Raw genomic sequence first — 72,089 nt, 5'->3', positions numbered from 1 at the left:
ATTCCTCCCCCCCAAATCTAGGTGCGTCCTATGGGCCGGTGCGTCCTATAGGGCGAAAAATACGGTATATGTATCATTGTGTAGGGACGTGGGTGGTGCTGTGGGTTAAACCACAGAGCCTAGGACTTGCCGATCAGAAGGTTGGTGGTTCGAATCCCTGCAACGGGGTGAACTCCCGTTGCTCAGTCCCTGCTCCTGCCAACCTAGCAGTTCGAAAACACGTCAAAGTGCAAGTAGATAAATAGATACCGCTCCAGCAGGAAGGTAAACGGCGTTTCCGTGCGCTGCTCTGGTTCGCCAGAAGCAGCTTAGTCATGCTGGCCACATGACCCAGAAGCTGTATGCCAGCTCCCTCGGCCAATAAAGCGAGATGAGCGCCGCAACCCAAGAGTCGGCCACGACTGGACCTAATGGTCAGGGGTCCCTTTACCTTTATCATTTTGTAAGGATTTCATATATGTATTGCAACATTAATAATAAATAAATGGGGGGGAAACAAGTGTCCCCTTTTGCTTTCTGAATTAACAGCTTTTCCGTGCTTTACGTTCAAGTGAATGATTTGATCAACGCATCCTCATCTGCTGTTTGGGCTAAGGCTGAGACTTCTTCCATTGACATCACATGTAGCTAGGGATTTATTGCTGCAGTGATGCCCTCTGCTCCTCTAAGGCCAGTGCCAGATTTGTCTGAGACGTGTGGGCATTGCTGCCCTGCTACACATGCGCAATGGGTATCCAAGGAAAGAGCTACTACCACAGGTGTGGCATGGGAAGGAACCTGTCTTCTCTTGTCTCTGTTGGTAACTCCACTTCTCCTTCATTGCCACCAGGTGCTCCTTAGCTATGGCTCTTTCCTCCAATGAGGACTCACTCTCCAATGTGGCTCAGTACCTGGTGCGGCTTAGTTGCTTCAGTTCCTTCAACTTTCTCTGTGTGTGTTCTGTGTCTCTCCGTCAATAATAATAATAATATATAGGTGGAGGGAGAGTATCAATGCAGGAAAAATGGAGGAGGGAGTGATTTATTAGGCCCAATGCGTTTCACCAAAGGTCTTCTCTAGGGGCACTGCCAAAGAAAATTGTAGACACAGCAACAGCAACACCACAATGCTTTCTGCAATCACTTATTTTCAAGCAGGAGCCGTAGTTGGAAATAGAGTTGTCACTGTGCCCCTGAAGACCTTTATCAAAATGTGTTGGGCGTAATAAATGACATCTTTGTGCATCTGAGAATTCATTTCTTCTCCCCCGTTTCCTCGCTTTCATACTCAGAACTAACAGCAAATGTTGCTTCTTGCTACCTCTAAGTCAAGGTTGTGAAGCCTCTGCATTCTGGGCCAGATGTAGTCTGTGGGGCCTAGGCACCTGCCCCATGGCCTTGCCTCCTTGCCCGCCCTCAACCCTATGCACCCATACCCTGTGTATCAATTAGGCTTGAAAACAGCCTCCTATTGCACTGCAGCTACAAAAAAACCCTCTCTTCTGATCCTGGGGTTGGGCTCTCCTTCTTCAAGGGGTGAGGCCATGGTTTCCAAGTTGGAGAGGCCATCTGCCATGGATGCTTTAGTTGAGATTCCTGCATTGCAGAGGGTTGGACTAGATGTCCCTTGAGGTCCCTCCCAGCTCTGCAATTCTATGATTCTATGAGAAGTCCATTGTGCCAGCGCCTCTGTAGCCCAAAGATTTTGCTTTCCCCTCTGAGGACCCTGGTTCAGAAGTCTTGGAGGAACCACAGTCTCCTCTGCTCCAATGGAATCCATGACTGCTAAAGTAGACCAGGCCCCTTTAAATGAAGACTCTCCTCTCACCGAAGGCAGATCCAGCAAATGAGATAGAATCATAGAATTGTAGAGTTGGAAGCTACAGGCCATCTCCTCCAACCCCCTGCAATGCAGAAATCTCAGCAGCAGCAGCTCCCATTTAAAGGCTCAGTCTGGGGATGGCTGCTGCTGAGACAACATCTGAGCTCTGCTTCTGTGGTGTGACAAGCCTGGGTCCTGTATGGAGCTGTCCAGGGAAGCTACATAAGCCAAGTCAAACTTCTGTACTGCTGAGGTCATTGCTCAAAACAGAACAAAGCTGCAAGCTACAAATATTGTGCAAATCCCCCCCCCCACATCATTCAGAAACCAGTTACAGTGGTACCTCAGGTTGCATACGCTTCAGGTTACAGACTCCGCTAACCCAGAAATAGTGCTTCAGGTTAAGAACTTTGCTTCAGGATGAGAACAGAAATCGTGCTCTGGTGGTGCGGCAGCAGCAGGAGGCCCCATTAGCTAAAGTGGTGCTTCAGGTTAAGAACAGTTTTAGGTTAAGAACAGACCTCCGGAACGAATTAAGTAGTTAACCCGAGGTACCACTGTATCAGATTACACCCACTAGCCTTTTCTATAACTACTGCTTCAGATGGTGTCAGAAAGCATGCCATGGTCGCACCAACTTCATTCAAACCCTGCACAGCAGCTGGTCCGTATCTGCCTACCATGCCTCCCCAGGGGCAGTTCTACTATGAAACTCATGAAGCTTCAGCTTCAGGGATCCTAATCCTGGAGTTGGCCCCAGAAGCAACTTTAGTCCACACTGCTTTTTTAAAAAAATGGGTCTAGTAGACCCAATTTAAGTTTGCATGACTCAAAATGATCAATTTTTATTTTTTTTATTTTTTTGGCTGTATATACAGTGGTGCCTCGCAAGACGAAATTAATCCGTTCCGCGAGTCTCTTCGTCTTGCGGTTTTTTCATCTTGCGAAGCACGGCTATTAGCGGCTTAGCGGCTATTAACGGCTTAGCGGCTTTAAGAAAAAGGAAAGAAACTCGCAAGATCTCGCAAGACGTTTCGTCTTGCGAAACAAACCCATAGGGAAATTCGTCTTGCGCAACGACTCAAAAAACGGAAAACCCTTTCGTCTAGCAAGTTTTTCGTCTTGCGAGGCACCACTGTATTGCAACAACTCCAACAGTCTGAGAGTCAGTAGCACAGATGTTGTAAAGGTTGTTGTAGATTACCCCATTGAAGAAGAGAACAGTGGCTACCCAGACCTTGTTGCAAAGGAGCCCCCATGACAGTTCAAGCCTCAGGGCCCCCAAAATGTAGGTCCCCCCACAGCAGAGGAGGACAGTCGGACTTCCCGCTCTGCATTTCAATGTTACTCAGGCTTTCGACCCAGATCCACCCATATTCAGTGCTTGAATTAAAGGGGAGCAGGGCAGAGGGAGCCTCCAGCAGTTTTTGTGATGGCCTTCTTAGGTACAGTTTTTAGAAGGATCAGAGGGTGGTTTGGGTAGAACGGGGAGGAGTCAGTGGTGGTACTTGTGTATTTCCCTGGTGAACTCTCTATCTTTCCTCTCATGATTCAAGCAGCGTACTGGATTGAATTTCCCAGCAATTCCAATGGCATCTTCTGCATCTCTCGATGTTGCCAGGCTTCAGCTGTACAAAGGGCAGGGTGGAGGGAGAAAGATGAATGAGAACATAAATGCAATTAAATCCAAGGTCCTAATTTCCACCCAGCAGCAAAATGAAACGTAACTTGAAGAAGATGAAAGGCAAGGCAATGGAAGGTTGACTTATGAGAGCATTGCAAAAAAAAATATCAACAATGCAAAAAAGCACCAGAACAGAAAAGGCCCAAATGAGAATGGCTGAGTAATTCCACAATGAATAAAATTGCCTTTGTTTCAATATAACTTCCTCCCGTAATAGCCCAACTGAAACTAATGATGCAATGTTAGTCCAGCTTACTATCTAGCTAGAGGGAGTTCTGGGGTCTTTGCAAAGAGCCTTTCATGGCCAACAATTGATCTTGCATCTAAAGCCCTTGTTGGAGGGTGGGGGAACCCGGCGGAATATGTTACTAAAGCTTAATCTCCTGTTTAGGAACCTGGTCTTTTCCCATTGTGTGGTCCAGCTTCAAGTTCAGAGGCTGGACAAGTGTACAGAAAGTTCTGCCATCCTAGCTTGCTTCATAATAATTCTGGACACATTTTTTTGTATAGTCTGATTTGCAAAGCCCATACAATGGTAAGGCTTGCCCTAATCATCAGTGCCATTGTCTGTTATCTGATCAGGGCTGCCTAGACACATGAGCCACCAAGAACTGGCCGCTTGTGCATAGGCACCAAAGGAGTTCCATCTTCATTCTCTTTTTGTTGGTTTCTTTCACCGTCGCGCTTTCATCCAGATGTCACAGTTGCAAATTGCACATGCAAAAGGAGGGAAATGCTTTGTCTGTTCCGTAGGAGTGGAGGATACACAATCCATGGGGATTTTCTGGTATCAAGATTTCTCTGGTTTCAGAGTGATTGCAACTGCTTGCGTATCGTCCTGGGAATTCAAGGTCAGTTTGTGCCCATGAATAACTTGGTCTTAGGACAATCCGTTTCCCTCAAGGGAATCCATCAGGTCTGTTGACAATCTTTTACATCTTTTGTGGTTGCTGGAGATGAGGTGTTCTGTATCAACACATCTTGGGGGAGTGCAGGGAAACAGAAGAACAAGCTGTGCATTATTTTCCACACAATGCAGTGTAATAAAAGGTGAATTCACATAGTCAATATGATCAATATGGAACTGATCCATGCTTATCTTTGTTCCCCATTCATTCCCCCCAAAACAGTGATCTTGTTAGATGGCGAACCAATTTATTTGGGTATTTTAAACCTACCTTTTAGTCCATGGACACAGATACAGCATAGTTAGGTGGATCAAGAAAATCCAATTGCAAAGCAGAAAGAATAGCACAACCAGCCACAATAGAAATACATTACTTAAAAAGGTAACACAGCCATGGGAAAATATAATAGAAAGAAGAATTGTTAACCAGTGGGACCTAATGGGAAAAGTTAGTCCTAAGTTGATATCAATGGGACCTAACTTCAGCAAATTTAGTCTATCAGCAGAATTTAGTGCCATAGGCTGCTTCTAGACGACCTGTTTACTGAGAAGTCATGATGATTTGTTTGCACACAGTTACTGGGGAGGTTAGACGATACCAGCTATTTGTTCAGGATTCATTTTGATACATTTACAGGGAGGTTAGATGATGTAGCACCAAGCAGTCAGTATCCCACGCTTTACAGGGCATCCCCCCATTTCCCCCACCTTATCAAAAGTCTGATTTTTTTCTGGAAAAGTGGGTTTCTTGTGCGAGAGTTCCAAATCCACTTTAACTGAGCAACCTGACTTTCATGAATTCCATACAAAAATAGCAATCATTTGGAAGAGCCCACTTGTAACCCGAATTCTGCATTCAGGGAAGCCAGACTCGGCTGCTTGCATAAACTATGCATATTAAACAAGATTTGCATGTTGTTTGCATATCTTTTCATAGTTTATTCTGTCTCATTTTTAAAAATGGAATTACAGTGGTACATAGGGTTACATACGCTTCAGGTTACAGACGCTTCAGGTTACAGACTCTGCTAATCCAGAAATAGTACCTCGGGTTAAGAACTTTGCTTCAGGATGAGAACAGAAATCGCGCGGCGGCAGCAGGAGGCCCCATTAGCTAAAGTGGTGCTTCAGGTTAAGAACAGTTTCAGATTAAGAACAGACCTCCAGAACGAATTAAGTTATTAACCCGAGGTACCACTATATGTCAAGCACTGGTATCCTAACATGACTGTGTTCTACCTCCACTGTCAGAGGCAATATGCTGCTGGGTACCAGTTCTTGGGAATCACAGGTGGGCAGAGTGCTATTGCGCTCATATTCAGCTTGGTGGCTTCCCACACGCATCTGGTTGGCCACTCTGAGTACAGGATGCTGGACTAGATGGGCTATTGGCCTGATCCATCACGCTTGTCTGATGTCCATATATATTCTTGATGCAATCATGTAGGTGTCATGATCATGCATGTGCCATCTAAGATTCCTGCATGGCAGGGGGTTGGACTAGATCACAGAATCATAGAACTGCAGCAGCTAGACTGGTGATTGGGAGAGGCCGCCAAAACCATATAACACCTGTCAGCGGCTGCCTCAGGTCCCCGCTCACAAAGGACCAACGCCAGTTGCTCTTTATAAACAAAAGTCTTTATTGTGGTTCATTGTTGGTTTGACATCCGTGGCGCGCAGCGCTACGTCTGAGTCCTTAGACCGGCGAAGTCCCGTCTGAATCCGCCCCTCCCTTACACCAGTTCAATACCCGAGCTTTGCTCCACCTCTTCCTTTCCTCCCTCTGCTCCTTTCGTCTCCGGGTCCTCCTGCCCTCTGGGGTCCCAACCCTCCTGGACTCTTCGGAGGCGGATTCTTCTGACTCCTCCCCCTGTCTCCGGCGGGCTTTGGGACCTGGCTCCCAATCCGGATTTTCTGCTGTCCCTCGCGCCTCTACATTTGAACTTGGCACGCGCGCCCAGCCGCCCACTTTCCTCCTAACGGCTACACTGCTCCCTTCACTGCTTTCTCCTTCAGGGAGGCTGGCCGGCCCTGCTCTCTCCTTCCCCCCTCCACTCTCTGACGGAGGCGTGGTCAGTCCTGCCTCACTCTCTCCTCCTGCAGGAGGAGGCTTTTGTTCTAATCTGTGGGATTCTTCCCCCCCGCTGCGCTCTGGTGGGGAAGCTAGCCCTGATTTCCAGCTGCCGCTTGGCGACTCCCCACTGGCCCCCCTTGCCCTGACCCTGGGGGCCTCCTTCTGGGAATCTTCTGATTCGCTGGAGAGACTCAGGGAATCTCTCTGGTCACTGTCACACCCTCCTGCGCTCCCCTCCGATTGTTCCCCTTCGCTCTCCATCTCCTCCTTCTCCTGTGGCTCAGTCCCTGAGCCCCTGACAACACCAGTCCTAAAAGACGTACATTGGCACCCAGTACATTTCCGAGCACAATTCAAAGTGTTAGTGCTGACCTTTAATGCCCTAAATGGCCTCAGCCCAGTATACCTGAAGGAGCATTTCCACCCCCATCATTCTTCCCAGACACTGAGGTCCAGCTCCGAGGACCTTCTAGCAATACCCTCCCTGTGAGAAGTGAAGCTACAGGGAACCAGGCAGAGGGCCTTCTCGGTAGTGGCACCCGCCCTGTGGAATGCCCCCCCATCAGATGTCAAGGAAATAAACAACTACTAGACTTTTAGAAGACATCTGAAGGCAGCCCTGTTTAGGGAAGCTATTAATGTTTAACAGACCACTATATTTTAATATTTTGTTGGAAGCCGCCCAGAGTGGCTGGGGAAACCCAGCCAGATGGGCAGGGTATAAATAAATAAATTATTATTATTATTATTATTATTATTATTATTATTATTATTAGGTTTATTTACACACATATACAATCTGAGCCTACATTGGAGGGGTTACCCAGAAGGTCTTGTTTCTCCCACAGCCAGAACCTTGGATTCACGCGGAAATCAAGCGTGTCTCTCACTCCCAGGCTTCTTGCCTGCTTCTGGCCCAATTCTTTTCCACACACAACTTTGGTCTTTGTCTTTCCTCACTACCAGCTAGGTGAGGGAGGGGGCCTTCCTTTCTTATACTTCCTTTCTTATACTAATGACCCAGACTTAGGAATGTTATGGCCCTTGTCTGGCTAATTCAACAATGGGATCCTCCATTAGATTTTAAACCTTGCTGGGTCCAGGAATTAGATGGGACTCAGGAATTATACAGTCATACCTTGGTAGTCAAACGCCTTAGTTGTCAAACAAATCGGCTCCCGAATGTTGCAAACCCAGAAGTGAGTGTTCTAGTTTGCAAACGTTTTTTGGAAGCGGAACATCCGAAGTGGCTTCCAATTGGCTGCGGGAAGCTACTGCAGCCAATCAGAAGCTGTGCCTTGGTTTTTGAACCATTTTGGGAGTCAAACAGACTACAAGAACGGATTAAATGTGAGAACAAAGTTACAACTGTACAGTCTACCCCTCCCCGCAGACGCACAATAAATCCATTTTAGCTCTCAAGTGAAACGATTGTAGAGCTGTATAATGCCCATGGCCCTATTGTTCTAGTAGCCCTAATGATAAGATACAGCCCATTTCCCCCCTTTTAAGCACCAGTCAGATACAGCACCTTCACTCATCTAAAAGTTCAATAAGAAGCTAGACCTTTTTCGTTAACCCGGCAGCTGTGCATTCAACAGCGACAAATCTCGCTTACCTAGAACAGTTACACAATTAGACCTTAGCAGCGCAGATATGTGGTTTAGCCTGGCACATTTCTCCTGTGAGAACGGCTGTGAGCTTTGCCATCCATTTCAAAAGCTGGTCCCCAGGAAAGTGGCACTGCCACCTCTGTTTCAAGGACTCTGGCACACTGCCAGCCTTTAATTATCTCTGCTGATCTTTCAATTGCAGGCAGCAGGCTTCCAGAAATGCTGTCAGGGAACACAAATGTGTTCGGTATGACAGCGAGGAAGCAGGTGGCATCACAGGCCAGCGAGAAGTTTGATGTTTGGAGATAACATGACAAATCCAGAAAGTCAATATTGCTTTTTCCTGCTGATCTGGACTGTGAAATGTTAACTGGAGCAGCAGTGATGAACAGGCACCCAGTAAAGATCCTTGCTAAGGTTCATATAGTAAAAGCTATGGTTTTCCCAGTAGTGATGTATGGAAGTGAAAGCTGGACTGTAAAGAAGGCTGATTGCCAAAGAATTGATGCTTTTGAATTATGGTGCTGGAGGAGACTCTTGAGAGTCTCATGGACTGCAAGAAGATCAAACCTCTCCGTTCTTAAGGAAATCAGCCCTGAGTGCTCACTGGAAGGAGAGATCATGAAGCTGAGGCTCCAGTACTTTGGCCACCTCATGAGAAGAGAAGACTTCCTGGAAAAGACCCTGTTGTTGGGAAAGATGGAGGGCACAAGGAGAAGGGGACGACAGAGGACGAGATGGTTGGATAGTGTTCGCGAAGCTACCAGCATGAGTTTGACCAAACTGCGGGAGGCAGTGGAAGACAGAAGTGCCTGGCATGCTCTGTCCATGGGGTCACTAGGAGTCAGACACGACTACAAACAACAACAACAACAAAGATCCTTGCTGGGACAATTAAGATGTAATGCTTGGAGGACCTGAATTTTAAGTCTTCTTTTCACACACATCATTACAGGAGGGTATCCAAAGCACTTGGTCGGCTAGTGGAAGGATTTACACTTGTGCAATGAAACTTCCTCCCCTCCACTCTGTGGCCTCCCCAAATCTGCTCTGGAAGGTTGGGGGAACCCCTCAAACAGATTCGGGGGGTAATGGGGGTGGGTTCTATTGTACAAACATGAATCCTTGCATTCACAGAACACAGTGCTTAGTGTGACATTGGATACAACACACAGAGGCCTACTGAGGTTAAACTAGACAAGAGGCCAGGCCTTCATCTATTTGATGGGCTGCCAAATCTAAGCCCGTTTTCAAGATAATGAACCCTAAATTGGAAAGCAACAGGGCTTAACTCTGCTCCAATTGATGTACATCCTCCTGATGTCTCAGGAATGAGTTCAGAGAGATTCTCTCCCTGACACTTTCCCATTTTGCTTCCTAACCTGAAGGTGATTGTAGACTCCAAAGAAGGTGAATTTTGAGAGATTCAAGATTCAGGTAGGTAGCCGTGTTGGTCTGATGCAGTCGAAATAAATAAATAAATAATAGTCCAGTAGCACCTTAGAGACCAACTAAGGTATTTGAAGAAGTGTGCATGCACACGAAAGCTTATACCCAGAACAAACTTAGTTGGTCTCTAAGGTGCTACTGGACAATTTTTTTAATTTTTTATTTATTTTGAGAGATTCAGTACAGGCAAAAGGAAAAACTTCTTTTTCACGGAGGACATAGTTAATGAGTCGAAATTGCTCCCACAAGTTGTAGTATTGGCCACCAATGTGAATGGCTTTAAAATGGGATTAGGAAAATTCATGGAGGAGACAAACCTACCAATGGCTACCAGTCATAATAGCTTCATTGCTTCCAATAGCAGAGGCACTATGCCTTTCAATGCCAACTGCTAGCTGGTCACAAGCAGGAGAGTGCTACTGCCCTCAAATCTGCTTGTGCGCTTCCCATGAACAGCCATGCAGGAAAAGAATGCTGAACTACCGTATTTTTTGCTCTATAAGACTCACTTTTTCCCTCCTAAAAAGTAAGGGGAAACGTGTGTGCATCTTATGGAGCGAATGCTGGCTGCGAAGCAATCCCAGAAGCCAGAACAGCAAGAGGGATTGCTGCTTTCACTGCGCAGCGATCCCTCTTGCTGTTCTGGCTTCTGAGATTCAGAATATTTTTTTTCTTGTTTTCCTCCTCCAAAAACTAGGTGCATCTTGTGGCCTGGTGCGTCTTATAGAGCGAAAAATACGGTATATGATCCTTGGGTCTACAGGGCTCTTACGTTCTTAAATTGCCAGATTATTACACCACAACAGTGCTTCCCCTTCCCTTTCCATTGATGTCCTATTATACAAAATGCTTAACACAATAATTCAGGCCTGGTTATCAAAATCCTGTTTGTGATTACAGGTTTTTCACCTTATAACGTTAAGTGCCGTTAAGGTTCAGTGTTCGCCAGATATTCTAAACTACATGTAAGATACAGCGATTAATTCCAGTTGGCTGTGTTCCCTTTTTTCTTTGCCAGCCTGCCTGCGATGACCAACGCCCCCAGTTTCAGACATTGTTATTCTGGAAGCCTCCTTGCATAATTCATTATCAGCAGATGGCATTATAGGTCAAAGGATGAAACAAACACAGTATAGTAGATGGCAGTATAGTTCAAAGAGTGACAGCTTCGCAATTTCAATTTGGCAAGGCAGCTTCCACTGGAACAAAACAGTAATGCGTTGGATTTGATGCTACAAATAATCTCTTTTTTGCCTCTGTGCTCTACAGTGGTGTAATACACAGTGGAAACTGTTATCTGGCGCAGTTATGCTTGGGCAATGGGGGGAGAATAGAGAAGGCTTATCATTATATTCACCCACAAGATTTGAAAAGTTTGCTGCTATCCTAGGTGTTCGGAATAATATTATGAGAGCCTTCTGCCGGAGATAAGCAAGCCTAAGAAAAAGCTGCTGTGAATGGGAGACAGGAGCTTATGAGATGAAGAGACAGGAAGGAGAGCGATGGCCTGCTCACTCTCTGAAGGTGGGCGAATGCCCAGCTTTGCAGGGAAAGGGCGGCAGCTCTGTAGAACATCTGCTTTGCATGCAGAAGGCGCAAGGCTCAATCTCTCGCAGATCCAGGTAGGACTGGGAACAACCTCTGTCTGAAGTACAGTGGTACCTCAGGATACATAAGTAATTACTTACATAAGTAAGTAATTTCGTTGTCCCCGAGAGGGGGTAATGACAATAAAGATGATATTATTATTATTATTATTATTATTATTATTATTATTATTATTATTATTATTACTACATACGCTTCAGGTTACAGACTCCGCTAACCCAGAAATAGTGCTTCAGGTTAAGAACTTTGCTTCAGGATGAGGACAGAAATCGTGCTCCGGCGTCGCGGCAGCAGCAGGAGGCCCCATTAGCTAAAGTGGTGCTTCAGGTTAAGAACAGTTTCAGGTTAAGTACGGACCTCCGGAACGAATTAAGTACTTAACCCGAGGTACCACTGTACTGGAGAGCTGCTGCCAGTCAGTGTGTAGACAATACAGAGGGAAGCTTGAGAGGGTGCATAGAAATGAGCCTGGAAAACTTGCATCCATTGTTCTGCCTACTTTTGCCTCTGGCCGCACCCATCGCTGGCCTGCGGACCCTGGGACGTTGCCCAGAAAGAAATGTGGCCCTTGGGCAGAGAAATGTTGCTTACCCCTGAAAATCAATGGCAACAGAAAATCTCTGTCACACAGACATATGCAGAAAATGAATATTCTGCTCCAAACTCAGTGGAGTTTAAGGGTGCAGCTAGACCATGGGTAGGCAAACTAAGGCCTGGGGGCCGGATCCGGCCCAATCGCCTTTTAAATCCAGCCCACGGACTGTCCGGGAATCAGTGTGTTTTTACATGAATAGAATGTGCCTTTTTATTTAAAATGAATCTCTGGGTTATTTGTGGGGCCTGCCTGTTGTTTTTACTGGAGTAGAATGTGTGCTTTTATTTAAAATGCATCTCTGGGTTATTTGTGGTGCATAGGAATTCGTTCAGTATTTTTTTCCAAAATATAGTCCGCCCCCCCCACAAGGTCTGAGGGACAGTGGACCGGCCCCCTGCTGAAAAATTTTGCTGACCCCTGAGCTAGACAGTCCCTATTCCATAGGCAGCATGGAGTAGTGGTTAGAATGGTGAGCAGTATCCCATAGCTGTGTGAAGCACTGGTTGTAGCCATTTCATTATAATTCCATACCCCCCAACATTTCTCTGATGAAAACAGGAACATCCTATTCCATAATAATAATAACAATAATTTTACTATTTATACCCCGTTCATTTGACTGGGTTGCCCCTGCCATGCTGGGCGGCTTCCAACACATATAAAAACACAATAAAACATTAAATATTATAAAATTTCTGTATGCAGGGCTGTCTTCAGATGGCTCAGGGCTCAGATAACCCTCCAATATTTCTATCCAACATTTAGTTTTGTCCAAGGTTGCTGAGGTTTTTTCGCAAAATCTCAAAAAAAGAAGAGGTTTTTGACCTTAATACCCTCAATCATACAAAGGGAAAGTGAGACATTCCAGGAGCAAATCAGAAACAGGACAGCTTCTGTAAATTTGGTGCTGTTCCTGGAAAATAGGGACACTTGGAGGGTCTGCGATTCTTTGGAGCAGCATCTCGTTTTGGGTAAAAGGGTTAGTGCGGGAAGGAAAAATCAACACACACGCCAATCCTCAATGTCAACAGAAGCTTCTCCAGATCCCAGCTATAAAGTTTTATTATCAGATCACCCTACCTTGAGATAAAGGTTGAAGTGCAGGATAAGGAGAGAAGCAATTTAATGGCAGGTGAAGAAGCACCTGCAGACACAAAGGCTGTTGTAAACTTCCACCCTTTGGTAAAAGAAATAATAATAGCAGCCTAGCAAATGAATCTGCCATGCAAGTTGCTAAAACATTAACCAGCTCTCCTGCCCATGCACGTTGATGTTACTCAGTTGCAGCACATTAGCAAAAGTGTGTACAGTGGTACCTCGGGTTACAGACGCTTCAGGTTACATAAGCTTCAGGTTACAGACTCCGCTAACCCAGAAATAGTACCTCGGGTTAAGAACTTTGCTTCAGGGTGAGAACAGAAATCGTGCTCTGGCGGCGCGGCGGCAGTGGGAGGCCCCATTAGCTAAAGTGGTGCTTCAGGTTAAGAACAGTTTCAGGTTAAGAACGGACCTCTGGAACGAATTAAGTTCTTAACCCGAGGTACCACCGTAAAGCAGACGTTTTCAACCTTTTTGGGTCCACTGCTCCCTTGACCAACTACACTCTTTCTGCGGCACCTCTGTGGGGCTCAGGAGCCCAGTTGTGTCAACCTTTGTCTGCCTGAGTGTTCCCTCCGCCTCCTCTCTTCTCCCCTCTCCTTGGGAGTCCTCTGGGCAGCCGCAGATGCCACCCCTGGACTCTCGGCTGCCCACCCCACCCCAAAGACAGGTGCCCCTTCCCACTGTCCCACAGGGGACTGGGGAAAAACCCCTGGCCAGCCCCAGGGGTAACATTCATTTGCAGAGCTTGTAGCCAGGGCTGTTACAACAAACAGCTGTGCAAGCCTTTGGGAGGCAGAGACGCGAGAGGAGGAAGGGAAGGACAAAGGGACGTGGGCCAGTGTTGCCTGCGTCACCCCAACCATCATTCAAGGCACCCCAGGGTGCCATGACACACTGGTTGAAAACCACTGGTTGAAAGAATAAAACACTGTGAGCAGTGCAGAAAGAAATGGAAAACAGCCCCAAACTCAGCCTTCACGACCCGTAGAGTTGGAAGTACAAAAGCAGGGATCATTCGCCTAGGAACCCCAGGGTTAATTCTGTTTGTAACTAGCCACCCAAGGGGTGGTGGCGGCGGAGTGTTGCCTAGCAACCAGGCAGCATGGCATGATCCTTGCTGAGATAACTCGAGCTCTGAGTGGCTACATCAGGAGTTATGAGGAAGCCAAGAACAAGGCCTGTAAATGAGACGAAACCCTTCTGTATTATTTTTCCTCATATGGTGTGCTGTTTTTATTCAGTGTCCCGCAGTAAAGTATTATTGGTTTATTTTCTCTCTGGACTCTGTGTTATTTCAGTGCCTCTTCTAACAAGTAGCAGAGGCTTTGGGGCAGAAACAACAAAGGAAAGCTCTTTGCCATTCCCTCCTCATGAACTTGCTGGGGGATTCTGGTTAATAATAATAATAATAATAATAATAATAATAATTTATTATTTACCTCCCGCCCATCTGGCTGAGTTTCCCCAGCCACTCTGGGCGGCTCCCAATCAAGTGTTAAAAACAGTACAGCGTTAAATATTAAGAACTTCCCTGACAGCCTTCAGATGTCTTTTAAAGATAGGATAGCTGCTTATTTCCTTCACATCTGAAGGGAGGGTGTTCCACAGGGTGGGCACCACCACCAAGAAGGCCCTCTGTCTGGTTCCCTGTAACCTCACTTCTCGCAATGAGGGAACCGCTAGAAGGCCCTCGGATCTGGACCTCAGTGTCCGGGCTGAACAATGGGGGTGGAGATGCTCCTTCAGGTATACAGGACCAAGGCCCTTTAGGGCTTTAAAGGTCAGCACCAATACTTTGAATTGTGCTTGGAAACGTACTGGTTTGCCGTTTTCGGTCAAGTGTTTGTATTACTGGGAATTGTGGGGACAAAAGGGGACTCAGCCTCCATGCTTTTTGTTACAACCTCCTTAGCTACTATTTTCTTAAAAGTATGGTGGCATAATTTGGTTAAAACTAGGAGCTTGTGGATTTCGTGAAGGACTCCCATCCCCACTTCAAGCTCTGCTTTAGTCTGAGCCATAAAATGAAGCTCCTTTATTGCTCTTTAATAACCAGTACTTTTCCACCTTGTTTCACCACAGGTAGCATAAGGAAAGCTCAGGGGTGGAGAAGAGAAATCCTTCCCCCCCCCCCAAGATTCCACAGTAACAACAACAGAAACTTCATTGCCCAAGCAAATGTTCAGTGTTTCCCATGGGAATATGCCACACCCATTAAAAATGGCAAAGAGATGAAAATGGTGTCAAGAAGCTTGCTTTCCAATCCTAGTCCCAAGTAGGGGTGGTCGAATTGGTCGATTTCAGCTTCTTTCAATTTCTCATTTTTCCAATCTTAAGGCCAATTCTTCACATTTCAACATCAGTCAGTTTGCACATTTATTTATTCTTAAAGTCCTCATGAAAATCCATCAGCATTTAATGCAAAATTTTCCGAATATATTCATTTTTGTATGCTGTTTCGCCAAACTAATACATATACCGTATTTTTCGCTCTATAAGACGCACCAGACCACAAGACGCACCTAGTTTTTGGAGGAGGAAAACAAGAAAAAAAATATTCTGAATCTCAGAAGCCAGAACAGCAAGAGGGATCGCTGCGCAGTGAAAGCAGCAATCCCTCTTGCTGTTCTTGCTTCTGTGATAGCTGCGCAGCCTGCATTCACTCCATAAGACGCACACACATTTCCCCTTACTTTTTAGGAGGGAAAAAGTGAGTCTTATAGAGCAAAAAATACGGTATAATGTTGTTGTTGTTGCTGCTGCTGCTGCTGTTGATTGAACTTGCTAGCTGATAGTAATCCCAAGGTCTCCAAGTGTTTTACAATGCAACATCATTACGTGCTATTTTCTCTGGTGTAGTCACTGAAGGATTCTGAGAACTGTGAATTTCGAAGGACGGCTGTGATTCAGTTCCCTTATTGTTTCAGTAGCTATGAATCATTTTGCTCCATTTCTTCCAACAGCCTATCAAACCGAGGAACTTTTCCTTTTCACTTGCCTAGAGCTGTCCTTGCGCATTGTACACTTGAGCTGACGTTGTCCTTCGGATATTAATTCCAAGCATGCCCCGTCTCGTGTGTCCTGTGCGAGAGAGGAAAGGAGAACGAAAGAGACAAGGAGGGTTGAAATTATATCTGCCAGCACTACTCCCGCCTAATAGGCAATGTTCTGCAGCACTGATTGAAGTGAGACATAAAGGAAATGACAAAATAAGTGTGGCTTGTTTTCGGAGGTCCTGGTCGGAGGTTATGGCTGGTTGTGTCTGTAGCTAAGTGGTTGCACTTCCCCGTTGCCTGGGACTGGAACAGGTAATAATCACAAATGTATTCTTTTCATGTAGACTAATTCAAAGAAATCTGTGATTGTGATGTGCTGCTGGTGGAGGCACACACCACTGCATGTTCATGCAGGAAGGAGCCTGAAGGAGCGTCTCCACCCCCATCGTTCAACCTGGACACTGAGGTCCAGCGCCGATGGGCCTTCTGGCAGTTCCCTCACTGCGAGAAGCCAAGTTACAGGGAACCAGGTAGAGAGCCTTCTCGGTAGTGGCACCTGCCCTGTGGAATGCCCTCCTACCAGATGTCAAAGAGAAAAACAGCTACCAGACTTTAGAAGACATCTGAAAGCAGCCCTGTTTAGGGAAGCTTTTAATGTTTAACTATTGTATTTTAATATTCTGTTGAAAGCCGCCCAGAGTGGCTGGGGAAACCCAGCCAGATGGGCGGGGTATAAATAATAAATTATTATTATTATAATTAAGCCAAGGCATCAGCAGTGGAGTACCCACTTTTCACACAAAAGGTCCCAGGGTCAATCCCAAACATCCCCAGCTGTAAGATCCGCAGGCAGCTGGTGACAGGAAATACGTCTGCCTGAGGTCTAAAGAGCCCCTGACCACCTGACTAGTAGAGAATACTGCATTAGATCAGGTGTGGGAAACAGCTGCACAACACCACATCACATGCAAACCCATAAGTGTCACAGGAAGGGGGGGAAGGGGCTTGTCACAGCAGGAGGGGGAGACGCCTGCGACTCTTCACCAACCGGACTCATCTCTGCTTCTTGGCCTCTCTCCTCCCACCCTCCTGCTTCAGTTTCTGCCTCTAATTCTGGACTGCTCTCTGTCACAGATTCTTCCAGCTCACTAAAACCTGAGATCATATAACACCAGTCCTGAAAGATCTTCATTGGCTGCCAGTACATTTACGAGTACAATTCAAAGTGTTGGTGCTGACCTTTAAAGCCCTAAACGGCCTCAGTCCTCTATACCTGAAGGAGTGTCTCCATCCCCACCATCCAGGTCCAGCACTGAGGGCCTTCTGGCAGTTCCCTCACTGCGAGAAGTGAGGTTACAGGGAACCAGGCAGAGGGCCTTCTCGGTAGTGGCACCCACCCTGTAGAACACCCTCCCAGCAGATGTTTGTCCACCGTGGGTCCCCGCCCTGCACTCAGCTCTCACCTGTGGCTCCTAGAAGTTGTCAGCATGCAACAGTGGTCACATGCCAGGATCAGCTTCAACTGGCCAGGTAAACCAAGTGAGGGTAGCCAATGGGTCTCAAGTCCTCGGTGAGTTGGGGTCTTCCCCTGTGTGCAAAGACGGGCTCTGGCAGATGAACAGTCAAGAAGGCGGTTTCTGCCCATGCTTCAGAGGGAAGTGAGGAGCTGATAGGGCTCAACAGCATGGAAAGTAGCTGACTTAGAGAAGGAAAACTCTTGATCCTAAACTCTTGATCCTAAACCTCTGCTCTGCTTCCTTGTGGGACATCTTCAGGAGAAGAAAAGGCTATGGAGTAAACCCTGAGGACTGTCCCTAAGACGGTCGGATGGTGTCTTGGATGCCTCCTTGCGGCAACTCCTGCAGCCAAGCTGGTGCCAGACATATTGCTCTGCCTTCCTTTGGACCACATGAGTGAGGTTGGGAGGGGGGTCTTGTCATCTGGGCAGCCCAGGACCTCCGTACACACTTCCCAGGTGTGTGTCCTGGGGGGATCACTGCTAATGTAGTTGTTTTATTTCATCCCTGAAGGCGCACTGCATTCAGTGGTGTAGCAAGCCGCTGGGGCACCCGGGACGAATTGCCCATGTGGGCAGTATGAGCTGGGGCAGGGCGCGCTGCTGGAACTGTGCCCTTCTTAACGCCCTCCACCTGGAGGGCGACTAAGGGGGAGATAGTGGGCAGATGCCAGCCCAGCGCTGCTTTTACAGGCAGTGCAGGGCAGGTGCCATGGCTCAGGTGCACTGCAGGCACTCTGAGGCTCGTGGGGCCAACATGTGCCAGTTGCAACCTTCTCTGATGCCCTCTGGTGGCTGGGAGGGACGCAGCACCTCATTGCGCTGCAAGCCCAGCCCCGGGCTGTGCTGCTTTGGGGAGTGGTGTGCTGGGCTGTGGGGTGCCTAGAGGTGTGTATCTCCTTGGACTCTGGCGTGCCATCCCCAGGGTAAGTGCCACCCAGAGTGCCCTGCCCCCCTAGCTATGCTACTGACTCCACTGTCTCTCGATACAAATGGATGCCAACAGCAAAGATTGCTCGTCACAAGAGCACCCCCTACTGGCAGGCAGAGAAATAAAAGCTCTGGTTTGGTTTGTCAAAAAAGAAAAGGGGGATTGAGTTGGGGAAGGGCTGAGAACCATTACATTGCTGTTTGTTTGTTTGTTTGTTTGTTTGTTTGTTTGTTTGCTTGTTTGTTTGCTTGCTTGCTTGCTTGCTTGTAGGCGTTTGTCAAAATGGGAACGAGTGGTCAGCTCACTTCTGAATAAATCTGCTCTGACTTCTGCTTGAAGTCCTCTCCCCTTTGCAAAGTGCCCGCTTATGCTCTGTTGTCTGCGTCCCTTTCATTCCCCTCAATTCTTTCCTTTCTGCTTCCAAGATGTGCATCACTCTCCTTTGCTCTCAGTCTCGGCCCAGCAGGCCCCAGGCAAAACATCAAAGGGGGAATCTAAATGGATGAGGAATCAAAGATCGCAACCCAAAGCAATAGATAATAGGGGAAACAAAAACAAAAACTTGCATTAGCAAAGAAGAAAAAACCCACAGAGGCTCGATGCAATATAATTATCCATTCCACACACCCACCCCCTCAATTTGTTAGATAGATGGATCTAAGGCTGAGCTCCATGCTGCCATTAGCCGGGAGTGAAGCGGATTTGAAAGGGACTTCATTAAAGTAGCTGATGAACAAGAAAATCTCCCAAGGTAAAGAGATACAGATGCACAAACAGCATGGCTGACTCTGCACTGACAGAGCACCATCTCACATGCACACACATCGAAATAAGGCTGGGCTTTCTGAGATGCATTTTCCCTCTTATCCAACCTCTGTTGCAGCACAGACTTGGACCTGAAGGCACAGAATGAGACTCTTTACAAACAGATGTCATATTAAAGGTAAAGGGACCCCTGACCATTAGGTCCAGTCGCGGACGACTCTGGGGTTGCAGCGTTCATCTCACTTTACTGGCCAAGGGAGCCGGCGTACAGCTTCCGGGTCATGTGGCCAGCATGACTAAGCCGCTTCCGGCGAACCAGAGCAGCGCACGGAAACGCCGTTTACCTTCCTGCTTTCGAACTGCTAGGTTGGCAGGAGCTGGGACTGAGCAACGGGAGCTCACCCCGTCACGGGGATTCAAACCTTCAGATCAGCAAGCCCTAGGCTCTGTGGTTTAACCCACAGCACCACCCACATCCCTGATGTCATATTAGTCTGTTGCAAATTTATTGTAAGCTGAATAAGCCTTCACAATATAGTGCAAACCATATAAACAGTGGTCAGCAAACTTTTTCAGCAGGGGGCCAGTCCACTGTCCCTCAGACCTTGTGGGGGGCCGGACTATATTTTTGGGGGGGAGGGGAACGAATTCCTATGCCCCACAAATAACCCAGAGATGCATTTTAAATAAAAGCACACATTCTACTCATGTGAAAACACCAGGCAGGCCCTACAAATAACCCAGAGATGCATTTTAAATAAAAGCACAGTCTACTCATGTAAAAACACACTGATACCCGGACCATCTGTGGGCCAGATTTAGAAGGCGATTGAGCCAGATCCGGCCCCCAGGCCTAAGTTTGCCTACCCATACATATAAAGATGTACATTATGTTAAAGAAAGGCAGATTAGGCCTAAAAACAAAAGAGAGATGGGGAAAGGAGGGAAAAGAATAAATGTAAGCCTCTTGGGGCAGGGACCTGTTCCCTTGTACTTTGCATTGTTTACACTGATGGTACTAAGCATGGATGAGTTAATGATGCTTATATTTATTAATTTAAGATTCTTATATCTCAGCTTTCCTCCGATTTGGAGCTCAGGGCAACAATTAAACAATGATACAAAATAAAGCATTCGTCTAAAGCACAAAGTCATAACAGAAACAATTCAGCCACAAATAATGTCAATAAAAGCGCACTACAAAATAGTTTATCGCTTTATGCCAAACACTTGGTCAGCATAAAGATGCCTGCAGCCTTTCTGTAAAAACAGCCCCCTTGGCCTCCTTCACTCCATCTCCCACAGCCTTGATAGATTTATAATTATAATTATTATTCTGCAGGTTGGATAACCTGGTCACCAACCCAACCTCTGCTGTGTCTCTGTCCACAATGTCCTTTCTAAATTTAGCCAGCAAACTAAGTTTAGCCACTAACCCCGGGAGTGGTGACCCTTCGTGAGATCTTCTCTAATGACATATCAAAGGTCTGCAGTCCCAGAGAGTTGAAAGGAGAAGATGGATTCTAAACCAGACTCTCGAGTGATTTAACACTAACAGCTTGTATTTCACCCTTCTGCAGCTCTCAAGTTTCCTGTCTCCCAAGTTTCCTGTAAGGACAGAGTTTGCATCTGAGTCAAACTGATAACAGTGCCTCAGCATTGCAACACACAGCCCTGAGTGCAGCCTGGCTGGCTGGGTTTGCAAACTGAGCATCAACCGTCATGCAATATATTGAGAGACGTAAAAATAATAGTGGAGAGAGTTGGAGAAAGCCCTGGAACAGATTTAAAGGGTGTGCAGAGAGAGGAGGGGAGAGGGACATTACATTCTGCAGCTCAAGATAACTCTCCTTGTTTCCCATCACCAAAGTTTCTCTTTGTGACGTTTAGGGAGATCTATACCATATATTAAAAAGGGACGCGGGTGGCACTGTGGGTTAAACCACAGAGCCTAGGACTTGCCGATCTGAAGGTCGGCGGTTCAAATCCCCGCAACGGGGTGAGCTCCCGTTGCTCTGTCCTGCTCCTGCCAAACTAGCAGTTTGAAAGCACGTCAAAGGGCAAGTAGATAAATAGGTACCGCTCCGGTGGGAATGTAAACGGTGTTTCCATGCACTACTCTGGTTCGCCAGAAGTGGCTTAGTCATGCTGGCCACATGACCCAGAAGCTATATGCCAGCTCCCTCGGCCAATAAAGCGAGATGAGCACCGCAACCCCAGAGTCGGTCATGACTAGACCTAATGGTCAGGGGTCCCTTTACCTTATACCATATATTTCAAGCAAATTAAGTGCACATTTAAAGCATTCTCTCCACCAAAGAATCCTAGAAACTGTAGTTTACTTCCCACAGAGCTACAATTTCTTGACAAACTATGATTCCCATGATTCTTTTGGGGAAGTCATGTGCTGTATATACCGTATGCCTTGAATGTGTTTTAAATGTAGGGAGTGGATCTCAGTGTACACAACAAAAGGCCAACATACATACTAAAGATAAAAGGTAAAGGTAAAAGAACCCATTGATGGTTAAGTCCAGTCAAAGGTGGCTATGGGGTGCAGCGCTCATCTTGCTTCATGCCGAGGGAGCTGGTGTTTGTATGCAGACAGCCTTCTGGGTCGTGTGGCCAGCATTACTAAATCGCTTCTGGTGCAATGGGACACCATGATGAGTACCGGAGCACAAGGAAATGCTGTTTACTACATCATCATCATCATCATTATTATTATTATTATTATTATTATTATTATTATTATCATTAATTGATTTTATATACCGCCCTATACCCGGAGGTCTCAGGGCAGTTTACCTTCCCACAGCAGCAGTACCTATTTGTAGCTTAGGGCCCTCCTATCTACAGGACCGCCTCTCCTGGTATGCCCCGTAGAGGACCTTAAGGTCCCTGAATAACCATAGTTTAGAGGTCTCAGGCCCTAAGGAAGTCGGACTATGCTCCACCAGGGCCAGGGCCTTTTCAGTGATGGCTCCGACCTGGTGGAATGCTCTGTCCCATGAGACTAGGGCCCTGCAGGATTTAACCTCCTTCCGTCGGGCCTGTAAGACGGAGCTGTTCTGCCTGGCCTTTAATTTGAATTCACCCTGATCTTTTATTTCCCTTCTCTTCCCTCACCCTCCCCTTTTATGAAGATTACCTGCTCTGAGACTCCACAGCTAATTCTCCCCTGGCCTCCTCACTGGCCCAAGTAGGACTAATTCAGCCATCTAGCCCTGGTAATTATCTAATGCTTATTAGATGGATTTCCCCTAAATTGATTTCTGAACTTTGAATTTTATTGTTATTCATGTTTTTATACTGTATTTTATGCTGCTTTTACAATTAAGTGCTTTAAATTTGTTGTTAACTGCCCTGAGCCTGGTTTTTGAACCGGGAAGGGCGGGGTATAAATAAATTATTATTATTATTATTATTATTATTATTATTATTATTATTATTATTATCATCATCTACTTGCGCTGTAATGCTTTTGAACTGCTAGGTTGGCAAGAGCTGGGACAGAGCAATGGAAGCTCACCCCATCGCACGGACTCGATCGGCCAGCCCAAGAGGAGCTGCAAGCCCTTGCTCCTGAGGCTTGCAAGGCAATCATTTTAAATTCCGTGATGGTATTTATTTCCCTTCCCCATCCTCAGTTTGCCCTGGCCTCATCTCTGTACAGCATCACCTCTGTACAGCATGTCTGCAGTGCGCAGATTGGTGGTTAATCTTCAAGACTGATGACCAGCACAATCCCTAAATTAGTCTTTCTTCCACAGTCGAAGGAAAGGGTTTAGAAAGACATTGATTGTCCTTCTTTTCATTTGTGTAGGTTATGAAGTCAAGCCATACAGCACAGACATCTATATTAGCTGATGCTACTACTCCCTTTTGAATTATGGTGCTGGAGGAGACTCTTGAGAGTCCCATGGACTGCAAGAAGAACAAACCTATCTATTCTTAAGGAAACCAGCCCTGAGTGCTCACTGGAAGGACAGATTGCGAAGCTGAGGCTCCAATACTTTGGCCTCCTCATGAGAAGAGAAGACTTCCTGGAAAAGACCCTGATGTTGGGAAAGATGGAGGGCACAAGGAGAAGGGGACGACAGAGGACAAGATGGTTGGACAGTGTTCTCGAAGCTACCAACATGAGTTTGACCAAACTACGGGAGGCAGTGGAAGACAGGAGTGCCTGGCGTGCTCTGGTCCATGGGATCATGAAGAGTCGGACACGACTAAACGACTAAACAACAACAACACTACTCCCTTCACAGAGTAGATCTTGAGTGTCAATTTTCCATCAACTGCTACTTGCCATAATTCCAGATGATATCAGTGAGCCAGGATTAAGCAGCCAGCCACCTGCCAATTTTTCATTATGTTTTTTAAAAATATTTTTTTAAAACCACACACACAAAATAGATTTATAGATCTACAGCAGCAGCTTCCTTCTCTGTCTGTAGCAGTGGTGTCATATTAAGGCTTCTATCACATAATGGTTGGCTGCCCAGTCTGAAATCTGAGATTGCAGTCCTTGCAGAAGAGCCCATTGTTTCAGATCCAGACTTCAGTTCCAGCCTGGGAGCCCCCAAGGTCACACTCGCAAACATTGCACTCAAAACAATGTAAATGATAGCAAAGACCAAGAGATTCGATGATCATGGCTGCTCCTTTGCCCAGAATGTTTCTACAGTATGAGCACACTCGCTTTCCACGGCTGCGTTGCTGAGTTCCAGACTGGGAAGCAGAAGTTGGTGACTGAAGTCCGGATCCGAAACAATGAACTCTTCTGCAATGACCGCAATCTCAGATTTAAGACTCGACAGCCAACCATTATGTGATAGAAGCCTTAATATGAAACCACTGCTACAGACAAAGGAGGAAGCTGCTGCTGTAGATCTATAAATATATTTTGTGTGTGTGGTTTTTAAAAAACATTTTTGCCTGTCTAGCTCATGTAGAAAATTCATGGTAATTTTTCATTATGAGCTGTCAAGCAGCCAGTATCACAAACCTCTGCCATACCACCCACCCACATCCGGCCCATGACCTTTTAAGATAGAATCCTAGTTGGAAGGGATATAAGCACCATCTCATAGTCCAATTGCTGCAATCCAGGAAAATGCAGCTGTCCCATATGGGGATCAAACCTGTGACCTTGGCATTATCAGCACCACACTCTAACCAACTGAGCTATCCAGGCTGGCCTGGCCTGGGGCATCTTTTCCAGCTGAGCAACTCTCTTGTCAGTGTATCCCACTGGGGCACCAGAGTGTTCTCCTGGAGTATCTTTCACACCAGTGGCACATCTCAGGGTTTGCTGGCATCGCGGGGTTTCCACCTTAAATCCCCTCAGCCAGCAGGTCTCAAGTATAGAATTAGATCCTTAATTATATTCACTCCGATTTACACGAGGGCAAAGTGTTAATCCTCAAATTAGGTTATTTTCTCATTTACTCTGGCAAAAATAAATCCCTCCTCCGATACACATCAAATTAAATTTCTTCAGGGCTGTATGGCAAGAGTAACAGCTCTGAGGATTTGGCCCATGGTTTTGAGTGGCGGCAGGAAATTACTCACAATTAAATTTTGATACGCGGAAGGGAGAGATGAGATACTATAGAAAATCATTTGCTTAATTGGTTCAGGAAGTCTCTTAAATATTTTATAAAGACAGTGATTAGGTTCAAGTTGCCAGGGATTCCTAGGGTAATGGATCTCAGGAGAAGGCAACTGACCTTTACATTATGTTTCCTATATGTTCTTTCCTCTCATTATCAGCTACCGAGTAGATAAAATGGGTGAAGTTTCAACTCTCAGAGTTCTAGTTTTACAAGTTGCTCCAAGTTTTGGATTAACTGTGAAAACATAAGCGCCATTCTTGCTAAGGAAGACTTAACATGTTCTAAAAGGGCCCGTTCAGATGTGTGTTTTTCCTCCTTGCAGTAATGTGAGACTCAAACATACCTATGGTCGTTTGGGGGAAAGTACTAGGTAAAAAGCGGAGACATCACCTTGCCGACAAAGGTCTGTATAGTTAAAGCTATGGTTTTCCCAGTAGTGATGTATGGAAGTGAGAGCTGGACCATAAAGAAGGCTGATCGCCGAAGAATTGATGCTTTTGAGTTATGGTGCTGGAGAAGACACTTGAGAGTCCCATGGACTGCAAGAAGATCAAACCTCTCCATTCTTAATGAAATCAGCCCTGAGTGCTCACTGGAAGGACAGATCCTGAAGCTGAGGCTCCAGTATTTTGGCCACCTCATGAGAAAAGAAGACTCCCTGGAAAAGACCCTGATGTTGGGAAAGATGGAGGGCACAAGGAGAAGGGGACGACAGAGGATGAGATGGTTGGACAGTGTTCTCAAAGCTACTAACATGAGTTTGACCAAACTGCGGGAGGCAGTGGAAGACAGGAGTGCCTGGCGTGCTCTGGTCCATGGGGTCCATGGACATGACTAAACAACAACTAGGTAAACTAGGAAAAGCCACGAGCTCTTCAAGGTGACCTGTTTATTGAGCATTCATCTGGATTTGCTTACAAATGGTACAAATGGGAGGTAATAGGATGTTTTTTGTGCACTGAGCATTCAGGGTGATTTGGCTTCATGGAAGTAATACAACATAGCATCAAGCCGTTGCAATTTCACCCATTCTGTGCATTTCCCCATCACTCTCCTTGCCACAAAAAATCCTCTCTCTTTTTGGAAGTAGTCTTGTTGAGCAAGAAGACAAGGGGCTGTATTCAATGTAGTGCTAAGTTAAAGTCCCTTTGCCGTATACTTATTACGCTGGTGAAATCTGTGCACAAGCAGAATGCTATTACACAAGAGAGTGCATGAACAGTTTGTGGGCAACATTGTTGCACAATAGATTGTGAACTCAGTTGCATAATAAGTTTCTGCTAATGCAATCGCTGCATTGGATTTCTCTGTTGCACAACATTTAAACTCTCCCATCCGCTAGTGTCCTTGCACAGAAAATGTTGGATATAGCCCAAGAGGACCACTTCCACTTTAATTGTGCCACCTCAATTTGCCAGTATGTTATTGAATTCCCACGTGCAAAATAGCAACAATCTGCAAGTGGACCAAGTGTTGCATATGATTGCAGCAATTCCATGATTGCAGAATAATTGTTTGGAGTTACCATAACTGTGGGTGGTTGTTGCAATCCTATGTTCTAGTCTACGAAAGTATTTCCCCTTTCATACCATATTTCATCCATATGAATATGGATGTGCCCCAGCCCTGTACCATCCTAAGGAGAGTGGTGCACATCTCAAATGACCCCGATATATTGTGTGTTCTTGCCAGTCAAACCCATGTTTGAATATAGATGGACCTGTGATGTGGAAGCAATATTGCCTGTCCTGTTTCTTCGGTGGATGCAGAACCAGGCTCCTAGGATAATTTCATCCGCTCTTGAGCCTGACAAATTACAAGCCACTTGAGTCCTTTTTACTGGAACACTGGAGTTTGAATTTCAAATCAAAAGGGTTTAGAATAATGCCACTAAGATTTGTTTTATGTTATTGCCATATGGTTTTTTTTTAAGAGCAGGTTCAGTAAATCATAGGGACAAATTAGAGCTGGCTTCCCACCCCAGTGATACCAGTCAAACCAGTTCATGGCAACTTTACAAGTAGCATGCTGTTCCAGAAGATAAGAACTGTTTGGCTGGGTCAGATCGAGGAGGATCCATTGAGTCTAATACTCCCATTTCCAATAACTGCTAGCCAGCTACCCCTAGCAAGCTTACAAGCTGTCCTTTACAGCCTTGGAGAGAGTTCTGCAGGGCTTGAAGGGGGCTCAGCTGGAGCTATCCAGTGCCACTTGGCAATGGATATCAGATTCCCCCCCCAAAAAAACCATAATGCCAGGAACTTAGTAGGACCTGTGTGTGGCTGCCCCATGTGTTGAACTGCAGGTAGCAGACTTCTCAGTGAAGAACCCTCTTGATTGACTCCACTCCAGGATTTTTCTGGCAGAAAGGTGTATAAAGGACGTTCTCTTTCAGCTAAGCCTTAGTGTTCCTGCATTCTTTGTCCTGTTTCATCCTTCTGACCTGCTTATTGGTGCTGATCACTGACTTGTCTCATGGCTCATCTCATACTGATGTCAAGGTTCTGCCCTGCCATAGAGAAGCTCCCCAGGACACAGGAAAGGCAATACAGGCATTGATCAGACAGGTCAAAATAGCTTAGTTGGTGGTGCTGATAACACCAAGGTTGCTGGTTCGATCCCTGTGTGGACAGCTGCCTAGTCCTCCATTGCAGGGAGTAGGACTGGATGGTCTTCAGGGTGCCTTCCAATTCTACAATTCTACGATCCTTATGTAGGTTGCAGCATTCAGCAAAGTCCCCTCAAGCCTAGGCTCACTCTACCCACTCAGATTGGCAATTGAACTTCCTTGGGGAGGGCAGGAAAGAGTATGAAGAGAGCTTCCTGTTCCAGTTGAGCAACAATGTTGTCCTGGGTTCTAGCACACCGCTGTGTCCTTGGTTGTTCTCTGGTCTTGCCTTTGGGTTGTGCTGTGACTTCTGGCTCTGATTTCCTGGTGTGCAATTCATGGCTCTTGGTTCCTTGCTCATCTCAAGCATGTGCTTCAGTCCTTTCTGTAGGAATTCAAAAACACAGATACTTGGACCAAAGCCTAGCATTCCAGCAAGGCTGTGTGTCGTGTCCTGTTTTTATGCCAGGTCCCACGGGGCAAGGTAGGTCAGGGTTTTCAGGACCACAGATAGCTCCAAGTGAGCAACTTGCTCCAAACAAAATCTGGAAGCAAACTGAGCCTTTTGAAGCCTCTGCCCCCAGACCACCTCTCCTAGGCTCTGCCCCCACATGGAGAACTTTGATCCTTAAAGAGCAAACCTTCTGACCTGGAGATGGGCGCTTCTCTGACATCCCATGGCCTCGTATTTGGTTTTCTCCCTGTGCTGCTGGATCAGTGAGGTGTTGCAGGAGGTCTTGGCTTCCTCCAACTCAGAGGAAGTCACCCATCAGGCATCTGGCTCTGGCTTCACTGGCTATGGTTCTGTGGGAGAGTGTTCTGTGAGTTCTTGCCTGTCAGTGTCAAGTTCAATGGTCTTCTGATCTCTAGCAGTAGCCTGAAAGCCCTGCAGCTGCTCCAGCTGCTTAGTTGGTATCCATCCAGCTTCAGGTTCTGACTCGCTCTCTGGGGAGGACTCTCCCTCCCTCCCCCTTCGTTCCTTTCTCCAATTCCCCTAGCAGTACTTGCCGTTATGCCCAGTGTAAGCCACAGCACAATCTAAGTCAACATTTCCTTTTTCTTTCACCATGTCTCTCTTCAAAAATGAATGACACTATTCATCTCCTCAGGCCAATCTGGTGCAGAGCTCCCATACTGAAACCCTCCATGTTCCCTCACCGGTGCTTAAGAGCCATCCACACCACTTTCATAGAAAGCTGACAGCCTGCCAGCGCTTCAGAATCTCTTTGTATGAACGAAGAGTGACTCAGTCAAAATGCACTTTCACTGCCTTGTTTGTGTGCTCTTCCCTTTGGGCAATTCTTCCTGTGGACCAAAGCCAAAAAGTGCTTGTCCAGCGTACCAGCAGTGATGACTGCACTGCCTACTCCTTCTTGTCACCATTCCCACCCACCTCCACTAAAGCCAGGACGGGGTTGAAGCATTGCCTTCACTCTGATGGCTTCACGGTGATTTCACTAAGCCAGTGCAAAGTGAGGGCTTGGGGTATTACTTATTTATTTATTAAATTTGTATACCTCCCTTCAGGGAAGTTCACAGCATGAAATTACAAGATGAAAACACAAAATACATAAGAAAAACAAAACAAAACAATAACCCTCGCTCCTTGCAACTTCCCTTCCCACAAACACATTTAAAAGGATATAGGGTGTTAGGGAGTATTGCCCCAACTCGGGTTTAGCTTCATGATGACGCCACATAGTCAAGTCAGAGTGAAGTGAATGCTTGAATGTCATTCAAGAAGTCCGAAATTAGTTCCAAGAAAGAAATAATGGTATCGAGCAATGGATCATTGCGGTTGTCATCACTGCACTAGGATCACAAATGGGTGTTTGTATAGGGGGTGATGGAATATAAGCAGAGACTGTGAAACCTATGCGCGCACACACACACACACACACACACACACCAAAGAGCACCACCAAACTGTATAATATTTTATTACTGAATATTTGGCTCAGCCCTGCTGTTCCATTTGTTGGGTATCTCACTAGTTATTCCTCGAAGCACAAGCCCACTTTCCCCAAAGCAGTAATAACCACAAGAGTCAAGAACTGGCATTAACCTTTCTTTGAGGTTTTGTGTGTGTGTGTGTGTTTGAAAAGTGGCAGAACAAATTCTGCTCACGCTTTCCATTTCCCCACTCGTCCGCTTGCCCTGAGCAGATTTCTTCAAGGCTGCCTCCAAAATGATGAGCCAAACATCCACAGGCATGCTACTCTGCCTGGAAAAGACTTTGCTCCAAACAAGTTCCATCTAAGCCAGGTCAAATTATTGGTCAGGTAGGAATCGTGGGGAGAAGCACTTGGGGGTGGAGTGGCAAGAGGATAACAGCAAGCAGGGATATTGAAACACACGGGGGAGGCATATTTCTCTCATCCCTTTCTGACTTGAGATGTCATAAGAAGAAAAATCTGTCTGTCTGTCCATCCATCTACCCATCCATCAATTTATATGGGCATGTTGATACCTTGAAGAAAAGGAGGTAAGCCATACAGGAGGTACCTGTATCAGAAGAGGCATTGCAATCAGTTGGAGGAACCTCCTGAGATCTACTCCAGGTGTGAGGAAGCTTTTTTAGCCTGAGGGACACATTCCTTTGTTTGTTATTTATATCCCCCCTTTTCTCCAATGAGCTCAAGGTGGGATATATGGTTCCTTCCCATTTTTGTGGGATGGGAAACACAAGAGCAGTCAAGTACAACATTCCTAGAGTGAATACGTTCACACATGGGGAGGAATGTTTGTCCAGATAAACTTCCTGTTTACTTCTGGGCTGGGACAGACTTCCTCTGCATGTGACTAGAGGTGGGTGTGGCCTCACCTGTGCAGGTAACAACAAAAGCACAGGGCAGGGAAGCCATCACTCTCTTTTTGACTACATGCATTGAAGAAGCAACATCTGCTTAGCCAAAGTTGCTCTCAGCCAAGAGAGGACAAAGGGACTGTCTCCTTATGAGATAGTTTCCAGGTGTATGTTACTTTTCTAAGCTAAGTCTGCCTTCTGGGATCCGATTGTGAACAGAATGTGAGTAAACTATTTTTATACTTTTATAGAAGACTGTGTCGTGCCTTATCTTTTATGAGGGAATAAGGGGGGAAATACCAGAACAGTTATTATAGAGGCTTTAGCGAGCCTGAGCAAACGCATCTGCTGCAAGTTTAAAAAGGGAAATGTCACTCTGCTAAATTGTGAACTTGTTTACACAAGTTGGAAAGGCTATAATCAAACAATATATCCTCTCCTGCATCCCTGAACATTCCCACAATTTTATCATCACAACAACCCTGCGAAGTAGGTTAGGCTAAGGTACTGAGATTGGCTTAAGGTCACCCAGTGAGTTGCACAGCTGAGCAGGGATTTGAACTCTGGAATCCCAGGTCCTAACCCAACACTCATGTTTATACCAGCCTGGTATAAATACGTTCTGATTCGATAAGTAGGAAAGAGACTGCTAAAGGGCAGCTTTCCTTACCCCTGTGTGACATCACATTTACCTAGTAAAATTCCTTTTCTGCACAACTCTCTGAGCTAAAAGAGATCCCCCCCCCCTTTGCATTTCAGTTCTTCTAAACCAGAAAAAGAGAGGATATTTTATTCTAGAAGAGGAAGGGCACGTGGAAGGAATGATGAGCTACACCCATCTGGCCCTGGGGTTAGCCTGAGGGGGGGAAATATAAGCCTTCAGCCAAACTTTGTTCAGCGAGCAGAAATCATATTAAGCTGTAAGACTCATCTCTGAGCTTGCAGGAAGGAACAAATAAATCTGTGTGTGAGTCACAGGAGTGACCACTAAATCAAGTCATGCTTAGAAGGGGATTATCCGTACAAATGAAACCCCTGTGGGAAAGAGGAACTGGAAGGACAGCAGAGGGAACTCAGTACCTGATCAAGTGAAAAAGCAGTCACCCCCAACCTAGTGCCCTCCAGCCATTTTAGACTGCAATTTCTATCAGCCCCAGCCAGCATGGCTGATGGGAATTGTAGTTGAAAATCTTTGGAGTGCTCAAGGATGGAGAAGGCTCACTCACATAGGGTTCGTCCACGCTTCGGATTCTTCTGTGCCTTGAAAGCTCAGATCCAAGAGACTTTCCACTTGGGTGGGGTATAAATATTATTATTATTATTATTATTATTATTATTATTATTATTATTATTATTATTATTTCTTTCCCCAGGAAAAAGTGCAGCTGACTGATGTTTGTTCCGATTCGGCAATAAATAAGTAGGTTTCCCCAGGGATTTGTGATGGGACAAGCCGAAGTGTGGGTGAATGCTTGGTGTAGGCTTGAAGGCTTTCCATTGCATATGCAGAACTGCATGGTTTCTTGCACCAAATATGAGAGGGAAGGAGAAATAGATGAGTGGGGGGAAACAAAACTGAAGACAGTGTGATACCGATGAATATTTTTTTGAAGCGAGTCAGGCTCTCTAGAATCTGAGACAGAGATCTGTTCCAGGTTATTAGCATCTTTTAACAGAAAACATTGAGGACTGAAGCAGCAGCACAAAGTTATCCCCCAAGCCTTTCTTGGCTCTGGCCAGGGATGTTAGCTTCTGGCTTCGCTCAGGTCTCAAGCCTAACAAAGCCATTTTTTAAATCTTGCAGTGTCCACTGCCTGATTCCAGCTCTTCCAGGTTTCACAACTGCTCAACAGCCTCTCCCAGTAGTTATCTAGTCTGTAAGTCCTTGTCCTCAAGCTTTAGCAGTGTAGCAAAGCCAAGCATGTAGGGCACCTTTAAGGAAATAGGCTTTTAGGAAATAGACCCACACTTCCTTTCAATGCTGTACCTTAAGCATGACCCTATTTTCCTTTAAGAGATGGAAATTTCTTGTAAATTTATTTGCGTTCAACATCAAAATGACACAGGATGGTAGTATAAAGTGCACCATCTCAGTAGAAAGAAATGTGGCTTTTAAGGTGGTAAATACATCGCCTGTAATTCAGCCATTGTTCATGCGAAATTTAATGCTGTATGGTACAACATTAACACTTTGGTTACCAAAACCAAAGCGTTCCAAAACCAAAGCGCGATTTCCCATAGAAAGTAATGCAAAATGGATTAATCTGTTCCAGACTTTTAAAAACATCCCCTAAAAGAACAATTTAACATGAATTTTACTGTCTAATGAGACCATTGAACCATAAAATGAAAGCAATAATTAATGTACTGTACTATAAAATAAATAAGACAGTATTGTAGAGGATTAAAATTAAATTTTTTTTCTTACCTGCACTGATGATAGTCATTGTTTGGATGAGGTTTTTTTTTCCATTCCGTAGTCACACAATCAATCAATCAATCAATCAATCAATCAGTAACTGAACTGGGTTCCACACAGTCACAAAAACAAATTAACCAAAAAAGCCTCAAAAACAAAAGCGCAAAATACAGTAAATAGCAAAAACAAAAGCGCCAAATTTAATCCATACCGGAAGTCCGTTTCACTGTCAAAATGTTCGATAACTAAGCTGCAGCTTCTGATTGGTGCAGGTGCCCCGGAAACAATAGCTGACAACCACATTGGGTGTTCGGCTTCTGAAAAATGTTCAAAAACTGGAACACAAACAGTGTTTGGGAACCAAGGCATTTGAGAACCAAGGTACCACTGTATTGATTTTTATGGGGGAAAGTGGACAAGTTTAAGAGTGGGCAGCACCTACTGGACTCACATCGCTGCCCGTTTAAGTGTGCTCACTTTCCAGCTGCTCAACCTGCAAAACTTCTGAATTGTAAATAAAATGTGCACTATGAAAGGCCCTTGAAGACAGCACTCAAGAGTGATGGGAAACTGACCCTGAAAAGCTGATTTCCCATTACTTGGAGAAGCAGAGAGGGGGAAGCAGCACATTTGCTCAGTTTGCTGAACCCAGTGTTTTCTGTTGCTGAAGAATTGACAGGGAGTGATATAGTGGCACTAAGAACTGAACAAGTAAGGGAAAGCTAGTACTTTTCCCACAGCAGGGATGCAGAAGAGGGTGGGCGATTATGAGCAGAGAGCTTGTGTGGAGGAACAGGTAGCCATGCCATGCCAATAACTTCTCCCTAGGAATACAAGAAACTGTTTGCATGTTTAAATACATCTCTGCAATCTAGAAATCTGCTGTGTTTACTTTTGTTTCACGTCCTCCCTCCAGGAAGGCCAGTTGTTGTTGTTGTTGTTTAGTCATTTAGTCGTGTCCAACTCTTCGTGACCCCATGGACCAGAGCATGCCAGGCACCTCTGTCCTCCACTACCTCCCGCAGTTTGGTCAAACTCATGCTGGTATCTTCGAGAACGCTGTCCAACCATCTCGTCCTCTGTCTTCCCCTTCTTCAATCTTTCCCAGCATCAGGGTCTTTTCCAGGGAGTCTTCTCTTCTCAGGAGGTGGCCAAAGTTTTGGAGCCTCAGCTTCAGGATCTGTCCTTCCAGTGAGCACTCAGGGCTGATTTCCTTCAGAATGGAGAGGTTTCATCTTCTTGCAGTCCATGGGACTCTCAAGAGTCTCCTCCAGCACCATAATTCAAAAGCATCAATTCTTCGGCAATCAGCCTTCTTTACGGTCCAGCTGTCACTTCCATACATCACTACTGGGAAAACCATAGCTTTAACTATACGGACCTTTGTTGGCAAGGTGATGCATTCAATTCAACAAATGTCTCCTTAGACCATGGTTAGGCAAACTAAGCCCCAGGGGCTGGATCCGGCCCAATCACCTTCTAAATCCGTCCCGATGACGGTCCGGGAACCAGCATGTTTTTACATGAGTAGAGTGTGTGCTTTTATTTAAAATGCATCTCTGGGTTATTTGTGGGGCATAGGAATTCGTTCTTTTTTTCTCTCCAAAATATAGTCCAACCCCCCACAAAATCTGAGAGACAGTGGACCAGCCCCCTGCTGAAAAAGTTTGCTGACCCCTGCCTTAAACCAGTACATGCCTAATTCTACACCCATGCAGCACCACACTTGACCAGTGGCACACAGATTTTAGAACTGGAAATGCAGCTACTAAACAGATTCCCAGCTGTGTTATGGGGGGGGGGGGTCCTTAAATGCAAAGAATAATTAAATAAAATTCCTTTCCTAGTTTATCAGCACATGGGAACCTTTGACTTATAAACATGCAACTTTATTCACCAGCAGCAATGGACTTCTTACAAGGTTTGTTGTCTCCTGCACATCTACATAAGTCTACTCTCCCCCAGGCATTTTAAATGCCTTATCTCCCTGAACTGCTATAGTGGAAAGGAGACAGTGACACCCACCGTCCAAACAGTAACATGACTGCAGATGTTTTGAGCTTTCCCACTGCTAGTGCAGACTTGAGTTACTGCTTCTTCAGATATTTATTTGGGCTGATGGGCTGCCTTATGCTATGGGCTCAGAGCAGGTTTCAGAGCTTTGTTTACCTTTTTCAAATATCACAGTTCCCTGTCCCTGAAGGATTCCCACACTATTCAAGAAATGCAAAAAAACATTCATTTAAAAAAGCAACTTGAAAGGAACTGAAGAACAGAGGGGTACAGAAGCTAAACAATTCAAAATTGATAGTTTTAAAAGAGAGTAGAATTAATTAATTAATTAATTTCTAATTAATCTCATGAAGTTATTAATCTCAAGAAGAGTCGGACACAACTAAACGACAACAACAACATTAATTTATATGCCGCTTAATGCCAAAATAGGCTTCAAGTATGTGGCCTACAAGTATAAGAACCAATTAGTAAAGGTAAAGGTACCCCTGCCCGTACGGGCCAGTCTTGCCAGACTCTAGGGTTGTGCGCTCATCTCACTCTATAGACCGGGAGCCAGCGCTGTCCGCAGACACTTCCGGGTCACGTGGCCAGTGTGACAAGCTGCATCCAGCGAGCCAGCGCAGCACACGGAAACGCCGTTTACCTTCCCGCTGGTAAGCGGTCCCTATTTATCTACTTGCACCCGGGGGTGCTTTCGAACTGCTAGGTTGGCAGGTACTGGGACCGAACGACGGGAGCGCACCCTGCCGCGGGGATTCGAACCGCCGACCATGCGATCGGCAAGTCCTAGGCGCTGAGGTTTTACCCACAGCGCCACCCGCGTCCCATAAGAACCAATTACACAAGCATTAAAAAAAGAAACATAATTAAAACACACAATTAAACTACGCAACAAAACAATCCAATTAAAATGATAAAATATGAATATTCATAATTAAAATGTTAAGTAAAACAGCACAGTAATTAGAATGTGGCTGCTACAACTTGCAGACTTAACATATAGAATAAGGGAACAAGAAGAACATACGTTTAAAGAAGATTGGAAAACGTTTATTGAATATATGGAAAATAATTGGGTACAATTGAAAATGCTGGCAGCATAAAGATAAATTCAACAGTGTGAATAAGTTTTGATGGGTGTAATAATGGAAAACTGATAGGTATAGTTTTTGTAAAATATGCAGGGATATATACTATGTAAAATAAACCATTGAAAGAGAAGAAGGAAGTCATTGATATCTTAAGTATGTAAAATGTTTCTCTGAAATGGTGAAACAGAAAATTTAATAAAAATCCATATTAAAGAATTAAAAAAAGGTGGCTGCTAGCCCCAATGTTTATGTTCTGTTTCCACTGTCTGAGGTGATGAGCCTCTGAATTTCAGTTTCTGGGAATCGCAAGTGCAGGGGTTCCTGCAGTCCTTAAGGTATCCTGGACTGAAGTTTCTGCATTAATACAATAACTTTTAACCAGGCCTCTAAGCAGATGGGAAACCAGAACCTTTGTTTTAGTAGAGCTGTCAGCCATCTGCCCCATCAGCAGGCTGGCTACTGAATTCTGCACTAGAGCTTCCAGATCAGGGGGAAAAGGCAGCCCCACATAGAGCATATTATAGTCTGCCTGCAATACACAAAGTTGCCTTATACTGAATCAAGCCATTGTGTCAACTAACCCAATGCTGGCGTCAGCAGTCCAAGATCTCAGGCAGGGGTCTTAGCCATCACCTGCTCCCTGAGATTCTCTTCAAAGGTGATGCCAGGGAGTTAACCTTTTGTATGTACAGCATGCACTCAGCTGCTGAGGAGCAACTGCTCTCCTGAACTCCACAAAAAGGTGAGCGACTCTTAACTTATACAAGGAGTTCAGGCGCGTGCTGGGAATAACTCTGTCTGAAACCCCACAGAGCCACTGACAGTCTGTGTAGACAACAGTGAGCTAGATGGATTGATGGCCTGATCCATTGCTATAGCTCAGGTGGAGTCAACACACATATAAAAAAAAAAACGCTGTGAAAATGCTTTCTTAAAAAATATATATATTTTGAAAAATATATTGAATTTCCCATAGCTTACTATCGCCATCTAGTGTCACCTTTGTGTATTGCACTTTGCAACACAAAACATTTCATTTGCAGCTGCATAGCTGAGTCCTCAGTCGGTACAGCAGGAGACTCTTAATCTCAGAGTCATGGGTTCGAGCCCCACACTGGGCAAAAGTTTCCTGCATTGCAGGGGGTTGGACTAGACGACCCTCATGGTCCCTTCCAGCTATCTACAATTCTATGACTCTGTTAATCTACAACCCAGTAGAATACCGCTTTCCGTGTTCCTATGTGTGTCCAGACTTTCCCTGTTGGGGAAAAGAGCGTTCAGTTTTTGAAGTGGGGGTTGGGGTGGGATAGAGAAACAAGGAATCCATCTCTGTCACTTTAAGTAATGTTTTTTGGGGGTGAGAAATTCAACAAAGCTGAACAATCCATCACTGTCACCACTATTAACTTTTTGGGGAGGGGCGGGGAGAGGAAACCAAGCTGAAAACCCATGACTGTCACTCCTAACTATGGTTGGATCTGAAACTTTTGAATAGCGAATTCTCATAAATTCTATGTACCATTTATATGTACCTGAGGTGGGGGGGGGGCGGACGCAAGTCATGTGCCTAGCATCACTGATGTATGCCTTTCAAGTACCCTGAGCAAAGTAGATGAAGGTTTTCCTCCAAATGATGGAGGAAAAGCTAAAGCGAAAAATTCTTCCTTCCAGTAGCACCTTAAAGACCAACTAAGTTAGTTCTTGGTATGAGCTTTCGTGTGCGTGCACACTTCTTCAGATACACTGAAACAGAAGTTGCCAGATCCTTCTATATAGTGAGAAGGTGGGGAGGGGTATTACTCAGAAGGGTGGTGGGAATGGGTGATTGGCAGATAGCTGTGAAGAGCCTGTTGATGACTCTTAACGACTGCAATAGGTCTTACAGGAAAAAGCAAGGGGTGAGAAGGTGAAAAATGGCTTTGTCATGTATAATGAGATAAGAATCCAATGTCTTTGTTCAGACCAGGTCTTTCCATGGTTTTAAGTTTGGTAATGAGTTGCAATTCAGCAGCTTCTCTTTCCAGTCTATGCAGGGGGTTGGACTAGATAGACTAGATTAAGAGTCTCATGCTCTACCCACTGAGCTATGGAGTTGGAGAGAGTCTAAGACGGGGTTATAGGACCCAGAAGCAGGATCCTAGGTACATAGAGCAAGGCAAGCCATGCCCATCAGTCACTTAGCACAAAAGAGCCCCGATTGAATCCCAAAGGGCTTCATTCCTTAAAGTTTAAAGGGCCACTGGAGCTCACAAGATTGCATCAGTTGGTATCAGGCGTTGATGGTTCAATCATTCTGTTGCTGTGCCTCTTGGTATCTGACCTGGACTAATGACTCACTGTGGTTTATTGCCTTGGCTCTCAGCTATTGCAAAAGCGAGAGGAAATCATCAGAGCCATTGCAACCATAAGCTGCACTCACCTGGTGCTCTGAAATCAGTGCCAGCCTGTCTTGGTCTTATCTCTTGCCTGTTGTTGGTAACCTGTACTTGCGTGCCAAACATAGTTAACAATAACACCATGAACAAACGGAACCCTACTTCCCTTGCTGCACCAGAGACCTGAGTAGCTCCGAAGTGTGCTCTCTGATCCACACACAGTTGCACCAGTAAAACGTCACTTGAGCTACTTTGGATACCATTTCTCTGAAGTAGGACTCTCCATGGATCTTGATGGCAAGTGTGCTCCGGTGAATCAGACTTAAGTCTGAAAGACAGCGGTTCAGATCCCAGATCTGCTGTGCGTTTCCGGATTAGAGACAAGGCATTTATTCTCATTCTCAGTCCTCCACCTGTAAAATGGGAACAAACCAACAAGCACCTGACAAAGATGCTGTAAAGTCGCATGCAATGACGTTTGTAATGAATTGGGCAGATTACATGCCATATAAATAAATAAAAACTAGCTGGTGATCGTAACGCAAACCTGTAGCACTCGTTATTTTACTTTCCTTCGACAGAAATATCTCTCTCTCTACCACACACACAGTGTGTGTGAGAGAGAGATTTGCCTAGGAAATCTTGCAAACGTAGACATATTGATTATTCATGCAGTCTTCGCTAATTGTCCCAAAGTCAACAGTGCTGCCTCGTTGGCTGGGCTAATTGTATTTCGACCCGTGTGTGGATTTTACAAAGCGGCGTCTTAAAGGCAGAAACAAGAAAGCAAGCGGCAAGTGAGACGAGCGGCTTGCAGGTTTTTCGAGGCTGCTAGCCAATGGCTGTCCAGCATGGAACTGTCCACAGAGGAGCTGGTCCTGCTCGGACTCACATCCAGCTCCAGGGTTAGATGCTTGGCTCCACCTTTCGGAGGCAAAGCTCCGCTTTCGCCCAGAGGCTAGCCAGACCCTTCGCACGCTGCGCGAGAACCTGCAGCCCCAAATCCAGCAGAGTTCTTCTCACTTACTCTCCCTTCGTGGTTCTGCCTCTCAGGGAAATAAAAACGCAGCGAGAAGAAAGCAGAGGCAGAGAGGAAAAGAGAAGGGACCCGCCTCCCCACCGGGGGAAAGAACTGGAGACCACAAGACCGAAGGAACAGAATCTCTGTGTTTTATCATCTCCACGAGAGCTCTTTAGGAAACGAACCGCTGGTGGGATGGGGTCGAGTCATCTTTCGGGGTGCTGCTGAGACTTGTGGGGTGCTGGGTGTGGGTCTACAATGCAGGGGCAGTTGTCGTTGAGTCTGCCCGGCAGGAGCCAAGCCCCGGCAGCAGGTGTGTCGTCCCGCTCCCGGCTGGAGGTGGCTCGGACAGTTCCCACCCGCAGCCTGAGCCGCTGAGCCGCGTGGTGCTGAAATGGACAGCTCCTCGGTGGCTTTGCCCCTGAATGGCTCCGGGAGCCAGGAGAAGGCCGCTGGGGACCAGCTCTCCGGGCGCTTCTCCACCATGTGGACCATCGTCCTGGCCGTCCTCATGGCTTTGTTGATCGTGGCTACGGTCGTTGGCAATGCTTTGGTGATGCTGGCTTTTGTGGTGGACTCCAGTCTGAGGACGCAAAACAATTACTTCCTTCTGAACCTGGCCATCTCTGATTTCCTAGTAGGTAAAGTACCACACCTCGGCTTCACCTCTCTTCCTCCGTGGCTCATACTTTTGTACGCTCATCTAACCCCGTTAGGAAAAGGGATGGCGCGGTGAAGGTTTTGGCAGGATGCCGCGGAGAAGACGTTTAGTTTTATTCTGCAGATCGTCAGGAGGAATTAGAGGGGAAAGGGGGTCTAAGGGAGACTTTCGCCTGCACCTCTCCCATTGGGGCACAATTTCAAGTTGTTAAAGATTGCTCTTAGAAAGATTAACTCGTCTGCTTATGCCTTTTAGAGCCGGGAAGTAATTTTCCCAGGCTAAAGCATCTCAAACAGCAGAGAGTCAAATGCAACTATATATATGTCACGGCAAAAGGTGGGCAGGGTTAAGAACTACTCTGGTTATCAAGCCAGTTTTATATAACTAATGTTTTCTTTCCACTGTGGAACCACTGCGTAGAAAAATGACACTTTTTCTTCCTTTCGTAACTGATGTCTGCCCTGTTGCTTGGAACTAAGACAATTGCAGCATTGTTTTTGCTACAAAATCCCATGAAATGACATAAAGTTAGCCTCATTTTCAAGTAAGGGGGGGTCTGCTTAGGTTCAAAAACTTTGGAATACACTGCGTTGCAGATGGCACTTCCAAGAATATCAAATGTACCTGTATGTATGCCCGAGAACGTATTAAATTGACATTGAACATTAATCACCCATGAATACATTGGGAAGGGTCAACCACTGCCATAGAAGGGGTCCTAAGGTGTGGATTGGATTCAGAGGGGCCATGGAGGAGAACTGGGGCTCAGAGGATATGCACCACAGACCATGTAACTTCCCAATTCCCTCCCCCCTTATGCTCCAGGAAGGGTGTAGCAGAAGGTCCCGGGTTCAGTCCCCAGCATCTCCAGGTGCTGCTGCAAAAGACTCTAGTCTTGCCTGAAACCCTGGAGAGCCACTGCCGGCCAGTGTAGACAATACTGAACTAGATGGACCATTGGTCTGACCCAGTCTAAGCTGCCTTCTTATGTCCCTCTGTGCTGTAGAGAAGCATGCCATAAACTACCTGCTTTCATTCAGCACATCAGACTTCCAGCCATGGATGGCTGGAGGCTTGTACCTGTTTTCTGTGCGCACACAGCTCCTGGGCCCTGCCAGTTTTTGTGAGGATAAAGCACAAATCAGTCTGGGCTACTCCTATTTTTCTCTAAGTGCAAAGCTTTCCCCTTTCTCTACCCTTAAAACGTAGGTTCCCAAGGACACATGGACAGCATCCAGCTTTAGAGAGATAGCTGCTTCTTTGAATAGTGGTTTACTTGGTGGGTGCTGTTGACTACCTGTTACCATGGCTTCCCTTACTCAGACCTCTATCTATGTATCTATCAATACTGCTCAGAACAAAATCTCAGCGGGGACTACTGTTTCCGGAGGAGCAGGGATGTTAACTTTTGTGGGCGCATTTTTCAGGGAATGGGGGCAGGCATGGTCATCTTACAGAAAATGAAGATACTGGTAGACTGGATATATAATTCTACAAATGGCTGATGAAATTATGCAGATATCCTTGACAGTCAACCCAATATTGTGACTCATTCCTGGGGTGACTTCCAGTATTTCCAGATGTTGGTTGACCATGTATCACCCCCTTTTGCCAACAAAGAGTAATATCTGTCCTCCAACAGCACTCATCTCCCCAGTTTTTTGGGAGGTCAAATCCTGGATTTCACCTTACAGTGGCTAAGAGCAAAGGGGAATCTTTCTGGGCGTTGAGGCACAGTTCCATATGGCTGTGATCATTCTCTAGATGCAAAACCTCTGAAATGCAAATTGATGGATATGCCAGGCAGCCTGGGGGCAAGGGGGATTAAGCAAAGTGGATGTCAGTGTAGATTTCCTACTGATGCCAGACTAGGTAGATGATGTGCCAAAATGGATTATATGCTTTCCAAAAGGGTACAAGGTGGACTAGTCCCTTGCCAAATGATTTGCAAGCAGAAATAAACTCTCAGATTATCCCTCCAGAACAATAAACCTAACCCTTTTTTTTTTTTTTTTTTTGCATGATGTTAACATAGGGCAGATATGAAAACAGGATTATGTTTCTACATAGCAGGAACATTATTTTCACTTTATGAAACGTCAGGACTGCTTCAAGAATTTGTCGGAATTTTCCATCCACACACGTCTATTCCTAAATCACATAAAACATTTTCCTGTGTGACTGCTGTGCACATGCAAGTATATAATGTGTGAAAACAGCTGTTGGAGTTAGACGGCAAAGTAAATAATTGGTTTTGGCTGCAACCCTGTGCAAACTCGGTTTCACAAATCCCCTTGAGAGAAAATAGGAATCAAGGTGCCATTTCAAAGTTCAGTTGCATGCTGCAGAGTGGACAGAGAGAGTCAGCAAGATTCAAACACACACACACACACACACACACACACACACACTTTATTTTAAGAATGTGTGTGTTAAAACAACAACCAAAATAACTATCATTACTTTCATATTTTTATCTCCTTTTTCAGGAAAACCTTTCAGGCAACTAACAGCAAAGAATAGGATATAACAACAGTATCTTTAAAAATGCAGGAATACAACATTAAGACAGAAATTAAAGCCATCATCTACTAAAAGCTAGGGAGAAGAAAGCCAACATTGCAGCTGCCAAGCGCCTGTTCTTGAGAGATTATTCTACAGCTTTGGGTGACACTACTGAAATGGCCCTACCACTGGCCAAAACTCACCTTTCTTTCAAAGGCAGGCGTAAATTAAGAGTCTCTGGTGTAGGTCCAAATTAATGGGCAGGCTCACATCAGAGTGGGTGACCCTTTAGATATATTAATCCCAAGAGAAATGTGTCTTAGGTTATATTTGATGCTACAGAATGGAAGTGAATGAAGGGTGGTTTTTCCCCCCTTAAATACTAGAGAGAAATGTTTTGAGCAGCCTTCCATCTAACTCCCATGTTATAAACCATGGGTAGGCAAACTAAGGCCCGGGCGCCAGATCCGGCCCAATCACCTTCTAAATCCAGCCCGCAGACGGTCCGGGAATCAGCATGAGTAGAATGTGTGCTTTTATTTAAAATGCATCTCTGGGTTATTTGTGGGGCATAGGAATTTCTCCCAAAAAATTATAGTCCAGCTTCCCACAAGGTCTGAGGGACAGTGGACTGCCCCCCTGCTGAAAAAGTTTGCTGACCCATGTTATAAATCAACTGAAGATTTGGACTGGTCTCCAAGAGCAACTCAATGAACAATGCACTGCAGTAGTCAAATGAGGGCATTTCTGGAGCATGGATTTCACCTATTATCTTTATAGAGGTTTTATCAAACATGCATTCCCCTTTTTTTAAGCAAAAGTGTCCTCCGCCCGCTACCATTGGCATGTCTACCTAATACAAAGACAGTCCCATTTAACTGCATATAGAAAAAGTCACTGGATGTGTAGTGAGAAGACTAGAAATACAATACAGTAGTGCCTCGCAAGACGAAATTAATCCGTTCCGCGAGTCTCTTCGTCTTGCGGTTTTTTCGTCTTGCGAAGCACGGCTATTAGCAGCTTAGCGGCTATTAACGGCTTAGCGGCTTAGCGGCTTAGCGGCTATTAACGGCTTAGCGGCTATTAACGGCTTAGCAGCTATTAACAGCTTAGCGGCTTAGCAGCTTTAAGAAAAAGGAAACAAACTCGCAATAACTCGCAAGACGTTTCGTCTTGCGAAGCAAGCCCATAGGGAAATTCGTCTTGCGGAATGACTCAAAAAATGGAAAACCCTTTTGTCTAGCGAGTTTTTCGTCTTGCGAGGCATTCATCTTGCGGGGCACCACTGTAGTTTGAAACATCATAGCAATGCATCTCACCAGAGACGAGCTCCTGGTTTTACCTGTTTTGTTTGTTTTTAAAAAATCAATTTATGTGTACACTTTCCTTTGAAAATATCAAGCCAGCTCTGTGTTTACTGATAGACCTGATTGTAGCAGAACTTCATCCAATACAACATCTTTCACAGGGCACTCATTTTTTCTCCTCTTCGTTTTAGATAAGAAAAGCTTGTGTCCGATAGCACTGCTCTTTCTCTCCAAATCTGGTGCTACCCAAGCATTTGTTGCTCCTGAGACTGGCCAGAAGTGCCTTCCTGGCAAAATGTCCTGACATACTTGGGTGATTTAGGAGCGCAGGGAATTATTAATAAAAAATATTGTTATCATTTCTCCTTGAGAGTAGGACTCTAATCCTTAAATCCTTAAATATCCGTAGCCTTTTGCAAACGCAGTCTTCAAGTCTGCCAACTTTCCACTGTTCCTTTTTGCAAATGGCTTTGCAAACATGGGCAAATGAAGTAAGACTTGATCCAGACAAAACAAAGCAGCTGTCGGTTTGTATGAAAGAGTTGGTTTATTTATTTATAGATCTAAATGTTGATAGACACCCCCCCCCCATCACATAAAATACCAGGGTGGTGCACAACAGAATTTAATGTACAAAAAGCATATATATATATATAAAAGTTCTCAAGGAAAGAAGACTAGCCATGAGGGTGCCAGCCAAATCTCTGCTGGAAGACTATTCCATAGGGAGGAATTCAACATCATGCTGTTATGATCATTTCATCAACTCTAACAGGAGTGCCAACCTGGCACCACGATTGTGGTTGCCCAGGACCATGGGTGCCATGCAGCATGCATAGCCCCAGCAACAAAATTTGTTTGTGCACAGCCCCTTCATGGAGAATTTTGTGGCTGCTTGGGCACCCAGGGCCCCAGGGAGTTGGCACCTATGAACTCTAATATTTCAGCTTGCCATATGGAACTACTTCCCTTCTCCCCTTCCTGCATGCTATTCTGGGGGTTCTCCTGACCCTCCTGAGTTGAGTTGAGGGGTACACAGGACACACAGGATGAAGAGAGGGAAGCTCCATTGCACTAGCAGGACTTGTTACGCTGGTTCCTGCCTGAGCAACTGTTTTGTTCAATCTGAGTCCGTGAGTTGTATCCATTGCTAGCTGTGATCAATGTGCACCCATTAGAATAGAATCGTGGAATCACAGAATTGGAAGGGACCCTGAGGATCGTTCTAGTCCAACTCCCTGCATTGCAGAAATATGCAGCTGTCCCTTATGGGAATCGAACCTGCAACCTTGGCGTTATCAGCACCATGCTCCAAACAACTGAGCAAGCCAGCTGATACATTAAAAATGACTGAACCTAAGGTAATCGTGTTCATTAGCATTAGGGGGGGTCTAACCCTGGGTAGTCCTAGCACTGAATAGAATTCAATAGCATGGGGACTGGCGACACAAAACGTCCAGCTTCTATCTGAGGCTAGTCAGGCTTTGGAGACATGAGGGACAACTAGCTATGATAGCTAGACTCCGTTTCCACTGCCAGAGGCAGTATGTCCCTGAACCCCAGTTTTTTGGACTCACAAATGGGTAGAATGCTATTGCACTTAGGAACTGCTTACAGCCTTCACATAGCATGGTTGGGAACAGGATATTGGGTTCAGGGTAGATGGGTCATCGGTCTGATCCAGCAGAACATTCCTCTTGTTCTTACAGGTGGTATCCAACAAAGTTTTACTCAGAATAGATCCACTGAAATTAATGGACCTAACTTAGTCACGTTCATTCATTTCAATGGGCAGTGAGAGATTTTACTTTCTTGGGCTCCATGATCACTGCAGATGGTGACACCAGCCACAAAATTAAGAGACGCCTGCTTCTTGGGAGGAAAGCAATGACCAACCTAGACAGCATCTTAAAAAGTAGAAACATCACCTTGCCAACAAAGGTCCGTATAGTAAAAGCTATGGTTTTCCCAGTAGTGATGTATGGAAGTGAGAGCTGGACCATAAAGAAGGCTGATCGCCGAAGAATTGATGCTTTTGAATTATGGTGCTGGAGGAGACTCTTGAGAGTCCCATGGACTGCAAGAAGATCAAACCTATCCATTCTGAAGGAAATCAGCCCTGAGTGCTCACTGGAAGGACAGATCGTGAAGCTGAGGCTCCAATACTTTGGCCACCTCATGAGAAGAGAAGACTCCCTGGAAAAGACCCTGATGTTGGAAAAGATGGAGGGCACAAGGAGAAGGGGACGGCAGAGGATGAGATGGTTGGACAGTGTTCTCGAAGCTACCAGCATGAGTTTGACCAAACTGCGGGAGGCAGTGGAAGACAGGAGGGCCTGGCGTGCTCTGGTCCATGGGGTCACGAAGAGTCGGACACGACTAAACGACTAAACAACAACAACTCTCAATCAAAATTACTTGAATGTCAACCTATGTTTTTAATAGTGTTCCTCCAGATTCCTTGGTAATTGAACTGAGATAATAGGTTTTAGGCAGTCCTTAAGGCAGAGCTTTCCAAACTGGGTGTCATGGCATATTACTGTGTTGGCTGCAGTGTGTAGGAGTGTCACGCAAATGCTCCCTGAGCTCCTACTAGGGTTGGAATGGGGTTAGTTTAGCCTCAGGTTTGCTAGTAAAACTGAATTACTGTGTCATGAAATGATGCATGTCTAAAAAGTGTGTCACCAGCATGAAAAGTTTGGAAAGCTCTGCCTTAAGGTATCTGGAACCCAGGCTGTACAGGTTTAGGTCTGTAGCCTGTTTTAGATGGTGCTTCACTTCTCTCTTAAAGGAACAGGTTCATAGCTTGGAGGTGCTCACTTATCTGGTATATTTCCAGGATATTCAGGTAGTAACCGCTGTGGCAAGCAGTGTCTTTGCACAGTTTCACCAGCTGTGCTCTTTCCTGAAGAAGGCAGACCTGGCCACAGTGACACAGGCCTGCTTGGACATGTCCAGATTAAATGAATGTAATACATTCTATATGGGGCTGCCCGTGAGAGTGTAGACAAATTTCAGCAAAGTGTTACTTGGGTTAGCCTTTGCAGAACACACTGCTTTGATTTAACGCGACTTGGATTGACTTCCAGTTCTTTTCCAGGCACAATTCAATATACAATTGTACCTTGGAAGCTGAACGGAATCTGTTCCGGAAGTCCGTTCGACTTCCAAAATGTTCGGAAACCAAGGTGCAGCTTCTGATTGGCTGTAGGAAGCTCCTGCAGCTAATCAGAAGCCATGCTGGATGTTTGGGTTCCAAAAGAACGTTTGCAAACCAGAACACTCACTTCCGGGTTTGCTGTGTTCGGGAGCCAAAACGTTCAAGTGTCAAGGCGTTTGGCTTCCAAGGTATGACTGCATCAGTTGGGGCCAGGCTCTCTGAAGGACTGTGTGTGCCCTTATCAGCCTGCCCACCCACTACTTCTATCATGGAGGCCTTGCTTCGTGTCCCTCTTCCTTCAGAGGCTTGTTCGGCTGGGATGACAAGGGCCAGGCAGAGGGCCACATTTGCTCTCCTGGCCTGATGATCTCCACTCCTGTGAAACAGTGGAAGGGATAAGAGGCAAGATCAGCAGCAACGAGAATTAATTTATGATGATGGAAGGGGATTTAGCAGGAGTCGTCTATGTAACTTCAAGGTATAATCTGGGCATACTTCAAGACAGTATACTCTGTGTGGGGCTCTCTTTGAAGATGGATAAGGAAATGAAGTTGGCAGTAGCTCATCTTCCACCAGGGTATAAAAACACAGGCAGATTCAGTCAGCTCTTTGATGACTGCACTGGCTGTGAACTTCAGCCTCAATCTGAAGTATTGGTTGTTAATTAAAATAATTGCTAAATAGCTTGGTCCCAGCTAATTACTAAGGGATACTTTCTAGTCAGGGACAAAGGTGGCGCTGTGGGTTAAACCACAGAGCTTAGGACTTGCTGATCAGAAGGTTGGCAGTTCAAATCCCCACAACGGGGTGAGCTCCCATTGCTCAGTCCCTGCTCCTGCCAACCTAGCAGTTCGAAAGCACCTCAAAGTGCAAGTAGATAAATAGGTACCGCTCCAGCGGGAAGGTAAATGGCATTTCCGTGCACTGCTCTGGTTCGCCAGAAGCGGCTTAGTTATGCTGGCCACATGACCCGGAAGCTGTACACTGGCTCCCTCGGCCAATAAAGTGAGATGAGCGCCGCAACCCCAGAATCGGCCACGACTGGACCTAATGGTCAGGGGTCCCTTTACCTTTTTACTTTCACTCATATCAATGGCTGTTTTGGAATACAACTTCTATCAGGCCTAGGCTAACATGGTTGATGGTCAAGGATGATAGGAGTTGTAGTCCAAAGCATTTGGAGGGCACAACAGTGTGTGTGTGTGTGTGTGTGTGTGTGTGTGTGTGTGTGAGAGAGAGAGAGAGAGAGAGAGAGAGAGAGAGAGAGAGAGAGAGAGAGAGAGAGAGAGAACCGCTATATCCTTTGCAGTCCTTACTCAGCTTGAAGTTCCCAGAGTACAGTATACACAAGAAGCCCTTTAAAGGTAATATCAAGGCAATATATTTCTGAGAACTCTATCTCAAATGTATTGCTGAATCAAATGATTAGATATGTTTTTCATCCCTGCTAGTGGGGCTTTGTAGAAGCATCTGGCTGGCTATGGAAACAGAATGCTGTTTTAGATGGGCTCTGGGTCCCAGGCAGGAGGGCTCTCCAAAGAGAGAGAAAGAGAGAGAGATTTGCTTTAACAATGAGCTAAAACCTTTCATTCTACAAATCTTTAATAAAGCAATGTTTCTTGCATAAAACCAAGGTTGTCAAGCATTTGCATATATGCTCCATTTCCCCACCCCCAATTGTACTTCTTAGGAAGAAAGCACAGCTTCTATTCTCACTAGATCTCCAAAGGTAACATTTGGAAGATCTGCAGCTTTTTAAAAAATCATTTTTTTGTCAGCCTCAACCATAAGTTCCTTTTGTCACAGCTCCACGCCTGTGCCTCTGTAATGGTTGGAGACATTAATTTGACCCCCTATTGATTGGTGAATGCACTAATTATTGCTGCTGCTGCTTCTTTAATCTTATCAGCAATATGAATGATCTGCACATATCATTTATAATGGTAGCTCCTAAGAAAAGCTGAAAACTTGTCTTATTCTTGCTGCGGCTGCGGCTGCTTTGTCAGCAAGATAAACGATCTGCACACACTATTTACTTATCTTAAAATGATGGCACCCAAGAAAAGCTAGGAACTTGTCTTATCAGTTTTCCTTCTGGCTTCTATTCATATGTACTATTGGCATGGCTCCAATCCAACCAAAGTTAGGCATAACTGATAGTGCCATTCTAGCCATGTCTACTCAAAAGTACATGCCACTGAATTTGTGCACTTGAGGGTATGCTCTCAATATGTACACTTACTGGGAAGAAGCCCTACTGAACAATGTAAGTTCCTGTGAAAACAATGGGACCTCACCCAGTTATGGTTAATAATAATAATAATAATAATAATAATAATAATAATAATATATTGTTATTTATAACCCACCCACCTGGCTGGGTTTCCCCAGCCACTCTCCCATCAGAATTAAAAGCACAATAAAACATCAAACATTAAAAACTTCCCTAAATTTATGGGCTGCCTTCAGATGTCTTCTAAAACTCAGATAATTGTTTATTTCTTTGACCTCTGATGGGAGGATGTTCCACAGGGCAGGTGCCACTACCGAGAAGGCCCTCTGCCTGGTTCCCTGTAACCTTACTTCTTGCAGGGAGGGAACCCTCGGAAATGGGCCTCAGTGTCTGGGCTGAATGAAGGGGGTGGAGACGTTCCTTCAGGTATGTCTGGATAGCAGCGTATAATCTGAAGTACTCTTTACTGCAGTATTTGCCCGTGTTGGACAATAATACCTTAACGCCTTTTGGACTCCACAGGATGCATAGAATCTTATCAGCATGTAGCAAGAGTGTAATAATTTCTCTTGGAGAGATGAAATTAATAACATTCCAAAATATCAGTTACATAATTAACATTAAAAACTGGAACAAACACGGGGAATTGATACAATTTTCCTGGCAAAGCAGTTTGGCTTTTGCTTTGTTGTTAGGATCACAACATGATTGACTTAGTAATTGATTCAGTTGTAATTAGGCTTCTGACCGTACATAACTACCCATTAATTGCTCTTGTTATTTATGTATTGGCTTATAAACATTGCACTGGAATGAGTGTGTCTTGTGACTTTTCAAATTATTTATACTATAAACTGTGAGATTGGCACAGTACATATTGTTTGTCTTGCTGACCCTTTTTAAAAGTCTAGATGGGCTTTTTGGGATGAGGCCTATTCCCCAAACCAATTTGTACCAAGGTTGGGAAAGTAATGGCGCCTCGAGACATGTCGTGAAATAATGCTCATGTTGCTATCGCCTGCAAAAGTTTTAGAGTGGTCACATTGCTTCATTTCCAATCAGTGCCTATCCCGTAACTTCCTGCTGAATTCCTGCAATGTTTTATATCACAAATGTTCTGGTTCGTTTTTGTTCCACCTTCATTGCTCTATTGTTTTTGTTGTTGTTTAGTCGTTTAGTCGTGTCTGACTCTTCATGACCCCATGGACCAAAGCACGCCAGGCACTCCTGTCTTCCACTGCCTCCCGCAGTTTGGTCAAACTCATACTGATAGCTTCGAGAACACTGTCCAACCATCTTGTCCCCCTTCTCCTTGTGCCCTCCATCTTTCCCAACATCAGGGTCTTTTCCAGGGAGTCTTCTCTTCTCATGAGGTGGCCAAAGTATTGGAGCCTCAGCTTCACGATCTGTCCTTCCAGTGAGCACTCAAGGCTGCTTTTCTTCAGAATGGATCGGTTTGATCTTCTTGCAGTCCATGGGACTCTCAAGAGTCTCCTCCAGCACCATAATTCAAAAGCATCAATTCTTCGGCGATCAGCCTTCTTTATGGTCCAGCTCTCACTTCCATACATCACAACTGGGAAAACCATAGTCATTCCTCTATATAGCCCATCCAAACAGCAATAATGTGGAAGTATTGGGTAAGCATCGCAGAACAAACTGAAGCAGAATAAACCCACTAGTAATGCGCTGTTATTGTGTCAAAGTGCACATCAAAGTGCACATAGATAAATAGGTACCGCTAAGGCGGGAAGGTAAACGGCGTTTCAGTGCGCTGCTCTGGTTCGCCAGAACTGGCTTAGTCATGCTGGCCACATGACCCAGAAGCTGTCTGCAGACAAATGCCAGCTCCCTCGGTCAATAAAGCGAGATGAGCATCGCAACCCCAGAGTCATCCACGATTGGACCTAATGGTCAGGGGTACCTTTGCCTTTACTGCAAGTCTCCCTGGTAGAGGCAAAGAAGGACCCTTTGGCAAAGATTAGTGAAACAACTCTACATTTCCCACCTGGCCTGGGTCTATAACCAGCTTGGCACAGCCTGAGTCTGTTCTAGTCCCATCGCTGTCCCATAGGTAAAGGTAAAGGGACCCCTGACCATTAGGTCCATTCGTGGCCGACTCTGGGGTTGAGGCGCTCATCTCGCTTTATTGGCCGAGGGAGCCAGCGTACAGATTCCGGGTCATGTGGCCAGCATGACTTAGCCACTTCTGGCAAACCAGAGCAGCGCACAGAAATGCTGTTTACCTTCCCGCCTTAGCGCTTGCATTTGGACGTGCTTTCGAACCGCTAGGTGGGCAGGAGCTGGGACCCAGCAACGGGAGCTCACCCCATCGCGGGGATTCAAACCGCCAACCTTCTGATTAGCAAGTCCTAGGCTCTGTGGTTTAACCCACAGCGCCACCCGTGTTCCTCTGTCCCATAGCACAGGGCTATTAATGGAAAGAAAGGCAGTGGGGGGAAACCTTGTGTGGCAGGGGGCAGGGAGGGGCGGAATGCAAAAAATAGTCCAGCAAATGCTATACACAGTTTTTCTTGCCAGCCCGTTACAAAATCTTGGGCTTATTCCCCAAAGCGACGACTTCAAATGTATTTTTAGCTGTGCCCCACTCACCTTCGTTTCTCGATCTCGCTGCACCGGCACATTTCAGCAGAGATTATCGCACAGTGGTGTAGCACATGCTTTGCATTCAGATAGTCAGATTCAATCCGCAGCATCTGGTGAAGACCGCTGCCTGAAACCCTGGAAAGTGGCTGCCTGTTCGGAGTAGGCATCAGTGAGCTAGATGAACCAACGGTCTGGTTTGGTAAAAGGAAGTTTCCTCCTGTGTTCAGTTTGCTAATTGTTCATTAGTTCTGCCCACAAGTGAACCAGGCAAAATAACAGGTGCCTGCATGCTGCTGTTTGCTTTCTGTGGTTCAGTCTGTATGCAAATAATTAGAATGAGATTTAGCAAGACGTTCGCCTTTCACCCCTTCCAGCTCAATGGTTTTATGCATCGGTATTCTGTGGGGACGCGGATGGCGCTGTGGGTTAAAGCCTCAGCACCTAGGACTTGCCGATTGAAAGGTCGGCGGTTCGAATCCCCGCGGCAGGGTGCGCTCCCGTCGCTCGGTCCCAGTGCCTGCCAACCTAGCAGTTCGAAAGCACCCCCGGGTGCAAGTAGATAAATAGGGACCGCTTACTAGCGGGAAGGTAAACAGCGTTCCGTGTGCTGCGCTGGCTCGCCAGATGCAGCTTGTCACGCTGGCCACGTGACCCAGAAGTGTCTTCGGACAGCGCTGGCCCCCGGCCTCTTAAGTGAGATGGGCGCACAACCCTAGAGTCTGTCAAGACTGGCCCGTACGGGCAGGGGTACCTTTACCTTTACCTTTTATTCTGTGAAACGGGAAATTTGTAATCAGTAGTTGCTGTTCCTGCTGCTGCTGCTATTTTTAATGCTGCCACAAACACATAGACTCTGTGGTCCCTAGATGATGATCTTCTGTAGCCTAATTCTTGAGACAGTCTTATCTTTCTTCCGTAGCCATCAAATCCTGCCCCCAAATAGTACGACTGCACATCGTTCTCTAAACTCTCTATGCATTTCCCCCTCTGCTGCAAAGGAGCATCCACTTTCCTAACAGCAGTTTCGGAGTCGGTCAACATTTTGTGACTGATCCATCCCAACCAACATTTGTAATATCGCAGCAACTCATGGAATGGTTAAGAATCTGATTGGTGAGACGGGCAGCAGGCAGTGGAAGTTGGTGTTGTACAATACATACACTTTGAGCTGCACACAGTCAGCGCCCTGTTCGTGAGGCCAGAATGCAGCAGAGGAAACATAAAGTTGTTGGCATCTGTCTGTCTCGAGAGACAATGGAGTGCACCTCTGGGGGTAAAGTGAAACTGTTGCAATAGCAGCACTGAAGTGACTTCCCTGGGGCACAAGCCCAGGCAGTGTGTATGGAGGTCCTGGGCTGCCCAGGTGACACAACTCCCTTCTTGGCCTTGTTGATGTGGTCCAAAGGAAACATAAAATGAACTCTCTCATTTCAGGTGCCTTTTGCATTCCACTTTATGTGCCCTACGTGCTAACTGGCAGGTGGACTTTCGGAAGAAGCTTTTGCAAGCTCTGGCTGGTGGTTGATTATCTGCTGTGCACCACGTCGGTCTTCAACATTGTGCTGATTAGCTATGACAGATTCCTCTCGGTAACAAGAGCGGTGAGTAGTGACTGTGCAAAAGAGTTGATTGTCTCTGATGGATTGCTGCTGTTTGTTTGCCTATTCCCCTCTTAAATTTTGCCCCTGATCCTCTAGCCTTATCACCTGCTTCTCTGAAATCCTGTGTAAAAGAAAAGAAAATGCAAGACTAGGAAGATTTAGGTTTCACAGCATAGGAACATAGCAAGCTGACTTATACTGAATCATAGAATTGTTGAGTTGGAAGGGGCTTTGCGGATCATCTAGTCCAGGCATAGGCAAACTCAGCCCTCCAGATGTTTTGGGACTACAACTCCCATCATCCCTAGCTAACAGGACCAGTGGTCAGAGATAATGGGAATTGTAGTCCCAAAACATAGGGACGGCCGAGTTTGCCTATGCCTGATCTAGTCCGACCCTCTGCAATGCAAGAATATGCAGCATCGAACTTGCGATCCAGGCTTTATCAGCACCATACTCTAACCAATTGAGCTATCAGGCCAATGGTCCATCTACTTTATTATTGTCTACACTGACAGTCAGTGGCTCTCCAGAGTTTTAGGCAGAGGTCTCTCCCAGAGTTACCTGGAGACGCCAGGGATTGAACCTGGGACCTTCGGAGAGCAAAGCAGATGTTCTGCCACTGAGCTGTGGCCCTTCCCAATGCTGTATCATGCTAGAACCAAACTCACAGGCGGGGCTGGCCGCTGACCAGAGGCAGCTCAGCACAAAGGAAGTTGAGGCCTGAGCCCCAGCAGGATGGAGCACAGGGACAGATATTCAGGAAGGCAGAAACCATTCCAAGCCAGGGTCTGAAACTGGCACAGCTAAAGAAGGCGGCAACTGCTAGGGAATGTAGGGGCCAATATCAGGAGCAGCTGGTGCCTTTTGGAGGCATCTACAATTCCTTTAAAAGGACCTTGCGATTCTAGCCCCTTCTGACTGTAGGATAACCAGCTTCATATAACCAACATGCTTAAGCTTAATTAAGGCACAAAGGGGTTAAAACTATAGAATAAGCTATCATGCCAGGCTTAGCTCATCTTGAGGGACTAGATAATCAAGCCTTTGTTCCTCTCAGACTACCAGAGAAGCTCAATGTGTGAGGACGTCTGAACTGGTTGCTCCAAGCTCAGACCGCATGGCTCTCACAAGCCACTTTTAAGTTCATATAGCAGTAATTAGGGATTTCCACCACTTTGTAATAAAGTCACGTTTTACTGCTTATGCAGCTTTTCTGACAGGTGTGTGGAAAAGCACATGAAACTGACCTTTGAAGCGTTTGTAAGTAAACCATTTTTATCTTACCAAACGTGTGGTCTTTTCCCTATTCTGGGAGACGAGGAAAGTTTTGGAACTGACAAGGGCATATTTGAAGGTTCTAACAGCCTATATTTCCATGCTTTGCTTTGCTGTATATTTTGTGGTTTTAAATCTCTGCTGGAGTTCTCTCACCAAAGAGAATGTGGCCCAGGCTTGGATCTTGGCATCCAGAAATTCTCCTTTGTATTTACACCTATTTTCCCCCCTTGCAGTCCGAGGACATCTGTTTGAAGGACAATTGTTGGAACAGAGCAGAAAGCGTCCTGCGCATCAATGCTGTAACTTTCTTTCCTATTCCAAGCATACCATACATTTAAAGCAAACTGGGAATTGCAGTTTGCTAAGTGCACTGGGAATTGTAGCTCTGTGAAGAGTAAATTACAGTCACCAAGATTCTTTGGGGGAGGCTATAGCTATTCAGATACTATAAATGCACTTTAAATATGTGGTGTGGGTGAGACTGTAGGAAGGATCACTTTCAGAAATATTTGCTTGATGTCGTCTGCCCACTTGTGTGCACAGAATTCTGAATTCTTGCTACCCGACATTTGATTAAAGCTAGCAGCAGCAAAACAAGTGACTGGTCAATGGTAATGATGCATAATTATCACTGTCTATACTTTTCTGCATCTCATTTCCTCCTGACCTCACTGCTTACCATTCCTGCTCCCCACCCCCATGTTTAAAGATACCTACAACTCAGGACAATACATCAAGGATATGATGAAACGGACTGTAGTCCATGGAAACGTAAAGCCACAAACTGTGTTCGTCTTTAAGGTGCCGCAAGACTTTCTGCTATCTTCTTACAACAGACTAGCATAGCTACCTTTCTGGAAATGCAATCAATCAATCAATCAATCAATCAATCAATCAATATACAGCTCTGTACTTAAAGTGCAGGGTTTTGTGACCGATTGTAAATGTTCATATTCCCCCCTTTTTTTGGTACATTTAAGGTAAAGGGACCCCTGACCATTAGGTCCAGTCGTGGCCAACTCTGGGGTTGCAGCGCTCATCTCGCTTTATTGGCCGAGGGAGCCGGCGTACAGCTTCCGGGTCATGTGGCCAGCATGACTAAGCTGCTTCTGGCGAACCAGAGCAGCGCACAGAAACACCGTTTACCTTCCCACCAGAGTGATACCTATTTATCTACTTGCACTTTGACGTGCTTTCAAACTGCTAGGTTGGCAGGAGCAGGACAGAGCAATGGGAGCTCACATCGTTGCGGGGATTCAAATCGCCGACCTTCTGATCAGCAAGTCCTGGGCTTTGTGGTTTAACCCACAGCGTACATGTACTTACACACACACAAATAGCTGGGGGGGGAGGAAGGAGCACATATGAGAGTGACAAATAATGAAATTGGACTTCGTATGAGTAGAACCATAGAGAAAGTCCTACCCCCTGATCATAAGCCTTCCGTCATGGCTGCCTTTAGTTTGATAGCCATTGTTTCACTCTCTACATGCTTTTCAACACAGTCATGAGGACTAGAAAGTTACTCTCAAAACTCCCAAAAGCTAGCACTATCAGTATTACCAGAGGGAGAGAACTGGATCTTGCGCAAGAACCCAGATTTCATCCTTTTGCTGCAGAAAAACCTTTCAATGGCAATGATAGCTAAGTGGATAGGTAGCATGTCAAAATAAAACTAAAAAGAAGAAGGAGGAAAATAGGAGAGTGGTGTAGCTGAAACATTTCTTTGTAATAGGTTATCAGAGCTGTGATGGAGCGAAAGAGGATGGAAGATTTAAAATACTAAAAATGGCATTTACGAAGGATTGCTGTGTACATGTTGCCAACTCCATTTTCCCACCAGGTGACAAGCAGAGATAAACCACATATAAAACTATGTGCACTATGCGCACAGCGGCAGAGCAAGGCTGTCAGGCGCCTGCCAGTCGAGGCAGGACCATAGCTGTCAACTTTCCCCTTTTCTTGCGAGGAATCCTATTCGGAATAAGGGAATTTCCCTTTAAAAAAGGAAAACATTGACAGTTATGGGCAGGATGCTCTGTGGGGTCTCCGAGGAGTCCCTCTTCTGCTTCCTCCCTACAGCAGAGGGTCAGGCGGGGGCGGACCCTTTGAGACAGAAGAGATGCGTGGCTTGGGCGTGTTGCAGGCCCAGGGGCGAGTTCCACCCGGCATTTTGTCACCCCCCTCAGTAGTGACACCCGGGACGCCCCACCCCTACCGCACCTCCCTTCCTCTGCAACTGGCTATGCAGCAGTGAAATATGTGATCAGTTGCCTGCCTTTCACTAGTTGTTATTGTTATGGTTGCATGCCATCCCAACCTGAAGGAGCATCTCCACCCCCATCGTTCTGCCTGGACACTGAGGTCCAGCGCCAAGGGCCTTCTGCTGGTTCCCTCTACACGAGACGTGAAGTTACAGGGAACCAGGCAGAGGGCCTTCTCGGTAGTGGCACCCGCCCTGTGGAACGCCCTCCCAGCAGATGTCAAAGAGAAGAACAACTACTAGACTTTTGGAAGACATCTGAAGGCAGCCCTGTTTAGGGAAGCTTTTAATGTTTAACAGACTACTGTATTTTAATACTTTGTTGGAAACCGCCCAGAGTGGCTGGGGAAACCCAGCCAGATGGGAGGGGTATAAATAATAAATTATTATTATATATATTATAATTAACCTCTGAGCTGCATGAGATCCCAGGGGTTTCCAGGCACTTCCCCAGGTTTTGGTTTCCTTGGAATGAGGGACAACGGAGACTGTGGTCTTTTTAAGATATGTGGTTTATTTACACATATATACAACCTGAGCCTATGACGGAGGGGTTCACAGCGTCAACACCCTAGGAACACTTTGTTTCTCCCATAGTTGCAGCCTTGGGTTCAAACAGAAATCAGATATTGCTCCATGTCTCTCTAGTTTGCTGCTTTGCCTCTGCGTAGCTCACATCACTACAATTCTCTGCCCTGTCTGTGGAGGGAGAGGAGTCCCCATCCATTTGCCGTCTCGCACTGAACCCCTTAATCCCCCATCACCTCACCAGGAAGCTGTCTTGGCTATTCCAGGAATTAGAAGTCTTGCTGGATCCAGAGATTAGAGGGGTCTGGCATACAGTTTAACATAGGGTTACCAATCATCCCCGGTTCCCAGGGACAGTACCCAGATTTGCAAATCTGTCCCCGGACAAATTGTGTTCCCAGAATGCCCCCAGATTTGTAAATCTGTCCCTGGGAAACGTGGCAGTGGCAGCTTCAGCAGCCCGGAGCCAGCCTGGTAGCACAGTTGGCTCTGGCTGGCTTCAGGAGCTGCCGCCGCTGCCACTGCCAAAGGAGAACCGGGGACGTCTGGCGGTACAGATCTCCTGCCCCCTTCCCCCTTTGTTTTGACAGATCAGGGGAGGCTCGGGAGTCGCGGGCGGACAGCTGTTGCCCAGGAGGGGCGCAAGGCATGCAGTTTCTCTGCCAGGCAAGGTGCAAAGCCCTTCTTTCGCACCCTGTGAAACATAAATGCACAGGTTTTTTTAAAAAAACTGAGCAACGTCCACCTGTCCGCAACTCCTGAGCCTCCCCCGATCAGTTGCCTATAGTAACCATAGTTTAACACACCAAACTCATATCACCATTCCATGTTTTTCATTTATGATATGCTTCTCTGCGCTAATTAGAAATGTTAGGCAGTTGGTTAGGCTGAGAAAGTGTGTTTTAGCCCATGAACGATAACGTGTGCGGTTCAGATTTGGGTTTTCTCCATCCAAGGCTGGCATTTAAATCACTGCACCCCATTGGCAGATCAGACCATTGGTCTATCTAGGTCACTATTGTCCCTACACTGACCCTCAGCAGCTCTCAAGCAGGGAATCTATCCCAGTCGTACCTGGAGACGTCGGGGATTGAACCTGGGACCTTCTGCTTGCGAAGCAATTGCTCTTCCGCAGAGCTATCACCCTTCTTCCCCTAAATGCCAGTTCAGGTATTATGCTGAAGCAAACCTCCAAGTGTTCCCCCCAACAGGCCCAGTCAATCAGGGCATACTTATATATGACATGTTTACAGACATGTATTTATATTAGGGGAAACTACTCCTGACTTTAATTAAGCTTTGCATCTAGAATGCAGGCTTATTAAACATGCAAATTGCTTTATCCAGGGATTGGGAAGCTGAGCAGCATCAGGACTGCAGCGAGCACAGAGGGGAAATTGAACCATCTTATGGTTCTAGGCAAAAACATTCAAGCCATGCTAGCATTTGCAGTGAGAAGAAATCCCTGCCAAGTCAGGGCACATCCCAATTTTGGGGATGAAAACGAGGCTAAAGCGCCTCCCTGCACACAAAAATCCACTCTATCCTTCTCCTGCCCAGGTTCTATCAACCAAAAAATATGCTATTTTTAAGTTGCTAGCCTAGTGGAAGGAAGCATTCACTTTTAAAATGTCCATCTTAATCCATTAGCATGTGGTTGTCTAAGGCCAAAGAAATCACTTCCATTAGCCCAAGTCTCTCCTACCTTTCTCTCATCCCCTTTCATCCCCTTTCATTGCTGCTCACAGCGGTAAGTCTGGGAAAAGCAGATAGATAAAGCTGGCCATTAACATAAGTAGCTAATCTGCACGTAACAACAAGGCTTTTAATAGGAAAGTTCAGTGGGGAAACATCAGCAGATGCACTTAAAAGAATGTGTCCTCGCCTGTTTCTTTCGTTTGCCTTAGAGCACATAACACAAGTGAAAATTGTGTGTTAGTCTTGTGCAGCAAAAAGAATTATGGTGGGTGGAATTCAACATGGTGCCAGGTGAAAGGATTCCTCACCTCCTGTCCCTTGTCCCACCTGGTGTTCTGGCGGTTCTCCCAACACACACAGGGAGCCAATTTCAGGGGGCATGGGGAGGAAATGAGAGAGGGAAATTCCCATTGTGTAAGTGGAAGTTCCCAATCAGGACTTTTGCTGATGGGGCTCACTAGGTTAATACCACCCAGAGAGTCCTACGGAACCTTAAAAACCAACATTATGTATTATGTATTATGGTGAAAGCTTTTGTGGGTTACAGTTCTCTTCATCAGATGCACGATGTGTTTTCCTGAGCTGCAGCTATGTATGTAGAATGCACTCCCTGCTGAAATGCAAGAGACCGCCATCTGTATTGGCATTCTGTGGGCTTTTGAAAACACACCTGTTTACACAGGCGTTCCCTTGATCTAGCCACTCCCCTGTTTTACTTGCTTTTCTATTTTCATGGGATTGTTTTATTGTACATTTTTAATTATGGGTGTTTATGCCAACGTAACTCCCTCATCCTGGCTTAACCTGGGCTATGCTGGTAGAATTTAAGCCAATTGAATTTACACCCACATAAGTTCCCCAAAAGGGGTGCATTCTGGAGGCAAGACAGGGCAGGAAAAGCCAAGCATTTCCTTATTTTTAACTGCAAAATCTCTTTGAGGACCTGTGATGGTAAGGATCATCATGGCCCAAGATAAACTCAAATGGCAGCACTAATATTCATTTCATTTAGCACGATGCATTTCAGCACATGAGATAATGAACAAATTGATGGAGCGTCAAAAAAAACAAAACCCACCTTCAAATATTAATATATCATATGTAGCAGGTTGAGAGACTAAAAGCCTTTTTATGCTTTTCACACTAATGATATAACTAGCATTGCTTTTATGCAAATGCATTGAACATTTCTTTCTTTTTTAAAGTACAGAACATGTTCCAGAAATTCTGAGATTACTGCATAGCAGACTAAAACAGCTCTTCTTTTAAGCCATTTGTTCTGTCCTGATGATTGTGCAAACCTCCAGTGCTAATATGCCCCAGATGCTCTTGATGGGTTTGCACTCCCTCTGAAGGAGTGGGTATGTAGCTTGGAGGGAACCTCTGGGTCCTTTGCTGTCGGTTGAGGTTCAGATGGCTTCAGTAGTGCAGAGTGCCTTCAATCTCCTACAGCTCCTGGCCCAGCTGCACCCCCATCTGGGCAGGGATAGTCTAACTTCTGTCATCTATGCTCTGGTAACCTCTAGCTTAGAGTACTGCACCACAATAAATGCAGTGCTGCCTCTGAGTAACAGCATAGCTGTCAACCTTTTTTGTGGGAAATTCCCTTATTCCAGCACCGTTTCCCGCTGCTTCCCGCTGCTATCCCGGATTGTTAGATATCCCGTAGACTGTCCCCGGGACAGGTGAGGCTGCTGATCCCTTATTTTCAAATCTGAAAGTAGACAGCTATGGAGTACAGTTCAGAAACTTCAGCTGGTGCAGAATTCAGCAGCCAGCTTGCTCACCAGGGCAAGATGATTTGAGCAGATTACGCTGATCCTGGCCCAACTGCACTGGCTGCCAATTAGTTTCCGGGCCCAATTCAAAGTGCTGGTTTTGAACTCTAAAGCCTTAAGCAGCACAGGACTGCAATAATTCAAGGACCATATGAACCAACCCAGACCCTGCAATCATCATCTGAGGCCCTTCTTCATGTCCTTCATGAACTTCTCCTCCTTTCAGAATTTTGAACAGCTGACCTGAAATTTCTCAGAAAAGTTTCCTGATAATGTTGAAGCCCCTCCCAGTACAATGCCTGTGGTTGCAATGATACCCTAGAGCTCTTCTGTTGTTGCCCCCAAAGCCTCTCATCCACCCCACTCACTGCCCCATTAACCATGAGATGAAGAAGTTACCCTTTTCTCCCTTGAGAAGTACATATCGCTGAAGGAGGAAGAAGTTGGAAGAGAGACACTCTGTCCCACTTCCTCTTTTGACTCTATGAGCTTTTCAAGGTTCGGACTCCTACTGGGTCTGACTTTTATACAGATCACTTGGGAAAGTGAAGTGTGTGCCTGCTTGCTTCCTCTTGCTGTGCCTTGGGTGGGGCTGGTTCAGGAGAGACGGGCAAGAAGTGGTACCCACAGCACTTGTTCCAAAATCCAAGTGCGCCCATGTGCCTAAAAAGGTTGGTGATCTAAAGAAAACAACTGCATGTTCTCCCTTTACAGGTGTCCTACAGAGCTCAGCAAGGAGACACCAAGCAAGCCGTGTTCAAGATGGTGATGGTGTGGGTCTTAGCCTTCCTGCTCTATGGACCTGCGATTATCAGCTGGGAGTACATATCCGGCCGAAGCATCATACCCAACGGGGAATGCTACGCTGAGTTTTTCTACAACTGGTATTTCCTCATCACAGCCTCCACCATCGAGTTTTTCACCCCATTCATCAGCGTGGCCTTTTTCAACCTGAGCATTTACCTGAACATCCAGAGGCGCACCAAAGCCCGCTTGGATGTGGTGCATGAGGCTCAGAACCAGAACTTTGTGGAGGAGATCGAAATGAGCCCTGAAGCCCAGCTCTCCATGAAATGCTGCAAGTGGGAGCAGAGAGATCTGGCAGAAACTCTGGGCGTCCCAAAATGGGACGCCCAAGAAGAAAGCAGCAAAGAGAGTACGAATGTCAAGTATTCGAGCACAGAGAGCTCTGGGTTTCCTGGCAGCAAAGCAAAGCTTTTCATCAAAAAGAACTACAAACACTCAACATCTACTCTTTCTCTAGAGAAACGGATGAAGGTGGCTTCCCAGAACATGAGCCAACGTTTTAGGCTCACCAGAGACAAGAAAGTAGCCAAATCTCTGGCCGTTATAGTGGGGATTTTTGGCCTCTGCTGGGCACCGTACACACTTCTCATGATTATCCGAGCTGCATGTCACGGTCACTGTGTCCCCGAGTACTGGTATGAGACCTCATTCTGGCTTCTGTGGGTCAATTCTGCCATCAACCCTGTCCTTTACCCTCTCTGCCACCACAGCTTCCGGAGAGCTTTTGTTAAACTCTTGTGCCCCAAGAAACTCAAGATCCAGCCTCACAGTTCCCTCCAGAAATGCTGGAAGTAACTAGTTTCAATTCATTGTAGGCTAGAAAGGATACTTTCTGCCATATTGCTCTGCAGGAGTTTGCTTCTTTTGAGAGGTGTTGAGCGGCTGTCCAGGGCTAGGAACCTACCAGGGATATATACCATGTAGGACAGGGATGGGTAACCTGCGGCACCTAAGGATGGGGAGGAAATTTTATTCCGGTTACATTTAAAGGCAAACCTAATTCACACTTTCCAAAGCAATAGGAGAACTGAAACACAGCCACCATTTGAAATTCACATCTGCAAATGACAGTTCTCTGGCCAAGTCACATGTAATAATAATAATAATAATAATAATAATAATAATAATAATTTATTTATACCCCACCCATCTGGCTGGGCTTCCCCAGCCACTCTAGGTGGCTTCCAACAAAATATTAAAATACAGTAATGCATCAAACATTAAAAGCTTCCCTAAACATGTAGGGGGGGGGAACACAAGGGGAAAGTGTGGTGAAATATCCACGCACGAGTGAAAACAGCATAGAAACATGCATTATATATGGGGAAACTGATTTGCAAAAATATGTCTACTGGGCAAAAATTCATGCAAAGATACATTGAGTAGGAGACATTCATGCTAAAATGCTGATAACTTTTCATTAAGATTTTTTTAAAGAAACAATTCACAGGTTGTTGCAAAATTGTGGAAAACTGAATTTAAGATTGGGGGGAAATGAGAAATTGAGGGAACTGAAATGGACAGGTCCATTCACCCTAGTGGCACTCCAGATGTTGTTGGATTACAGTGCATAGGAACATAGGACGTTTCCGTACACAAAGTCAAAATATTGGTGCACATAGCCCCGTATCTACTGCACTGACCAGGTAGCACTATTTCCCTGCTATACCTGGGGGTTGAACTTCGGATCCTGTGCCTGTAAAGCATGGATGATGCCACTGAGCTGTTCTCCTCCCCTTCATGGCCAATCAAGTATTTGAATCTTAGCTTTGCCCAACCTGACTGGCACTAGCCTTGTCTTTTGTTTGTGCCCAGGAAGTTGAGTCTAACTCCAGCACAGATGAGAGGCAGCCTCATCCACTAAACCATATATATATATACACACAACTTTTAAGAAAGATTCTCCATGGAGAGTCTTCATTGCAAAAAGGCTTATGAAGGGCGACAAGCGAAACATGATTTAAAACCATTTAAATCAGCCGTGCCATACTCCTACTACAGAGACATCGCGCAAACAGCAAACAACCCAAGATAAACTAAACATACAGTAACCGGACCATGGGCAGATTTCTGCAGCTCTAGGAGCCAACGCCTAGGGGCCAAGCTGAATATCTTAGGCTGGCCCTCTCTTCAGGAGCATTTTGCCACTGCAGAATGAACCAAACAAGAAGCAGACCCATCATGTGTGGTGCACTACTTGCTGGACCACACCACTTCAGACAGCACATGGGAAAATCACGTTAGAATGCTTCTCCACCCCCATACACAAAACTCCCAGGCAGTGATGGTTTAGCCCTCTTGCTGCTGACTACTTCCCCCCAATTGCTTCTACATCCGCCCCATTTAGGGTTCCAGACCCATGTTTGAAAAAGGAGCCACAGGAAATAAGGGGCTTGCTTGCCTTATTTTTGTTTGTTTTGCATTGCAAAGAAAGGGGGTGATTTGCACATACATAAAATCTAAAGAAAAAGTATAGGCCACATTTTCATACACACACACACAGAGAGAGAGAGAGAGAGAGAGAGAGAGAGAGAGAGAGAGAGAGAGAGAGAGATACCACAGCAGCATGCAGCATACAAAATCACAATAACGTCAATGAAAATATCAATGAAAATTGGTTGGGAAAAGGAAATTCAAAGGCCTTTCTGAATAAACCAGGGGAGATATCCACAGGGAGTTCACCAAACTAAAGGTTCACTCAGAAGACTGACTGAATCTTTTGAGAAACCTTTAAAAAACAACAACACACTACCAAATGGTTATTAAAAATGTGAAATACTGCATAACCGCCATGTTAAAGATTTCCAAAGAAGCACCCACATTTTGGCCTTCTAAACTGTCCTGAAAGTTCAATATACATAAGAAAAAAAAGAAAATCTGTATGATTTTTTAAAAAATAGGGGCTAATGAGTCTTCAATAAAGATAATAACACTTAGCATATGTTTTCATATTAATGTTAAAAGCATTCCACAGACATTAGTTCAGGCATCATTACAATAACCCTGGAAGATAGACAAGTTTTATTATCCCCGCAGGTGGAAAAGCCTCCATTTTGCACATGGGACGATATGGACTGAAGTTGAAAATTGACAACTCCAGCCCTTAGTCATCCTGTTAACAATGTGTGAAAGTTTTCAAACTGGGCCGGTTCTGAAAGCAACGTTCTTTGCTAAGCACATCAATACTGAAGGATAAAAGAGAGATGTTTTTCCTTCTGGATGCGAGCCTAAGAATTTTGTTGCACGGCCTGCTTCTTATACATGAATGGGAAAGGAGCACGAATGAAAGAGGACCAATTACAGATTCATGATACTTACCATCTGGGGTGGGGGAAATGACAGTTCTTATTTGTCAACATTAATAAGCGTTTTCCCAATCTCAGGGTGCATTTTCACTCTGGCAAGTCTGCTTTGATCAGCGGCAACTGTGAGCTTGTTTCCGTAAAGGTTACATTTCAAAGCAGACGTTTTTCACAAAGGAGAGGCAGGGACAGAGAAAGGAGGATAGGAAACTGCTTGATTTCAGGTCGGACCACTGGCCCATCTAGTGACTCTGCGGGGTTTCAGGCAGGGGAGATTTCCAGACTTACATGGAAACATCAGAGGGTGGGTTTGGTGGATTTGGTTCCTGCTGATGCTCTACCACAGGCATAGGCAAACTCTGGCCCTCCAGATGTTTGGGACTACAATTCCCATCATCCCTAGCTAACAGGACCAGTGGTCAGGGATGATGGGAATTGTAGTCCCAAACATCTGGAGGGCAGGAGTTTGCCTATGCCTGCTCTACCACTTAGCTATGGCCTTGCACAACTGCATTGTCCAGAGGCCCTTGCAGAATATTGTGGCAAAGAAGGGATGGAAGAGGAGGAAGTAAGAGTCCCTGTCCTCCTTCGACACCCTATGTGCCTTTCTCACTCATCAGAGCAATGGAAACTGGCATAACCCACGCCCAATCTGCGCTGTACATTTAACACTTTATCATGCCACTTTTAAAGTCTGTGGTTTTCCCCAAAGAATCCTGGGAAATGTTGTTTGTCAAGGGTGCTGAGAGTATTTAGGAGATCCCTATTCCCCTCACAGTGGCATTCCCAGGCTGGTTTAACAAGCAGGAAACTCTGGGGATGATAACTCTGTGAGGAGGTTAGGTGGGGTCTCCTAACAACTCAGCACCCTTTGCAAGAGACAGTCCCTGGGAATCTTTGGAAGAAGCCACAGCTGTTTGAAATGGTACAGCACTGCTTTAAATGTATAGTCCGGATGGGGACCCAGACTCATCCGATAGCAAAGACTAGGAGGGGGTGGTTGCAGTTGAATGAGGGTTGCCTGGCAAATAGGATCTCAGCTCTGCTTCCTGGGATTGAATTGATCTGCAGCAGCTCAAGTGTGAGCTTATCCATGGGGCTGAGCTGAAGCAAAAATATCACTGGCAATGCAAGATACTGAGTCACTTCTCCCACCATCCCACCAGCCAAGGTCTGTTGCTCAGACCAGGCCAGCTGATACTATGAGGAAATGATCTACTACTATTTGCATCAATTCAGATAGCCCATTTCCCCCTTGAATGTGGGCATTTGCAATCACCCGGTTGGCACCCGTCTGTCTCGGGAGACAATGGAGGAGTGTGGCTTTTGGGGTGAGGTCAAGCTGTTGGGCGGTTGCAGCGCCTGCTGTGGCTGCAGAGACCGATGCAGGAGAGACATGTTTTGTTGCAGCTGGGGCAGAGGAAGGCATCCAGTTGTGCTGCTGCAGATGCACTGTGGCATTTCTTTCCTCTGCAATCACCAAGTGATGGGAATTAAGCCGAACACTTTTATCCGAGGGGGTTCCAGTAAGGGGTGAACCGGCATGCCTTGACAAGTTACAAAAATCTACCTTGTCTAACAAGTGGTGGAACATAGGAGCCTAGTAGGAAGCTGCCTTATAGACAATAAGACCATTGGTGTATCCAGCTCAGGATCATATACACAGAATGGCGGAAGCTTTCTGGGGGTTTAAGGCAGAAGTCTCATTCAGTCCTACCTGGAGATAGCAAAGATTGAATCTGGAATCTCCTGCATGCAGAACAGACTCTCTACCAGTGAGCCAAGGCCCTCCTCCTGGAGACTGCAGAGTCTAAGGCTGTTTACACACTCCTGTTTACTCTGTATCCAGGGTGCCCCCACTGCTGGTTTAAGTAAGCGGCATACACATGGCATTAGACACAACCTAAACATCTCCTGCAGCTTCTTCAGTATTTTGATGTGTCTTTCTCCAAAGCAACTTCTGTCCGGTTTGAAAACATAAGCCATACAAAGACACCTGCACATCACTATTCTCAGCCAGGGGGCTGATGCGCACAACCGCATGCAAATGCAATTTGCCACACAGCACGGGGGCAAGGGGAGGAACAACCTTGCTGCGTTGCAAGCCAGCAATGTGTACACAGTCTAATGCTCACTGGATCGCTTCAGGCAACCGAATTCCACTTGATTCCCCAACCAGTCGGTGATGGAAAGTCAATGTTTGTTGAAGCAAAATAAATTAGTTATCTGACTCCACTCTCTGTACATTGAGCTGTCTGCAGGGTGTTCAGATGGAACGCAGGCAGCTGCTGTTTATCAAGTCAGGCCGTTTGCCATCGAGCTGCGCAAAGTCTGCTGCACATGGGCAGGCAGCCGCTCGCCAGGGTTTCAGGCAGGGTCTCCGTCCGACCTGGGGACAGCACGAATTGAACCTGCAACATTTGCATGCAAAGCATGGGCTCTACCACTGAGCTGCGCAGCCCTTTCCCCGACCCTGCTTCCAGGCATGCTTTAACACACAATGTGAAGGATCATGAGTAGCATTGCCACCAGAAGGGAAGGTACCGTTTGGCTCTGCTGAGCAGAGTCACTGGGTAAGTGCCAGGTGCAATAGTGACTGGTGCCCATTGGGGCTGGCAGGGCAAAAGGTGGGATGGAGGGCAATGGAAGGCAGAGCCAGAAGAAGTGATGGGTGCAGTCTGATTTTTTTATCTCTGGTTTCCTCCACGCTAAGTCCTACAGAAGCAACACTGAGCCTAAAGAGGAGGAAACAGGCAGAGGCAGGATGTCAGGGACTGACTAGACAGGGAGGAATTGGTTGGGGGCTACAGCTAGGGAATGCTGCCAGGGAAGCATCCGAGTGGGAAGGCTCCAAGCCAGGAGAATGGTGGTGTGGTTCAGAAGACAGGTCAGAGGAGGAAGAGGGTGCAGACGGGTTGGAGGCTGACAAGCAACAGGTTTAAGTGAGTCTGAGGCAGCTGAGGAGGAAGAGGAGCCACTTGCCAGTTCCACTGCTTCCTTCTCCCATCCTCCTCTGTAGAATCATAGAATTGTAGAGTTGGATGGAGCCCTGAGGATCACCTAGTTACGACGCCTTTAATTAGCAGGATCCCATGCAAGGATCAAACCTGCAACCTTGGCGTTATCAGCACTGCGCTCTAACCAACTGAGCTATCCATGCACTTTGGCAGAACAAAAGGCACTGAGAGCCCCTCCTTGAAGGAGTTCACAACTTTTGGGAAGGCAGCAGGCTTAGGGGGGAGTGGAAGGCTCAGATCCTCAGTTCTGACAACTGCTTCATGGGGCCAGTCTTGCCCCTGGAGTTCTCTGTGGGTTTTGTCTCTCTGTATAAAGAACCCACCTTACTGCTACTCTCTGAGTTTCTATGCTGAAGCAGCCCTGACACAGGATCCCCTCCTGGGCTGGCTGTATGTAAGAATGCAGGCAGGTGCAGTTGGCTGAGGCTGTTTGATCAGGCGTCTATTTGCCCTGATGCTCCCGTCTCCCTGATGACATTATTCCCCGCAATTGTCAGGAAGATGGAATAAGTGTACCTGGGTTACAAAAATAAACTCCATGTTGTTTATGCTAGTACTGTGAACTTCAAGGAACATCTGAGAAGCTACTCCCGAATAAGTGAACGATGTTTTTCGGGAGAACATAAAGTTCTCTCCTTAACGTGCTGTAAATGAAGCTACATGCTCCCTCAATGCCATTCCATCACAGACTGATAATACGAAGTACAGTTTGTACTCAGATCTAAAGAGCACTGAATTAGCAGCTGGTGGAAATAAAGAATTCCTTCATCTGATCATTGTATGTACGTGCGATGAGGAGTGTCCTTGCTACAAAACTCTTCCTTTAAGTATAAATAAATCCCAAACTGCTTTGTTTGGTTGCCGTTACCATCACTGTGTTTCTCGATCTCTGCTAGAAATTAAGGCACTATTATAATAATCCAGTTTTCCCTGCGGCGTTTGTTGGTTAGATAAATATGCCTTTGGCCGTGCAGTGTCTTCGATGTCCTGTCTATTATGTGCAGTACTTTGCAGTATGGGCTCAGTCCAGTGAAGAATTGCATATTGATTACAATGATACTTTTTTTAAAAAAAACCACACAAACCAATTGTAATATGTAAAAAGAAACAAACACTGTGAGCTTGCAAGTTTGGCCCGTCTTGGTTGTGAGCTTTTCTTGTTACATCGCCAATCTGTAAGAAACATAATAAAAAGTATTTTCTTATATGGATGTTTCTTGCATGCTTTGTAGAAAGACAAAGGTGCAATTTCTTTTAAAGAAATGTACAGGTCAGCTTTCGGCCCTGGCTGTGTCTGAATGCTCCTGTTTACCATAATTTTAAAACAGTTTCTAAAGCCCTTCTTTCCTTTGCAATAGGTAGAAAATTCAAACTTACAATGAGCTTGGCCCTGTCAAACTTAAAGACTTTTGTCTTATTTTAACATGCAAAACTCTATGGCTAGCAGTAACTCTGGAATGAAAGTTATATGTGTGTGCATTCAAGCTGCTTTCGAACTGCCTTACAAGGATGCAGGAAGAGTCTTGCTAGACCATTCCAAAACGCTCAGCATCCTGTTTCTGACAAGTCTCTCTCCTTACTGCCACAGACTAATGAAGCTACACTTCTGGAAGCTGATCGTTTTGGACTGCAATCCTATCTATACCCACTTGGCCCTGTTGAATTTATCAGGACCTGTAGTGCGATCCTGTACATGTCTCCTCAGAAGTAAGCCCCATTGAGTTGAACTGAGTTTCCTCCCAGATAAGTGAGTATTGGGTTGAAGACACTGGGTGCTTCCAAACTGTTGCTATTTTCAGGTGTGATTCAATCACATGCTGGCAAATTCAGGTTGCTCGAGTAACGTTGATTTGACACTCTTGTGCTAGAAACTGATTTCCCCATAGCCATATAGAGATAGAGATAGAGATAGAGATAGAGATAGAGATAGAGATAGAGAGAGAGAGAGAGAGAGAGAGAGAGAGAGAGAGAGAGGAAAATGCAATGAAAGGTGTGGAATGATACTTACTTGCTTCCATGTTGCATAACCTCCTGGCAAGCAAATTGTCAGTAAACCGCCAATGTCAGCTAACCTTCCTGCAAATTAAAGTTGATTTGCACAGTTAACCCACTTCCCCAAAAAGTTTGGACTTTTAGTGTTAGGGAAAGTGATTGGGTAGGCACAACGAAGTATAGGGGTGTTGTTGTTTTTAAAGTGGATTTGCTCCACTAGGGCAACAGAACATTTTTATCCATGTTCAATGTGCAAACCTATACAGTGGTACCTCGCAAGACGAATGCCTCGCAAGACGGAAAACTCGCTAGACGAAAGGGTTTTTTGTTTTTTGAGCTGCTTCGCAAGACGATTTTCCCTATGGGCTTGCTTCGCAAGACGGAAACGTCTTGCAAGTTTGTTTCCTTTTTCTTAACACCGTTAATACAGTTGTGACTTGACTTCGAGGAGCAACTCATAGAACGCGGTGTGGTAGCCTTTTTTGAGGTTTTTGAAGACTTTGGTGATTTTTGAAGCTTTTCCAAAACTTTTCCGACACCGTGCTTCGCAAGACGAAAAAAACCGCAAGACGACAAAACTCGCGGAACGAATTAATTTCATCTTGCGAGGCACCACTGTAGTTAAATGCCGGCAGTCTGGTAGCACCCCTGTCCTTTTGCCCTTTCGCACCCTCTTTCTTCTTTATAAAAGGATCAGTAATGGTTTAATTAAAACTGGGTGTTTGAAGGTGGGGGGGGGGGGTTTCAGAAGCATTATCCTAGATTCTTTCAGTTGTCTCAAACATAATGCTTCTGTAATATTAAGATTAGCATGTTTTGCTTTCTGTTGTTTTTTCCTGAAGGAAAAACCCCACAAACAAGGGATCTCAGGTGTGGGTTGTTAGCTTTCTCATCACTATAGCAAGGAAAAAACAACAAGCCAGATGTTTTCTCCTGCTGTCTCCCTTCTCCAGTGATATGATATACTTAACATTTTTCGTATTGGCTGTGCCTGTGAAACAAGCAGCGTGAAAACCACCATATCTTTTCTCCTTTGAAGGTCATTTCAAAAGAATGAATGACTGATCTAGCAGCAGCATAATGTCCTATGAGTCTTCTTGCCTTAGGCAAATGGAGAAAGCCCACCAGGAAGGCAGCAGAGAAGTCTGTGAAAGGGAATCAAGATGGGATTAATCACAATGTTGGCTAAACTACAGTCTACAGAGGATGGTTTCGGACAAGCAGCAATGCCTTTATTTCTAAATGGATAGGAACTGGAGGACAAGTCCACTGGAATGACTCACCCCCGACCTGAAAAAACCTTCTGTCAATCCCAGACACAGTGGTACCTTGGAATTCGAACAGAAACTGTTCCGAAAGCCCTTTCAATTTCCAAAAATCACGGCTTCTGATCGGCTGCAGGAGTTTCCTGCACTCTGTCAGAAGCCATGGAAACTGTGCCGGACGTTCAGGTTCCAAAGAACGTTCGCAAACTGGAACACTCACTTCCGGGTTTGCAGCATCTGGGAGCCAAAACGTTTGACTCGCAAGACATCTGGGATCCAAGGTAGGACTGTATATGGAAACAGGCAAACATGAGAAAGAGTGGAGGAATCTGTACATGGAAATCAGCTTGATCTGTTTGCCACTGAATGCAGAAGGTAACTTGTTGCCTCTGGCATGAGACTGGTGTTCAAAATGGGCTGGATCCAGACCTAGTCGTTCTCAGAGTTCCATTGATTTCAATGGAGCTACTGTAACTAAGTCTAGTTCCAGCCTTCTTTCTAGATTCTCTGAACCAAATCTGGCTGAAGCGTTGTGAAGAATTGCAGGAGGGGTATGGATGCCCCTGTTTATGGAGCTGCTCAGGTACAATGAAAGCAGAGAAAAGTGTTCTGCACTTGAAAGCCTAATGGCATAAGCTTCCATGGACCAGAGATGCATGGAAAGGAATTCACAGAGAGAGATTTTTACTTGGCAGGTACAGGTTTAGGGGATGGAGGTAGAACTGTGAACAGTGGAGTTAAGTATCAACGAAATGCAAAAAGTGCTATCTGTTACAAGTACAATGGGGCACTAACATGCAGGAAGCATTGCACCTATTGACATTGTAAGATCAGTTCTTAAACTTTGACAGGACAGATACAGAGGGTTCCATAGAGGGGTCACCACCCAAAAGCCCATTCCCTGTTTTCCCTCAACCTCACCTGAGAAGGTGAAGGCACCCAGGAAAGGGTCTCTGGAGATGATCTGAGCACAGAGGCAGATTTACATGAGAGCAAGCAGTGCTTTCCATCAATCTGGAAAGAAAAGAAAGCCCTCAATGGCCATTGCTGAGAATCCTCTTAACTGTGCCACCTGCTTGAAGCAGAGG

At 45.7% G+C, this 72,089-nt stretch overlaps 1 protein-coding gene across 1 annotated transcript; it reads left to right on the top strand.

Moving 5' to 3' along the window:
* Window positions 1–38,709: 38,709 nt before the first annotated feature.
* On the top strand, window positions 38,710–62,673 carry HRH3 (histamine receptor H3). Its single transcript, XM_028732049.2, has 3 exons — window positions 38,710–39,637; window positions 52,904–53,070; window positions 61,333–62,673. The coding sequence occupies exons 1-3, from the start codon at window positions 39,391–39,393 to the stop codon at window positions 62,218–62,220; spliced, it is 1,302 nt and encodes a 433-aa protein (XP_028587882.2). The 5' UTR covers window positions 38,710–39,390; the 3' UTR covers window positions 62,221–62,673.
* Window positions 62,674–72,089: the final 9,416 nt, after the last annotated feature.

The sequence above is a fragment of the Podarcis muralis genome, chromosome 5, assembly GCF_964188315.1.
Source record: "Podarcis muralis chromosome 5, rPodMur119.hap1.1, whole genome shotgun sequence".
In the NCBI taxonomy this organism is placed as follows: domain Eukaryota; kingdom Metazoa; phylum Chordata; class Lepidosauria; order Squamata; family Lacertidae; genus Podarcis; species Podarcis muralis.
Note: the sequence above shows the minus strand (reverse complement) of the source record. Positions and strands in the feature narration are given on the sequence as shown.

Excerpts from the sequence above, each read along its gene's own strand:
- HRH3 (XM_028732049.2), top strand. The coding sequence starts at position 39,391 with ATGGACAGCTCCTCGGTGGCTTTGCCCCTGAATGGCTCCGGGAGCCAG. Across the intron at positions 39,638-52,903 it reads CATCTCTGATTTCCTAGTAG|GTGCCTTTTGCATTCCACTT; the intron begins GTAAAGTACCAC and ends CTCTCATTTCAG. Across the intron at positions 53,071-61,332 it reads TCCTCTCGGTAACAAGAGCG|GTGTCCTACAGAGCTCAGCA; the intron begins GTGAGTAGTGAC and ends CTCCCTTTACAG.